The sequence below is a fragment of the Bemisia tabaci genome, chromosome 8, assembly GCF_918797505.1.
Source record: "Bemisia tabaci chromosome 8, PGI_BMITA_v3".
NCBI classification, from domain to species: domain Eukaryota; kingdom Metazoa; phylum Arthropoda; class Insecta; order Hemiptera; family Aleyrodidae; genus Bemisia; species Bemisia tabaci.
Genome location: NC_092800.1, coordinates 30346997 through 30412566, shown reverse-complemented (window position 1 = coordinate 30412566; position 65570 = coordinate 30346997). Strand labels below are relative to the sequence as shown.

Below are 65570 nucleotides of genomic sequence, written 5' to 3'. Positions count from 1 at the left end.
GAAGGCGCTATGGCGCGATGAGGCGTGAACTCTCGATGATTTTCTGTATGCTACCAATGAGTTGTCACTCATATTGGGGTGAAAAATTAAAAAACAAGGCCATTAAACGTCTCTCCTATCTTCGACTGTGTCGCTTACGTGGTCCTTGAAGCGCATTCACAAATAAACAAACGGAACCAACAGCCAACACAACATGACAATAGAGCAGCGGAAGGACGGGCGCTTTAACGACGGCGCAGAGATACAACTATTCGTGCTTGATGGATGTCCGTGTTGCGTCTTCAAAACTGAAGGCGCGAGGCGTGAACGCGCAATGTTCCGCTCTTTGCTGTCAATGACGTGTAGCTTGGATTCGGGTGAGAAGTGAAAGAACCAGGCTCGCGAATACGTTTGTTCTATTTTTAGCTGTGTAGACTCTCGATTTTTTTCATTTTTTTTTTTTTTCAATTTGATGTGCGATTCTATTTTTCGATATTTGTAGATCTGTATCTATAGCTCGTATGTATCAGCACTATAAGTCCCCCAGAAGAGATAGTTAGGTCAATTTGACACAGATTGGGATTTATGCTTTGCTCAGTATTTACTCTAAACTGCCGTGCTAAGGAAGAACGCCGTATGAACATTCGAGAGTTGCCAAATTGCCCCGGATAGAACATGTATCTTTAAAGATAATTATGCCAATTTTTCTTCGAAACTTTTAGACGATTTAGATATAATTGCGAACAAAACTGTTTGAAAAAATTGGGCGGAAATATTCAAAATTTTTCTATATAAATTATATTTTTATTGAAGAAAATATGGCAACGTCTGAAGGCTCATACGTACGTTCTTCCTTAGCACGGCAGTATAGGTGAGCTTCCCTCTTTGCCGTTTTCGCTGTGAGCGCATATTCCTATGATTAACGCAATGACTCGAATACAAACGTGAGTGTGACTCAAGGTTTTAATTAGCCTGTTAGTGACGGTGTTTTACATTATTGTTTAAACGAAGTCGTAGCTCAGTCCACTCCGACAGGGTTGTCAAGCTGCGGCCTTAATGTCAATTTCTGCAGCATCAATCCAATTTGATGGAGATTATCTTTTCATGTATTTACTCATTTCTCCACGAGATGCAATCAGACACTCTGGTTATGGCTGGTTTTGACGTTTCGCGAATCCATGTGACCACCCGAAAGCGAGACTACGTTGCAAATTTGTGCTGATTTTCTTATTTCAATTTGTGATGGAGTCAGGAAATTGGTCCCTTCAGTTGAAAAAATATAAAAATGAGATGACTTTACCATAGCTCATCATAATTTGGCGAGCATCATTTGTGTGCTGTATTATTTAACGCAAATAACCTTCCAAAAGTTGCAAACTTATCGAAGAATAAATCGATCATTTGAAAAAAAAACTAAAGTTGCCGGTGCTGTTGCCGCTTTTACAAATGATTTATTTCAGACGTTTATAACATCCCCATCACTGAAAATCGATGGCTTGGAATAGTTTTGACCAGATATTCTTGAGACTAGGTAATAGAAATAAATTTTATCATTAGGAATTCATTCTTGTCGAAAGGTTATTAGCAGAGAGTACCTAAACTATTAAGCTATAGTCCATTAACACGTTTTTTTCTTCTTTTTTTCCAAGACATTTATGAACCCTTACAGTATTAAAAGGTACTGTAATTAAAACCAGCCGCCTTTCATTTTATATTGCATTTAATTTCGAAAAATAGTTTTCCTATTTTTCTGAAATTTCAAGATTTTACTTTTCATGAAAAATTGCAACCCTGCTTATTGCCTACTGCTCCCCGACATAAAGCTAATTTTATTGATCATTTAAAATCGGCATTCACTGACCAAATTATGTAAAAATATTGCAATTTCATGGTTAAAAAATCGCAATTCTATATTGCCATAAATTGCAAAATTATTCCCGCATTTTCGTCACACTATGCTGCTTGGATATTACCTCGCATTTTACACTACTGAAAATACGGAAAATTATCCAGGAACGGCAAGGACGGCTTCGGTAAGATAGGGGGGGGGGGGGGGGGCTTTTGCTCGGGGATCAACGACGACAAGGCGACCGCGGCCGGTGCGTTCAGGGCCTCGGAAGGGACTGGACGGTCGAGGAAAATCTGCGGGCCGCTCAGGTGAGTGACGTAAGATGTTATCACCTCCAATCACGCTACTCAATCCCAATCTTTCCGCTCTGATAGGCCCCCCGCCCCCTCCCCTCCCGTCGGCGCGTGACACTTTCCCTGAGCCGCGACGTACTCGCGCCTGGGTGGGAAACTATCCCTCCGTCGCCGTTATAGTGTTCTTGTTTCTCGTTTGAACTCAAACTCACTGAAAAGAGATAAAGATTTTAATGATGTACTTACGTAAATGGATGATCCCAAAAACCGCACATGTGCATTGGACCTAATTTTTCAGGAGAGACAAAACACTCACTGGAAAAAAAAAAAACACATTGGATCTAGAGTCCAGACTCTTAAAAACATCGACAAGAAAAAGTACTCTTGATTCAATCAGAATCTAGCTTAAATTAAGAACCAAGCCTTTTAATTTAAGCGGAATTTCGTTTGATTCAAGCAAAAATCCGATTGAATCAAGAGTATTTTTTCTTGTCAATGTTTTCAAGAGTCTGGACTCTTGATCCAATGTGTTTTCTTTCCAGTGCTGCATAGTTGAATCGGTCATTCTCAAAAAGACTTAAGCGCAAAATATGAAAGTACAAGTAAAACAGTAGAAACTGCTTTAAACAACCCGTTTTAAACCGCAGATTCCTTAACAATGTCATTAATTAATTCCTTGCTTTAAAAGTTCAGATTTCTTAGATTTAGAGCGGGTCAATTGAGATGGTGATTGCCGTTTTCCTCGTAGATCCATTTTTGGCGCTTAAGTGTTTTTGAGAACGACCGATTCCATTATGAAGGGAAGCATAGCCAGGAAGAGAAATTATTTTTTCCCAATGCTTTGGTGTCTCATATAAGGGGCTGCCAAGGGGTTTTTGTTCAAACCAATTCCCTCCCTCCCCACCACCCTCCAATCTTGTTTCGAGCGGATGTGTATGGTTTTTCGGATTGGTCACTTAATTTTAAAGTTTTCGCAAAATAAATTAATTGTTACTTATTATTAATTGTTATTTTGTGCATTTTAGTGAAGAAAAAGATTAAAAGTACTAAGCGCCTCTCATGCTTGAGATCGTTACATGAGGGTCCAGCCCAGAGCCCTAGGACTTGAGGGGCAGCCAACCTGCCCGTGCGAAATAATCAAAATTGAGTCGTTGGCAAACTTTCTCCTTTGTGAGAGTGTAAATGGAGGGTGAAAATAATCCTTAAGACACTCACCTCTGGCAGAGAAGGGACGGAATCATCCCTGGGACCCTTTAATACACGACAAAGTGAAACATTGGCACTCGCCCCCGCGGATATCCAGGCTTGAGTTTGACTGATGACCCCTAAAAATTACCGTCGTGAATGCGCCAGCTTGTCTCCGAATCCTCGGGGATTAGAGAACAACTGCATCGTGTCAACCCTTCCTCCCTCAGCGACCGCTGCAGTGGAGGATTGGAAACTCATTTTCCGGAATTTTGTGATCGTTCCTTATTCTGATTGATATCGATGATCTTGCGGTAAGTCTGGGATGAGCGTTTTCATCCATCGACACCACTTTACAGGGTGCCATGAAACGTAAGAAAAAAAGTGAAAGATTTGAAATTTCAGAGAAATATCTCATGAAATTTCATGAGGCTGTGAAATATTTCATGAAATTCCATGAGGCTGTAAAATATTTCATATTTTGCAGGAGCTTTAATATGAACGCGCACTCAAACACACAAAAATAGAAGAAAGTCACAATTTTTAAATTTTGCGAAGCATGAAAAGGAACCGGTATTTTTCAATATCTTTCATGAATTTCTAAAATTCCATGAAATTTTCCTACCTTGACACTTTGATGCATATGCAATAATTATTGTGAGATTAACTAATGAATATGATTAAATTTTTAATGTGATTGGTTTAAAAGTAAAGACAAAACAACGGCCTATAAATCTCATCGATTGATATCAAATTAATCGTTGGAGTATAGTGCAACCCTGAGCCTCGCTCTTGAGAGAAAGATGATTTGAACCACTTTCATATTATTCTGCAGGACACATACTGAGAAAGACTCATCGTGGACCCGGAAGAATGGCTCACCAGAAGATTCGGAGATGTGAACTTCTTTTTAACTCAGGCTCTAACTGGACACGGCGCCTTTAACAATTACCTCCATCGAATGAAAATATCACCATCCCCCTTTTGCCCGTACTGCCCAGATGCTACTGATACTCCGGAACACTCTCTTTTCACGTGTGGAAAATTTACTTCTGAAAGAGACCTCTTAGAGACAGAAATAAAAAAGACATTTACCATCGAAAATTTTCAAAATTGTTTATTAGATTCTAAAGATAGTTGGTTTAAAGTTTGTACATACATAAAAACAGTCCTTAGCAACAAAAAAGAAATGATAGACAAGCAAATCTATACCGATGCATGCCAACAGGCGGATTCCGGTGTCGCGAACCTAAACCCCTGCTGATTTCCAGTAACTCTTCTTACTGTCTCCAAATTTTCAGCTAAAATTAGCTCTTAAATTATATTATAGTCCTAAATTTTATTGTTCTTTAAATCCTTATTTACTCACTTTCATTGTAAGTGAAATTTGTAAATTTTCTTTGTAACCATTCTCAAGCGACAATAAAAATAAAAAAAAAAACATACTGAGAAAAATGGTATGTACTTCCAGATAATGCAAGAGTTGAAACGCAATTCGACCTAAATTGTATGTTTTTTCCGGTACAGTTTGCATTGATCTTAGAATAAAAAACAATGGAAAACCTGGTAAACCGTAGAATCTTAACCTATAAAGTTTGGGTTACCTCGTGTGCTAATCTCCATATAATCCGATCATTTGTGTCATTTATTCTCGCAGCATGGAGAAAGTTTTTCTTCGAAATCTCATCATCAGATTTTTGGACTTAACTATCAGACGGAAACGGCCGACTGAAAATCTTGTCTTGAGGATCTGAGGTCTTCTCCCGAGGAGATAGCTGTCACATGTGTAGTCTCAAGATCCTTTTCAATCAATTTTTTTTATGTCTAAAGTGTTCAGATGAAACCTTCTTTAGTCAAAATTTGAAAGATAAACCTTAAGCACACTGTGCGCAAATCAGCCATGAATTTTACCGTGGAAATATGAAAATGTGCTGGAAAATTAAAAAATTAAAAACCCAGTGTAATATCCTTCACTTAAGCTGATCATCTGTAGCCTAGAACGAGAGGAAAAATAACACATGAAGTTCAGTTATATTACGGGAAGTGAAACACAAAGTAACCCAAGTTTTTCGGTTGATTCTGGAGTTTCTCGGTTTTTCGTGCTAAATTCAACGCAAACTGTTCCAAAATCCAGACAAAATTCGGGTTTGTTTGGCGTTCACTTCATATATTATTAATCGAAAATAATAAAAATATTTTTCTCGGTTTATGAACAACCTTTAACTTGTCCAGTGGCGATTCTTGAAAGTTGACAACATTGTTTTCCCTTCCATTTAAATGTATGTAAAACAATCGATTCTTGATGAGGCAGCTTGCCTCACCTAAATTCGATATTTTCAATGGATTTAAATGGAGGGAAAACAATGCTGCCAACTTAAAAAATCGCCACTGAGCTTGTCTCGTTTAATGGAACAACATCTCACAGGAGTGCGGACACATGTTCTAGCCCAACTTTCATAAACTGTAACGAAAACCAGTTTTTCTATAGCCTCTTGGCCCCCTCCATGCGAGCCCGAGAGCTTCTCGAAAGCCATCCGATTTGCATAGCCCGCTCTGGAGTCAGGGGTCCAATCCGTGCGTAGCATCTCTATTCATTGCGGCTGCGGCCAATCAGAGGAGCTGAAATCTGAGAGGGTTCTCGAGGGGGACTATTCAAGAATGCTCGCTGGCGCGAGGCGTACACATGTCAGGAGAACCGATGAATGCCAGCTCCTTGTCCAACTTTTTAACTCGTGTCCGTCGACCGTTTATCCAAACAGGGTTGTCAAATGGTACTGGTCGATGGTCGAAGTAGAAAAATATCGATGGCCGAAGTGTAGAACCACGTTTCTCCATTGCGGGGCGTTGAAATTTTCGAAAGAGAAACAAGCTAACTTTTTAGCTTGAAACTGAGAGAGAAGAAAAGAAGAGAAAAAACTCAAGGAAGTTTTCAAGAAATTATGTTCATTAGTTTTTCAGAGCCAAAAGAGAGTATTTTATAGAAAGTCTGCAACTTTTCAAACGGAGATCTATGGTTTCGCACTTTGGCCATCGATACGCATTTCTATTATGGCGTCTAAATTATAACTTTTCCTCTTCTTCTTTCGGAGGAAAAATAATATACCTGTATTTTTACACACAATTTTATAAAGTATTTGTAGGTGGCTTGAGAAAATCAACGTAATATTTTAAAATTCTGGATGATTATATTTCCTACATTGAATTAAAAATAGGTTTCAAAGAAGTTTGTAATTTTGTATGTTGTAAACGCAGTTTAGTTCACCTCTGAAATACAATTTCTTCTTTAAATTTCTTTGGGGACTACTGCTCCTCTAAAGCACTATAGAAACTGCCATTGATTTTAAATCTGCCCCCGCTAAGGATCACAAACTGATTGCGGTGGACGCACGAGGCGTCAAAGACAGTAAGTTGAAATTTTTCAGCCGACGTGCGTTAAGAACCAGAAAACTGGAATCTTTATACAGACGGAAAAAGCTCATCCGAGCACAATTTTCTCTCAAAGAGATACGCTGTTTGGTGCAACACTAGTTACGACCATTCAGGAAGGCAATTACAGACGTATTTCAGATCTAATTGGACTCATCATCAGTGCAGCACAGCCTCCTGAATTTTCTGCTATTGAGATTCCAGTTTTCTGGTTCTAAATGCACGTGGCTAAAAAGTTCCAACTTACTGCCCACTAAAGATGGCTCAATTAAAACAAATTTTAAACCAGCGTAAAAACTTCGGAAAGCATCCGATAACCATAATCAGCCTCAGAGCCCCGCAACTTTTGCAGAGCCGCGGAAAAACCGCAAGGACTATACGGAATACAGATACATCACACCGCGGACAAACTAATCCCCGACGCCCGCGGCACCTGGCGGGCTCCGATAAAAACTTTAATTGAGACCGGCCACAAAAGGGGTCGGGGGGGGGGGGGGGTGAGATGTCCAGTCCCGGGGAAAGCACTCGACGCATCCTCCGGCCAGCTAATTATTATAACACGTTAAATATTTGAGTGGCGAATATGAAGGACTGACCGGCAGAGCTCCAGCGCACCCTCGGGGGAGGGCGGGGGGTTGCTCCAGGAGAGGGGAGGGCCGAAACGAAAACAACGTATCCGAGTATAGGATTTGGATGTAGTTATGTGGTTTTTCGTTTGGCGGGGGATGCGGAGCTGGGGTCGGGGGGAGGTGATCAACGCCTGACTGGCAGCTCTTGATAACAATGATGGATCGGTCCCGGGCTCTCAGCTGAGCCCAGGGAAACCAGGGAAAAAAGGCGAAGGAGAGGAACTTTTTCCGCGAGTGTGTAGTCTGACTGCGCCGCACAGTGGATCGAGTCAATCAGAAAGGTCGTGCATTAAATTTTTTACTAAAACTGCAAATTTTTATGTTTATTTCGCCTAATTTTAAATTGCAATAGGTGTGCCTGGAAGAAAATTTCACGAGAAAACCAATGAGACCACTTTTTATAACCTCAAAGTTTTGTATAATCGGAGTTATAAGTGTTTAAAGTTTCCAAATTTTGTCCGACCTCTTCCATTGACTCGACCCAGTGTGCGTCGGTGCTCTGCCACTCTAAAAACTTTTATATTTATTCCGACGACCGGCTCGGGGCTCGCTCGCTGTTGGCGCTTTTCAATCCTGAGGGAGTGGGGGCGGGAGACGGGGGTTGGGGGTGGAGGGGGGCGTGGGAGCACCGCCGGGCAGAGGTTATTAGTTGTGGCGCGCATTCGAGTTGATGTACTCGCCCGGGTCGGCGAGGATGATTCGATTATTCGCGCAAGCAGGCGAAGTGCCATGGCGGTATCTGGATCGTTGATCGTTGGTGTCTGGTTGCTCCATCGTTGCTTTGTGGAGGAAGTAGAGGAATTTCAGGCCAAGAATCGACTAGAGTACCTGTATAGGAAGAGTATGGCCACTAAGCCTGGCCCCATTATAGAAGGGCTTAGGACCCAAAAATGGCGGCGCTTCACTGGAAAAAAACACATTGGATCTAAAGTCCAGACTCTTGAAAACATTAATAAGAAAAAATACTCTTGATTCAATCGGATTTTTGCTTGAATCAAAATGAAATTCGCTTAAATTAAGAGGCTTGGTTCTTTATTTAAGCTAGATTCTGATCGAATCAAGAGTACTTTTTCTTGTTGATGGTTTTAAGAGTCTGGACTCTAGATCCAATGGGTTTTTTCCAGTGTTTGTTTTTGGTTTTTGAGGATGGAAGAGGTGTCATTGCTAACTTCTGACGGTTATCACCAACCGCACTTGCTGCCAACTTCATTACATCCAAGATGATTTTTCTCAAAAAGAGCACACGATTAGCCATTAAATCATGCAAATAGGTCTTATAATTCACTTTAGTTTTCTCATCGTTGTATGAAAAAAACTACATTTTGAGTTATTTTGTATTTACATATACTTTTAGCGTCCGCTATTTTTAGGCCCTAGAAGGCTCCATCCAGCCTAACATGGCTGAGCTAGTCAGAGATGGTAACCGAAGTGGCAATACTCTCCCAAAAGGGTACTCTAGGAAAAATTAGAGGATTTTCAGACCAAGAATCGACCCTGGAGATAATTTACATTTACTTGTCCTCTAATTCATATAATTACAGTTCAAATGGTTTTTCTTGAAGCTTTTCACTAAATTAAATGAAATACCAACGTTTTAAAACAATCAAATATATATTATTAAAAGTTTCTATCATAAATATGTAGACATTAAAATTATTTATATTTATACAAGGAAACTAAAACTACCAATTATTCTTTATAACTAAATAGGAACATGTTTTCATCTTTAGCATTGAACAATATTCGATCAATCAATATGTTGAACAGTACACTTTCAAGACTTTTGGGGAGCGGTCAAAGCGAAAGAGGGTGCTGAATAATTTAAAAGGGGCGGTCAACAAATACTTCTTTTTCCGGTTTTTGTTTTTCAAAATTATTGACATTTATCTTTTTACCTGTTGAAGAATGGATAGAAACAGAATCGGGTCATTAGATATTTCTTTTTTCTCACCGTTTACTCGTACATCATGGAGTAAAACTACAACATTTGTAGTGGAGTTACAAACGGAGGATTAGCATATGATATTTTGATAAAACTAAAAAATCAATTAGTCGTCGAAAGTTTGCTGCTTTCAGACTGTCCTTAGAGAGTTTACTATAGCTTTGAGAACTCACTACAAATCCCAGTTTTAATTGTACCTTCATTTAAGTTACACATTTTAACTTGTTCTCAATGGTAAATACCTATAAAAATACTCAGAGCATATATACTCATTATCAGATTATGACTTCACGACCATAAAATGCAGATATTCTTAAAATAGGGATGGAATTCACTCCAAGCAGGAGTGACATACGCTTCAGATTTTGTTTGCTGTCATTGAAAAATGCCTTAATTCTAAATTGGCCATCTATTATTCTCAGTAAAATTAAGCGAATAAAACTCCACAGTTTTTAACCGTGCATTTGTGACACCCTTTATTAACTGACATTGTTGAATCTAACTGCAATTTTAGAGAATAAGATGATTAACTGCAGGCGATTCTGCTTTGTATACTTATTTGATTGAGGTCCATTGGGTAGAAAACAACTTGGATTTACACATTTCATTTGATACGACTCGGCTTTTACAAATAATAATTATTCTGAAGACTAGGGAGGATTTAAGAATCTACAAATATTTACAATTGAAATTTTATATACACGGAAAGTAACGTAATATAAATATCACAAATTATGAGGTCAACCAAGGATAAAACTATCTTCGACTCTTCATAAAATAAAATTTACTCGCATTCCAAAGTATCTGTTCACAGTATTGGAACTTACAAAATTCCACACCTTTCTTTACTGTATGCGTTCTTACAGAGGTTCATTTTTTCCTGAAAATTGTATTCTTTTTTAAAAAATTAGCAAATTTATAGCCAAAATTCTAACGTTTTATCAGAAAAACGCTTAAAAATGCCGGTTAAATGTGAAAAAATGTTGGGATCAAACATCAAGACAATAGACAATTTGGAGCTGCGTGAAAAACTAAAAACCGTAAATGGATATGAGTATAATTTTTTCGAATTATTTTCCATTCTCACTTGAAAATTGGTCGTTTAATTTATGTAATAATAGATAATTTAAAGCAGTAAGTAAAATTTGAATTGAAGTGGAGAGACGGGAGCAGGAGAGTCACAAACCGTTACGACATTAAAATCAGGACATTTTACAAGACACTAGGGGAGTTGAAATGTCAATGCAGGCAAACAAATAATTGAAAAGAAAAAAATGTAACCAAATTAATCTGACGATATATTTCAGGTAAACATCATTACCACGTACTAGGGTGTAGTCTGGCTGACTGTAACGTTTGGACGGTAACTTTCACGCAACACATTTTGAGATTAACACGAATAACCTATCAAACATCGCAGTATAGTGAATAAAATCCTCATTTTTGCTGCAAATATTTTTCTTTATATGAATATCAATGCAAGGCTTAACTAACTTAAGTCAGTTTTTTACCTTACGTAAGCTCTTGGTTTTTGGCAAATAATGAAGAGATGAACCTGCAAACATCTGCAAGTATATCGACATTTTGATCAAAACAGCAGGGGAAGGCGAAAAACATTCTCTCTCCACATATATCTGTCGTATTTGCAAGTTCTCTAATTTTTCCATTTTTTTACATCTCATTTTACTTTTTTCATGTGAGGGGCTTGGAGGACAAGACGCATAAGTGCGGTTTTTGCTATTTCGAGAGTTACGTGTTTGAAGTTGCAAAATTACATGTATCTTCATGGCGGAAGAAAGTTCAAACTGACTTTATTTTTTATGCTTAAGAATTGGAATGTGAGATCGAATTTATCACAGAATATGCATCAAGACTTGTTTTACTTGAAATCATTAAAATCTCAATTTTTCCCGCACCCATGCGCCTTGTCCTCCAAGTCCCTCATGTTATTCTTCAGACCCGAACCCAATAGAACTTACAAGACATCTAACTGTGTTCATCATTTGAATTGAATTGAGCATAAATTAGTAAATTTTGGGTCCAAATAGGTTACGAGTTTATGGCTGAGAAATATTACTTTAAACGTTAAATAGGTGTTGAACCTTATGGCTAACTTCCGGCCCAGTCCAGCCGTACGGAGAAAAAAAAACGTCGATCCTTTGTTTCTTGGTTCGGTCTTGACGTGATTTGGTTCCTATCTGCTAACAAACCAACATCCAACTTTACTGCTGCATGAATGACTCAAAAGTTTCTTTGGATACAGACGAATCTGGCCCGTCTTGTTTACCGCACCTTTTAATAATTTGAGCCCTATCTTATTCACCGCATTGTAATGTGAACTGAGATCTCCTCTCCCTCAGGTGGGTTACACGACTCTTGAATAGTCAAAGGATAAGTGAAACAAAGGTATCCTCTTCCAGTCGTTCTTACTTAGCACGGCAGTCAGACAGTATATACTGTAATTAAGTTTTATGTTGTTTCTGTACGGCTTCATTTCCTTATGATCACAAAACGGCTCAAACCGTGACAATATGGACAATTTTGGACAATAAATTATGAAGAAGCAACAGTCATTACCCTGTTTTCGGCTGTCAACCTCCCTACTTGGTGGCTGATGAGCTTCGGGTGACGTCATGAGCCAAATAAGTTTCCCAAGTTGCAGTTTGTTTGCAACACGGTCTTAACCGTCGACCTAATAGGTAAGTCAACAGTTCTACCATGCTAAGAAAGAACGCCGTATGAGCCATCAGGCGGTGCCAAATTTCCTTCGAAAAACAACGAATTTCCTGGTAAACTTATGAATACTTTCCTTCCAATTTTCAGGAAATTTTGTTCGCAATTTCACCTAAAGATTCTGAAAATTTAAAGGGAAAATATTCATAACTTTCCTCAAAAATAAGCATTTTATCGAAGGAAAGAGCCTCCCAAAAAAAGAGCCTTTTTTGGCCCCTTTTCCGAAACTCGGGGATTTCATTCAAATGTGGCCTAAACGAAACCTTATGATGACCTAAGACTCCAGTAAAAATTTTAGCTTGAGTATACGTCTGGTTTCGGAGATACAGCGTTGCAAAGTTTGCATATTTAAGCTTTAAAAATCTTCATAGTTTCAAATATTATCTTCCTAAAACCAACATCAGAGTGAACTTTACAATCTAAAACAAAGCGTAAATGAAGCATAATGATAAAAAAAGCCTCCATCAAAAGTTTTAGCTCATGCATGACCCCTGTTTTGGTAGTGCAACGTTGCAAGTTTACCTTTCTGAGCTTTAGATGCTCATATTTTTAAGTTTCTTGTTTAAAAACCAATTTTAGTGAATATCAAACTGCGTTTTGAGGGATAAAATTAACCCCTAGTGATACTTTTGGATGCATAGTTGCATTGATAAAAGGCTACAATGATTTCAAGTAACACAGCGTTGCACAGTTTACATCCTAAATCTCTGAAAATGTCTTTTCTCTTGTTTTCTTATGAGAGACAACTCCGATCAAACATGTTTCGATATTGTAAAGTGAAATACAAGGAATCTTGTTAGTTCTAAGTGACAGTTGGTGTAAAAAATGACACTGTTGCCTATTTATCTTTTTTTTATCTCAACATTTAATCATAAAATAAAATTAAAATTAGGATACTTCCAATAATTATCTAATTTCAAAATCAAATTCAAGAGACTTTGCCATGCTCGATGAAATGCTCGCAGCACCAGCATTGCTTTCAAAATCCAACAAATTATGCCTCGCCATAGTTGCCAATTTAACCGTTTTTAAAGTAAAATGAAAAAAATAAACATAGAATACAGAATTTGCCGAGTTTTTTTAAGTATAAATAAATATTGATCTAGAGAATACATTTATTATGCCTTGCAAAATAGAGTACCTCCACTGTTTTTTTAAAAAAAATGAAAAAATGAAAAATATTGAAAAAACTTGAAAAAATTAAAAATATTGTAAAAAATTGAAAAAATAAAAAAAAATCAAATAAAAATTAAAAATATTGTAAAAAATTGAAAAAATAAAAAAAATCAAATAAAAATTAAAAATATTGAAAAAAATTGAAAAAATTGATAAAATCAAATAAAAATTAGAAACAGTAAAATAATATTAAAAAAACAAAATTAAGTATCAATTATTGGAGGCATCTTTATTTTAAAATAATTTTATTATTAATTGTTTGAAAATAAGTATTAATAAACTTAGCAAAAGTATTTTTGCGAATACCAATCGTCACTTGGAACTGACATCAGCCCTCGACATTTTTCCTTGATATAAGGCCTGACACCCATTGACGTCCTCTTTAACTAGCATAAATAATAATTTCGAGAGTTTAAAGTTGTTAACTTGGCAACGCTGTGTCACCACCAATTAAAGTATCCCTATTTAAATACAAACATAGAGCTACAAATGACACATTTGGTAGATTTCATGCTTCAAATTCTAAAGAAGATCCACGAAAGTAGCTGTTTAAACGCGGGACTTAGAAATATAAACATTTTTAAAGCTCAAATGTATAAACTTAGCAACGCTGTATCATTAAATCTGTACTTACGCTTGCGGTAAGGCCTATACAAAAGACTTATCATATTATAAAGTTACATCTAAACACCATACACAGATCTGTTGGTGATCAATAAGTTCGTTTTTTCATTCAGAAACTTACAAAAATGAGCAATTTTTATAGGTCTTTGGTGTCAACTTTGCAACGTTGTATCAAGAGAATCAGCAGTATCACCGTATCAATAGGAATATAGATTTAAAGATAAGACTGACTGTAGGTAAAATGTCACAAAATAACAGATTATATCTGATGGAGTTGTTTTTTAAAGTAAGATATTTGAAAATATGCAAATTTTTAAAGCTTAAATATGCAAACTTTGCAACGCTGTATCTTGGAAACCAGACGTATACTCAAGCTAAAATTTTTACTGGAGGCTTGTCTCATCATAAGGTTTAATTTAAGCCGCATACGAATGAATTCCCCGAGTTTCAAAAAAGGGGCCACTTTTTGGGAGGCTCTTTGACAACTCTCGAATGTTCATAAGGCGTTTTTCCTTCACTGAAAAAAAAGATTGGTAGAATTTATCATTCCTTCACGCTGTATTTCACACAACATCAATTCTGAGTCAATTCTGCCAGAAGGAAGGTAAACGTTACTTGTATACTGGTACAGGTAACCATTTCTCTGGCAGAATCGACTTGAAGATTGGTAGAATTTACCATTCCTTCACGCTCTATTTCATACGGCGGAAGGAATAGTAAATTCTACCAATTTTTTATCAGTGTTGGCAAGGCATAGTTGTTGAATGCTGAAGTTCCGAAATTTAAAGTTTCCACCATTACCATCATAATACCAATGGAGGGAGGGTCTCTTGTCTCTGTTTATAAGCCATATATTTTTCTCAATGCATTCACTGTAGGAAGATTATACCTTAGTTTCACCTCATTACGAACTTAAAAGTAACGGTTTCAGGACTCGGTGCTGTCCTCGTTATGATGATTCAAAATCTGCCCGGTCGGGGAGTTACTCGTGCTACTACTCGTGCTGAGATGACTACTTCCCAGGGAGTTGGATATGATCTCCTGCGGCACCAGTCCCTCCTTCATCCGCTTCTTCTGCTTCATCCTCCGGTTCTGGAACCAGATCTTGACCTGGGTCTCGTTGAGCTGGAGCGCGGAGGCGATCTCGATCCGCCTCGCCCGGGTCAGGTATTTGTTGAAGTGGAACTCCTTCTCGAGCTCGGTGAGCTGCTTGTTGGTGAAGTTGGTCCGCCCGGAGTTGTTGAGGAGGTTGTGGAGCCCGGTGCCGGCCAGCGGCGAGCCCTGCCCGTTCCCGCTCGGGGCCATGTAGCTCGGGGACATGAGCACGTTCGACCCGCCCAGGCCCCCCGTCGAGGCCCCCATCGGGCCCGGGGCCAGGTTCCCCATCGATTGGAACTCCGGGTTCGGCGGCGGTTTTGGAGCTGGAACAGAAAGGTCGGTGAGGGTTAGACTGGAGTTTTCAAATAGACCAATTGGATTGCATTTTGCAAAAAGGAACCACTAGCATTGCAATGATGCTAAGATTGTGCAACTTCATCTTTTGCAATAAAATTGCGGAAATCGTGAAAAACTATGAAATTTAGATGGTAATTTTTGTCTTAAATTTACAGTTTTTAGCGAGTAAAATAGAAACTATTAATGTATAATCGGGTTTTTCCTCCAAGACAAAAGAAGTTGCACAACCTTAGCAACATTGTAATGCTAGTGGTTCCTTTTTGCAAAATGCAATCCAATTGACAAGTTGCAAATTTCAGCATTCTGACAAACACACTGGAAAAAAAACACATCGGATCTGGAGTCCAGACTCTTAAAAACATTGACAAGAAAAATACTCTCGATTCAATCGAATTTTTGCTCAAATCAAGAACCAAGCCTCTTAATTTGAGCGGATTTCCTTTTGATTTAAGCTCAAATCTGATTCAATCAAGAGTATTTTTTCTTGCAAATGATTTCAAGAGTCTGGACTCTAGATCCAATGTGTTTTTTTCCAGTGTAAACAAGGTGCACAGAAAAAATGAAATGGAGGTGTAGCATGTGTGAGGAATTTGCGATTTGATCATTGATTCTTATATGTAAAAGTTCGCGAGAAACACGATGGTGCCACTAATTTTCTCTGAAATCAACCCCCAAGCTCAAAAAAAGCTCTCAAGTCGAGGCCAAAATGGACGGGATATCCCACGCTATCCTGAGAGTCTACCTCTACATCAAGACAAACTCTCCATGCAAAGATAGGGAGCAAATGCATTAGCAGGGTTGCCACTTTATTTGGGGACTCCAAAACCGAAAACACGACATCCCTGCTAATGTATTTGCTCCCTATCTTTGCATAGAGAGTTTGTTTTGATGTAGAGGTGGACTCTCAGGGTAGGGTGGGATGTCCCCTCCATTTTGGCCTCACTTTAAGAGCTTTTTTTCAGCTTGGAAGCTGATTTCAGAGAAAACCAGTGGCACCATCGTGTTTCTCGCGAACTTTTACATAAGAATCAATGGTCAAATCGCAAATTCCTCACACATGCAACATCTCCATTGACAAGGTACAAAAATCAGCACTCTGATACACATTGAGAAAGAAAGTTCGGTCATACGAACCGAATGTACGGAGTTAGATATTGGCCGTATTGTTCGGTTCATGTGACCACTCCCTGGGACCGCTAAACAAGGTACGAAGTTAAGCCATCTGATACACACTGAGAAAAAAAGTTCGGTGGTATACGAACCGAATGTACTGTGTTAGATATAGGCCGTATTATTCGGCTCATGCAACCGCTTCCTTAATTATTGGAACCGGATTCTCTGTTCATGCAACCGAGCTTTTCTGTCAGTTCTGTTCGGTTTGAGTGCTCGGATACATGTACCGAGGATACGGTTCCTAGAACCAAGAGAGCGATCGCATGAACCGAACAATGCGGCCGATATTGAACACCGTACATTCGCTTCAGGAGACCGAAGTTTTTCTTCTCAGTGCATTTTTCGTCACCAATATTTTACGTAGGATACAATTCGCGCAACGAAAATTACTGAAATTTACTCCTAACCAAGAAATTTAATCTTTCTTGACGCGTGAATTCAAACCTCTCCTCTCATGAAGGCCGCTCTTAATGGGAATAAGAGCTTCAACTTTGCATGTCTGGGTAAAAGTTTAACCGATGACGCAGCATTTAATAAACTCCGTGAGGGTGTGCGAGCCTTCTTGCCTACTATGTACACGGTTGTAGATATTATACACATGAAATTATACCTCTCGTCTATTTAGAATGAGAGGGAAAAGTCTACTTCTATGTCGATACTTCAGAGACTTGAACGCTCGAGTAGAAAAGTTGGCTAAATTAAAGCCTCTTGTAAGGGGCCGTCTATAAATGAAATTGGGTACTTGGTGGGATGAGGGGAGTCTAGAAGTGCCTGACAAAGCTCTGAGATCAATAATAGAAGGGAAGAGAGGTAACTCAACGTGGGGTGGGGGCGGGGACAAATGTAAGAAAAAAACCCGATGTCATTTATGCCCGCTCCATACCTATAGGATGTCTTGACTGATGCGAATAAAGTTTGTTGTATTTTTTTAACCTCTCTCGATCTTGAATCGGCAGTATTCTTTTGATTTTATTCATGAATTGGTTATACGAGTGTTAAGTATAAGAAAAAGTGTGTTTTTTCCATCTTTTCATAAGAATAAATCTATTAATTAAGAATGAAAATATTGTTTTGCGTCCCAAATATTTATGTGTACATTATGTCAAGTGTTTCTTACAATCAAATTGTCTCGCTTTTAATGACTCCTTCATTGATTTATGACCGGTCAATGATAAATTTATAGTAAATTAGCACAATTAACTCACTAAGAATTTGTACATGAGGTTATGCTAGTTTGTTTTGGTTTGAACCAAGAGTTCTATATTATATCGATTGACGTAGTCAAAGGCGGATCCAACAATTCGGCAACACCGGATTTCCTTCATTTAAACCTATGCTAAATAATCGATTCTTGTCTCACCTGGCCCCTCAAAGAATCGATACATTTCCATAGGTTTAAATAGAGAAAAGGCAATGTTGCCGATTTGCTAGATCCGCCAATGGACGAAGTCACTAAATCAGTCTATGGAGATACGTGGTTTCGCACTTTGGTCATCGATATTGAGCCCGCTCAACTTTTGAGTCGGTCAGCATACGACTCCCCACTGGGCGGAACCACCCTTCACGTCGAAATCACAGAAGGCTCATCGGCGTACGTTTCAATTAAGAAACGGGAAACCCGCAGAGCCGGGACGACATCAGGAGTGAGACTCAAAGACAAATATCATGTTTATTAGTATCAGATTTGTCAAGGAGCGGGGTGCGGGGGGAAAGAAAGAGTTAACACGAATCGAAAAAGGAGCAATATAATATGACGGATTAGAGTAAGGACACGGAGTGCCCCCTCCCCACAACACGGGCCGAGGGGGAGGAGGGGTAATTTGATGAATGGGACGCCAACTTAATTCCTTGTTATTGAATCACTTCACGAGGGAACTCGTGGACCCTCTGAGGCCGGGGCTTTGGGTATTTTGGAGCCCAACTGAGTTGGACTTGGAGGGGTGAGGGAGAAAGGGGAGGGAGGAGAGGAGAGGGGGGGGCTATGGAGAACGTCGCGATCTGCGCCCGAGACTCAGGCAAGATCGCCATGCCCCAAATGTCCGGCTTGACACTTCTATTAGCTGGATCGGCGGGGTGTTGCCGCCGCTACGAGATGCAACGCGTTTGGGTCGATTTGAAGAGATCACTGAAAAAAAAGTTCGGTCGTATGTATCAAAGTTCGGTGTTATTCCATATCATCTCAAGTAACTCGGTTCGTCAAACTGAGTTTTCGGTTCGTCAAACTGAGCTTTCGGTTCGTCATACCTACTGAGTGTTCGGTTCGTCAAACCGAGTTTTCGGTCCGTCAAACTGAGTTTTCGGTCTGTCAAACTGAGTTTTCGATTTGTCAAACTGAGTTTTCGGTTTGTCAAACCGAATTTTTGGTTCGTGTAACCGAACTTGTGCGGTAAAGTGGAACTGACGAACAAAGTTTGGTCATATATATGCCGAACGTTCGGTTACACGAACCGAAAGTTCAGTTTGACAAACCGAATATTTAGGATAATATGGAACATCGAACGTTCGGTTCACATGACCGAATTTTTTTAGTGTAGGACTCAACCTGCCTCGAGTTAGACAGAGAGTTGGAAATTCAGCCAATGTGCCTTACAATTTAGTAAACTGAAATCTCGATACAGAGAGAAACAGCTCATTCAACACAATTTTGTCTCAAAAGTTAGTTCAGGATTTTTGAGCGAAATTTTTACGCTCATTTTCACGTTCCAGCTGAAAGAAATACGGAGGACAAAAACGCATGGGCGCGAAGTTAAGACTGTTAAGAGCAACGCGACTCCTAGAATCCTAGATACAATTATTCGTGCTCTGTGGTTGACCGTATTGCATACGTAAAATTATGAAGGCGCGTTAGCTTTCTTGGCACTCCGAATGATGCGCGCCCCGCGACATCGTCTGCTGTGCGGTAATGAAACGTCAGGAAGGCATCGTTCGAATCTCATGAAAAAAAAGTACAAGAGGATCGCTGCTTCAATTTTACCTAAAACTTTGGCTTAAAATGACTTGGTGTTAGGCATGAAAGATCAGTGCCCATGTAATCATGCATGTAAACTTACTGAAACGGAAATCCCTTTTTAACTGCTGTAAGTTCTTTATTATTTCCCTCTCTTGAAGTTTAACGTAATTCATTTGAGTACTTAAGGCCTTATCAAAGAACTGTAAATTGGCTATAACTTGTAGGCATCCAGTTCAACTGGTCACAAGTTCACTGCATTTAACATTGCATTGCTAATTTAGCTTAATGAAGACTTAAGAAGACTTAAGACTTAAGAAGAGGTATCATACAACTCGCGACGATGATGCTTCAATTAAACTGTTAGACTTTGCAATTCTTTTGATAACGCAAAGAGAGGAAAAATCATTGTGGTTAAAATTGAACTGAATCTCTTTTCTTATGATCGCATCATGTTAAATCTAGCTAACGATAAATTTATCGAAAACGGCAAAAATCACTTTAATATCTTCAACTTAAGTCTTAGGATCTATTTTTTTTGTTTCATATAGTGGTGAGTCGTAACTGGTTTTTTTACTTCTGATAGACTGCTGCTTCGAGTATCATTGAGTAATTTCGATCGAAGAGAAAGTAATACCTACTATTAGAAAAAAAAATTGCCCTAAAAAGAGGCATAACAAAATAATGACTTGTTTATTTGACCCGATTTTTTTCAAGTCGGTAACGAAGAGTGCCGTGTCCTTGACCTCAAATGGAAGTCTAACCATTTTTTCGAGAGGGAAAACTCGGGCGCTGACAGGTCTCACTGATAACGCCAATGAAATGATTAATTCAACTTTTCACGTGTGTGCGTATATTCTAGCTACCAAGGTGGCTTAAAAAGAGTTTGGAAATATCTTTATTGTCTTGCGTATCTATGCTGCTTCCTCGTGCAGGAGTCGATATTGTACATTTCCTTGTGAATCGTAACGAGAAATAATGTAGGCTACAAGAAAGCTAAAAAAAACCTCTCGTAAGCTCAATATATACCGGCATCCAATCAATAAGTTTTTTTTCTTAGGACTATACCGTGCAGGTCAATTATTTAAACTAGATATAATTCAAGAAAAGCACGATTTCCTATTGATTTACGCGTAATAGGAAAAGAAAACCGATTCACCATTACTCTCTGATTTTCAATTCAACTCACACCCTTCAAAAAACTTCAGAAACCCGATGCCGAACCATGATGAAGACGTTTATCATGAACGGTTGAAAAAGAAACTTGGTGTGAAACCTAACCAATTCCACTTTCCATGGGCAATTCACTGGGTACAGAACTAGAAATTTGGGTTTTCTGTCGAGCGTTCTTTAATTTATTATTCCATTTACGTGTATAAACACACAGAGTGATCAATACCTTTATTGCTCATTGATACAATCTCAAGACATGGACAATTGATCAAATGCATGATAAAGATACCTAAATTCATGAACAACCGTCCTCTATTTCTTGTACAAACTGTATAAAAATGACTTGAGAAACATCAAATCTCACGGCCTCCTCGGATAAAAAATGTAACATTTTTATGTTTTCGCACAATGATATTCGTGCTGACGGTATTCCATTGACTGTTACAGTAAACGTGACAGTGTGCTTGCATTTTCTGAGCGTGTGGTTTTGTTTGTTTTAATTTCTAAGCGTATTAACATCCAAGTCAGCACGCCTTAATGCGTTTCAAACTTTGTTACTCTTTTAAATCGGATCGAAATTCACAGAAGTCTCGCCAAAACTGGTAACTCAGGATGGATGGGGAATGAGGATATTCGTCTTTATTAGCAATCGCCGGCGGAGATTTGGCTGTGAAGTCACTGTTGCCATGAGGAGCCGAAAATTAGCGAAATGGATTTTGTTTCCTCAGGGTGTGCAGACGTTTAAAGTAAAATTATAACTAATCCCAATCATAATTGCAATCATGGCAGGGACCGTGACCACAACCGTATCAGTAATCGTTACGTCGTGTGTGAGGGTGCGTTTGTACATGTTCAATAATGATAGCCTTAATAATTGTAGATGGCGCGACCATAACCACACCTTTTTTATGTAAATTTAAATTGTCAAAATTATTTTTTTTTATTCTAACATATTGTGATTGTTTTTTAACTAACCAGGGACGACATTTAGAGATTTTAAGCTACAAATTGCGTGCATTGCTTTGAAACACAATAATTCGAGCGTTGGTGCCAAAAATCCGTATAGGACAGTAAATTATACCGGCAAAATCTTTTTTTCTTCCTTCTATTGCAAACATGCCATTTGTCGGTGATGCTTCAACGTGAAGAGCTTCTAGAGGAACTGCTGGGGGTGAACCATCCTCTCACATGATCGGGATGAATTTTATTTTTTATATTTGTCCAATTTAATTCACTTTGCTGATAGACAAAGAGCCTGCTTTTATCCAAACACGTCTTACGTGGTTTTTGCCAATATTCCGCAGTTTTTTCCATTTTCCAATGGTTTACAACAAGGTGCAAACATGTACAGAGCCCAAGATCTTGGTTGCATTGCTCATTTGAATTCGCAAAAAATTAATTTGAAGTTAAAAAAAATATAACGTCTCATAACTTGGATCTGATGCCCCATAATTATCTTTACGCTCACCTAAGCAATCGTGCCTCTTCGTCAACCACGCGGCTCTTTAGAGAGTGCCCTTGAAAAATGGACGTATTTCTATCCAACGGAACTATGTGCATTAAGCAATGAGCCCCGAGACCCTTAAGAATACAGACATAACAGGGCTCACGTCATAACGCACTTAGTTCCGTTTGATAGAAATACGTCCAAATATTACAACAAACTTGTGATACAACTGATTACACTACATTTTTTTATGAGGGACTGCAATTTCTGGCTCATTTCAGGAACAACGTTCATACCGTTTGTTGCACTAATTAGATAGATATTTTTGTGGATGGACCAGAAATTTTAGTTTCATATTGAAAAAATTTGGCCCAATTGTGACTGTTCAGCGCACTACCAGTTTCCTAATTCGTCGACCTTTTCTTGACTGATGGAAGAAACTTTAAGAATATATAATCAAAATCGTGCATGTAGAAGCTATCGAGATTTAATAAGATTTTATGACTACCTGAAAATAATTATTTTTGGAATGAAAATTAGACCAAAATTTACCGCGGAAATTCCAGATTAAAAGTCCACGAGGCAAAGGTGGTCAAGCTCTTTCACGGTAAGTGACACCATGTTGTCACCTTTCGGCCAAAGTTTCACAAGTGCCATGCGACGTTTAAAAATTTCTGCCGGAATTTTATTTTTTACAGAGAAATTGTTCAACGAAGCTGTCCGAAAATTTTACCGAATTTTCTTTGTACTGCCGATAAAATCAGTGAAATTTTCAAAGCTATTCAATTAAAAAAAATTCTGTAAAAAAATAAAATGGCGCGGAAATTTTGAAACGTCGCATGGCACATGTAATATACTTTGGCAGAAAGACGATGTCTCAAACAGCGCTAGGTTCTTCACTATTCTTATCGGTGCTATTGAAAAAATATCCGACGATCCGACAACAATGGCCTTAAGAGAGCCAAAACGTTCGGTTCATCAGCTGAAGTTGGTGGATGGTGGAGTGCGGCAGATCTCTCGCCGGAATCATGACCTCTGGCTCTGCGCTCGCCTCATCAATCAAAACTCTCCCCTGATGTATCCATTAGGAAGTGGAGAAAAAAGTAAAATCAAATGAAATAAATATGGAAAAGTTGCTTGTTTCCTTGCCGACTGCTGCATGCTGTTGTCAGACCCGACCTGAGCTCTGTTAAAACACACAAGCATGCCAGGCGCACTCTGGCTTCGAACAATTTAGACCCGTTGTCACTCTGGGTTTTCAGCTGTTGCTATGAAAATATGCACTGCTTTTGTTTTGCAACGTTATTCTTTCTGGTGACAGAAAATTAGGCAGTTGTTTCGAAAAAACCGAGTGCATGGAAATGTCTAAACAAACACCTTCCCATGTAAATAAATAGAAGAAGCTGATCGAGAAGTAAATCTAATTTAATTTCAGGATTTAACAGGGAAAACCAATTTTATGATGTTTTTTTACCTCGAATCTTATGAATAAGCATTGTACAAGTTTTTACATTGATGTATGTATGCATGACGCGTGCAATTGTATCAATGCCTAAGACACCCAAATTGCATACAGCCACTTTGAAGGAAAATATATTTTTTACACATGATTCTCTTTCATATCATGTCTTAAGAAGGACCTAGAATCGTGTTTACCGCAAGAAATGACATGGGCTACTCCTTTAATCCATACCAATGTTCTGTTCCTAAAATGAAGCAAAGAACTTGGTTCTTTTTTTGGTAAATGCTTCATTGATCCATTTTAATACTTAGCAGCATTTGAAAAAAAGGAACCGCAACTTTTACAACAAATACAAAGATCTGACTATTGCAAACTGTTTTCAGAATGCCAACATTGGTCTTAGTAATTTTTTTATAAACTATATTCATATTTCGGACTTTCTCGATAAGGAGTTTGGTCGAGAGTTTACTAATTGTTCATCCATTTTGAGATTTTTTTCTTCTATTGATTGGAAAAAGGTAAAATTATAGCGCATATAAAGAATCTTACATGCAGTATATCACTTGTTTCCCCTCGGATTTTTAGAGAGTGAAACTTAATTTCCAGAGAGAATCGCGTGATGTTCGGTTCTTCCTCAGATTTTTGAATAAATGCATTTATTCCCAAAAAAGGAGGTATTGCGTTTTGGAAATAAGAATCCTGTCCATGGAAACAGACCCCGAAGAACTTGGATTCTAATTTTAGTGTAGTTTTCCTCACGCCTCTGATGCGCGCGCCTGCATGATACAATTATATCAACGCCGAAGACCATCAAATTGCATAGCCACAGATTTGAAGGAAAATCAATGTTTTACGCGTGCCTGCCTCGTATGTATCTCGTGAGCGGACTTGGAATAGCCTTAATGGCGCGCGCCACTTGTCCATTGTGTGTCAATCTAATGGCAAAAAATCGTGTAGTAAAAAAAACCGTAAATTTTAAATATTTAAAAGTATTCAATATTAAAGAATGAAGGGCGGGTAAAATCGCTGTCAGCCTATAAAAAGCTATCCGATACCATAGGTACACGTATTTCCTCAGATCTTCTTCATTAAAGTATCCGTGGATAAAAGGAGCGTATAGTTATTAAACATTTATTATGAATACAGGACATATAGAGGCATTTTTAACGAACATGTTTAGACAGAAAATGTTAGTTTTTAAATCTCAAACTTCTAAACAAGCTCATTCAGGGTACGAGATTGCTGCATAATAATGCAACCTCCGCTCTTGTTGATACGAAGATGAATCTAACCACTCTCATTTAATTTTTTCAAAAACTAAATAGGGTTTCCGTCGAAATCTCACAACCCTATCTCTCAATTATCACTCTTCTCAAAAATTGCCGCCCTAGGCTAGTCTTCCTTTCCCTTTGGGCGGTTGCAAAATAATGAGAGCGTAAGAACTGAATTGGGTTCCTTTTGGAAGGAGACGTAAGGCACGCCCAGCAAAATCGTGGATAGGTGACATTCAACATGAAATTACAAGGTGAGATTTACCAGATGATCTCTATTTCGATAGACAAGTATGGCGATTATGTGTCGCAGAGCGCCCGGGCGCGTTGTAATTGCAACTCGTGTATGAAGCTCTTGGAGGACATGGCGCATACTTAAGTGCAGTTTTTAAAAAAATTAGACATTCATAAATCAACTGAAGTTAGTTTGAAAGTATGTTCTGTGCATGAAAAAATCACAACTAAAATCTAACTTTAAAGCATCAAAAAGTGAGTTTAAACCTCCTTTCCGCCATATGGTCCTGGCTCCATGTGATTTTGAATCTTTAATCACGTATTTCTCGCAGTATCAAAAATTGCACTTACGCGTCGTGTCCTCCAAGCCCCTCATATAATTTTTCTGTCATACCATCCTCTTTATCAGAATTGCAGCATACCAATATTTCGATGCTTCCTATCCTGTCCGCATCTCTCAGAGTAACTAATTGTTGGCAACTCTGCCACATACATCTCCCAGGATGACTTAGAATGAAGCATACGCGTCTATTTGACAGCAATGTGTTATTGTTAATTCTAAAAGCAGTGCTTCGGCGTGCTGCCGCGCTAAGGAAGAACGCCGTATGAACCTTCGAGAGTTGCCGAATTTCCCCGAATAAAACATGTATTTTTGAAGAGAGTTTTGCATATCTTTCCTTGAAATTTTCAGATATTTTAGATTCAATTGTGAACAAAATTATCTGAAAAATCGGAGGGAAAATATTCAAAATTTTCCCAGTAAATTCGTTTTTTATTGAAGGAGATATGGCAACGCCTGAATGCTCATACGGCGTTTCTTCTTAGTGCGGCAGCGTGGTGATCGAATCCAACCGGAACCCGGGCGGAGGGTCGGGAGGGCGGGTGTCGGATATGGGCGGAAGTGGAGTTGTGAGTTGATAGCATTATCAGTGCTAAAGGTACAACGTAGGTGTAGTTCCCAGTTTACACGAATATTGCGTGAGCTCCCCTCCCCCTCCCCTCCTCCCTCCTCCTCCACCCCCAACCCGTCCTCCTGACTCATTTTCATACCACGCGCATTTCTGATTTCGGGCTGTTGCCATCTCCCGAACTCCCCTCATCGCGCGGGTAACACCCGGTCGGACTTTTCTCCAGTGAGGTCCAGTGAGGGCAATGGAGATGTTGCATGTGTGAGAATTGCGATTGACTGTTGATTCATGTGTAAAAGTTCGCGAGAAACACGATTGTGCCACTGGTGTTCTCTGAAGTCAACTCCAAGCTCAAAAAAGTCAGTGAGGCCGAAGAGGGATAACTCCTGGAGTACTCTGCCATGCGGGCAGATTATTGCAAATTGATGGACAAATGCCATATGGACCAAAGAAGACAAACATGGATATGGATGGCTCCTATCTTTGGCTGATGGTTGTCTATGGACAAGTGGACCTAGGTAATAGGATAACTAATCGGCAACCGCAGCTGAGCGGGACCTGATCAGTTAGATCCAGCATGTTACTCGCGACTTGTACATAAGAATCACATTTCAACAATGGGATCGCTAACATATACTCCATTATGCTTCTTTGGGTCAGTATAGTTTGGCTATCAATGTTCGGCAGAGTAATTCGGGTACGCTGCCTGCTAGAAGAACGCCGCATGAACATTCGAGAGTTGCCAAATTTCCCTTGATAAAACATGTATTTTTGACAGCATTCATGCATATTTTTCCTCGAAAATATATATTTTCAATTTATTAAATTTTTAAATATTTAAAATTAGTTTTTTTTTTTACAGCGTGATTTTTTGACAATAGATTGAAACACAATGGAAACGCGGCACGCGCCATTTCTTGCAGTCAAGGCTGTTCCAAGTCCCTCACGAGATACATACGAAACAGTCACGTGCAAAACATTGATTTTCCTTCAAATCTGTGGTTATGCAATTTGATTGTCTTTGGCGTTGATATAATTGTATCATGCATGTGCGTGCACCGGAGACGCGAGGAAAACTACACTAAAATTAGAATCCAAGGTCTTCGGAGTCTGTTTCCATGGACAGGATTCTTAGTTTTAAAATGCATTTCCTCCTTTTTTGGTTGATTTGGATGATTGCACAATTTATTTCTGGATAGGGCACTAGAGATCGCCGATTTTGGTTGAATGCGCCTCATATTGTTGAAACATGCGATTTTATCAAACTTTTTTCTTTTTCTTTTTTTGTTAGTGCATTTGACTCACCTCTAAAGGCGCCCCTCCCTGTGTTTGATCCAAACTACCGATTCACTTTATTTTTCAACCGAGCACGGTGACCGTGAACGAGAGACGCGACAACGATGCCGAAAAGTCAACATAAAACGAGGCCGGGATCTCCTAACCTATTGCCAAATCGCACCAAAATTAAAACTCTCACGTTAACATGTCAGAAAAAGCTTATTTTCGGAGACGCGGCAACGTCGGGCTCGGCTAAAGGATAAGGCGACCGGAGTCGATTACCGGCACAAACAAAGCCGACTCTTTGGAAAACAAATTATAATATTAAATTCAGCGCCGCAGATGATCGGGGGATGATCTGGAGGGATGGAGCCTCGGGGAGCGGGTGAAAAAAAACGAGGATGACTCCGTGGATGCGCCGCCGTTAGGGGTAATGTTTTTAAAAGAGCGGGGACAGAATTACAACGTCTAACCTAAGTCTTCCGCCATTAGTGAAATTGGCTCCGCCATTTTTCTTGTCACTCCCGAGTGTCGGCAACCCACTCAGCGGAGGATGGAAAATAACCAATTCGGTGTGCGCTGACGAAAAGTGCACTGCACTTAGAGGGTTGTAAGGACCGCCAGACGCTAATAAAAGCAGGTCTCGATCATCCGCGGAAATTGGTATCGGAGTTACCGCGGATATTCGAAAATCGCGGATAATCCGAAACGAAGCTTTTGATCAGCAGCCTGATGTTGAATTATGTGGCACGACAAGAATCGAAAATCGATATATTATACGGCGTGGATAAGGCAATGTCTTGTCTTATCTTGCCGACATAGCCAGTTGAAGTTTCAACAATCAGGCTGCAGAAGTCGTCATCTTCCGGCCAAAGTATCACAAGCGCCATGCGACGTTTCAAAATTTCCGCCGCCATTTTATTTTTTTACAGAGAATTTGTTGGTTGAATCTGTTTGAAAATTTCACTGTATTTTATCGGCAACATAAAGAAAATTCAGTGAAATTTTCCGACAGCTTCGTTGAACAATTTCTCTATAAAAAAATAAAATGGCGGCGAAAATTCTTAAACGTCGCATGGCGTTTGTGATACTTTGGCCGGAAGGTGACGATATGAGCTATTAGTATATGTTGCCTTTACTACTATCAGTGGTGTTCTATATGAACCACTAATTGGTTTATAAGCCATAGCTTTTTCTCGATGAGAACCGGAAGCTATTTGACCAGAAATTATGATCAAGAAAACTGCTCGTTAAAAGACTCTATTAAAGTTATTTAACGTTACGCGCGAATCAGCGTGAGGCGACATGGGTTATAGAACTCATTCAAATTTCCGCGCATTTTTCCTACCATCCTCGGCATTCCACCATACAGAGAGAAATATTTCGAACAACAATGTGACATCTATGTCGAATCCGTCGACAGCGCTGTCCAGGAGTTATCCCGGCCCGGATATTTCGGCTTACGACGCCGCTATGCAAACATTGATAAGTACCTAGCCATCTTCCAGGCTCATGTATGCACATTTGGTGGATCAATCTCTCACTTTACAAACGTGGATCTTCCGAGATAGAGGGAATAAAAGCTCAGTTCCTCCTCAATCCCTTATTCGTGCACTTCGTGTTTCTTTTTTTTTAGAAAAAATAGTACGCAAAGAGCTTATGAGCTTTCAGATTTATTTAAACTGAAAGTTTGACTTTATCAAGCTGACTAAATGCACTTGAAGGACTGTGGAGCTCATGAAAGTTATAGAAGAGGTGTAACTTGAGTCAGTTCTTTCCTAATATATCTGAAATCCTATACACAAATCCTTGAAAGCCGTTTCGAATAAAGATATCGATGGCTAAAGTACGAGACCACCAGTGGCGTGGCGTGCTTCGCGATATATCGATTGTCATGTCATTTAAACCTATGGAAAAGGATCGATAAACAGGGTGTTTGCAGCGAACACCTTAATAATCGATTCTTTACCATAGGTTTAAGTGGTATAACAATCGATGTATCGCAAATCACGCCACGCCACTGGGGACCACGTATCTCCGTTTGCGAGGTTGTAGACTTCCTGTCATACTTTATTTTTTCCTTAGAAAACTATCCAACATAATTTTATGAAAACTTCCTTGGTTCGTCTTCCCTGTTAGCAGAATATTCTGCGTGAATTTGAAGTCATTGAGTCGGCTTGTTCCTCCTCGAAAAATTAAACTAGGAGCGGAGATTTTGAAATACCGCAATGGAAATACGAGGTATCGCACTTCAGTCATCGATATGTCCTTTTTATTATCCGTGCAGCCGGATGCAAAATATGCATAACTGATCTCTAAAGTACGTGTTTATTCGGGGAAATGTGGCAACTCCCAAATGCTCATACGACGTTCTTCCTTAGCATCGAAGTATAGTCATGGAGTAATCAATGCTTATGCTGGTCAATAGACCACTAGACAAGGTGCGAATTTTAGCATTCTGATACATGTTTCTTAACCAAAATTTTACGTAGAACACGATACGCACAACGAAAAGTACCGAAATCAACGCCTTACTAAGATATTCAATAATTCTTGATACGTGAATTCAAACCACCCGCTCATGAAAACTCAATGCTCCTCGTGATTCGCATCGCGCGCTAAACGTTCATCATGACAGTCTCTGCGATATAAAAATCCGGCAACCTCAATCTTGACGCTTTGGCTCAGCTATAGCAAATTGTAAATAGTTTGAACACCGCATGGTAGGAAATGAACATTGTTCGGTTGTGAAACTTGCTGAAACCGTTGTAGTGCGCACTTTGATTCACGTAGAGCTTTGAGTCTCTTTTGAGCGGGCAGTTCAAATTCCTCGTAACCAATGTGAAATAAAAACGCTAATATTTTCGTTGAAAGTTGGTTTCAGTAGTTTTCGTTGTAATAATCGTGTTTTACGTAAAATTCTGGTTAAGAAACATGTATCAGATTGCTTGAATTCGTACCTTGTCTAGTGGTCCATTTTCATTGTTTTTTAAGGGAATGAACAGCCCGGCGCGTTGATTGTGGAATGGTATAAGCCGTGAGGTAGCTCCATTTTAGTCATCAAGGTTTTTACTTGTAAAACCTGCATGTAAATCAGACGGTAAATATTTGGGAGTATCTCTATGCTCCTTTGAAGAAGTGTTGTTTACTCAGAAAGAGGGCAATGTTAGGGTTTTATCATGTTTGCTTTCATGTTTCAATTTTTCTATTTCTTGTAGATTGTCACTTCGTTTATCTAAACCTCCCAGGGACTCCGACGGTTAAGAGGGAGTCGTCAATCCCTCATCACAATAAACGGCCGCTGTTCATTCTTCAGTCTTTACCCGGGGCATTCTTCTGCACTCGGAGACATCCTGAATAAATAGCTGACAGTTCCTCATACAACCGGTTTAGCCATCGTCCAAGAAAATCAATCAAAATTACTTCTAAGATTATCACTTTCACACAATTTTTATCAATTTAGTAGAGCTTTTTTCATAACCATGGGATTTTTCCTTTAAATTCGCATCATTCTCTCAAATTTATGATGTGTATTTATCGAAGAAAATAAAAAAGAGACTCAGTATTGCACACTGTTACTTTTATTTATTAGGAGACTAAATGACTTACACCTCATCGCTTTCATGTGTTGTAGGAGAAAGAGTACGATAACACTCTCTACACTGCCATGCTAAGGGAAAAACGCGGTATGGGCCTTCAGGCATTGCAAAATTTCCTTTGATAAGATAAAAATTCACCAGGAAAGTTGTGAATATTGTCTACCAAATTTTCGGAAAATTTCATTCATAACTTGATCTGAAGAGTCCAAAAATTTAATAAATTAAATTAATTTAATTTAATTTTAATTAAAAAAATAATATTTTTTCAGTAAACTTGGCAACATTTGAATGTTCATACGACGTTTTTCCTTAGCTTGGCAGTAGGTAGGCACCTTGCCAATGTGCATGAGGACCATGCATTAGGCCCTTCGTCCAATCCACACTAATTGCACCTTTCAATGCGTCGAGCTAATATCAACTGGAAGGTGCATACGTGCGTAAAGATACGAGGAAAAAAGACAACAAAAAAACTGTTGAGTAAATATTTGTCCGTCAGTCAAATGAGTGCGAAATGAAATTTCTCCGCGCAAACTCCTCTTAATCTACCCCTCGTTCCGGTTCTTTTTCTCTTTTCAATTCTGCCACGCTAAGGAAGAACGCCGTATGAACATTCCAGAGTTGCCAAATTTCCCTCTAAAAATATGCATTTTTGACAACATTCATGCATATTTTCCCTCAAAATTTTCAGATATTTTGTAGATTAAATTGCGTACAAAATTGTCTGGAAATTATTCTGGAAAATAATATCCGCAATTTTCCCAGTATATTCGCTTTTTATCGGTGGAAACTCGGCAACGTCTGAAGGCTCCTACGGCGTTCTTCCTTAGCACGGCAGAATTAATGTAGGACTTGGAGAGAGACAAGGCGATTTTATCGGGGGAGCTAACCTGTCGCTATTATGGCGCGAGTTCCATGAAATATCATGCCAATTGCCAGCACCATATCGATAAACGAACGCCTTTAGACCCGAGTTCTCATGTCGAAAGGAGAAAGACATAGATGACGAAACCGAAAATCACGTAACTCGATGAGTCAGTTGCGCTGGTCTCAAAATCGTGTTTTCATGCTTGATTCTTGTACGTCAGCTAGAAGTAATAAGATCAGTTTCAACAGCAACTCTCTATACGTTAAATATCAACGGATATATCGCGCTTTGAAAAATCCGGTTTATTCCAAAACATTTCCTAGAAAAATTTAATGTTAAAATTTTTACCTCGAATTTCCTTAAGGTTTTCCCCGTTTTGGAAATACGTCTCTAAAAAATCTTGACAAGTGCCCGTTTGCAGAAACATTTTACAAACATTTTTTCAAGCGTCATCGCGCCAAAAACACGTGAACTCAATCCATTTGACAACATAGAGGAGTTTGTCGTTGGTACCCACGTTCACAGATGAGACATTCTTGACGACTGCCCGTGGCCATAACCGGACTCGATCTCACGACAGAAGCGAAAGGCGCTTTTAATGAATGAAAAGTCGGTGGGTGGGTATCGGAGTCGTCTGTCCTGATCTCGAGGAACAAAAATAAAACTGGAAAAAGCTGATGAGCGAGACGCAAGGTCAGAAAAAATTCTGACAGGGAACAGGTCCTGGACATTTCTCCTCGTGTCGTAACGTCTCTATCGTGAATAATCTTGGCAGTCGATGGCAACGCTTGACGGGCGCTTGGCTCTGACTTGCGCGGTTACCGTGATGATGAGGAAAAACGACGTATGATCCGTTAGGCGTTGTCTTTTCCTTGATGAAACATGGATTTTTAGGGAAACTTACGAATGACTCCCTTTCAATTTTTCAGAGAATTTTTGCACGGTTCAATCTTTAATATTATCCAAAAGTGTCAAGGAAAAATATAACTTCTCCCTGAAATAAAATAATATATTTTTCTAGTAAAATTGGCAACGTCCGCATATTAATATGACGTGTTTCCTCTGCGGTACAGGGTATTTCTATTTTTATGTCGGAAAAATCACGGCAGTTTTTAAGGTGTTCACATTGTATTTTTCAGTGAATTTTTGCGCAGTTAAATCTAAATCAATTTTATCTAAAAATGTCCAGGAAAAATATACTTTCGCTCTAAAATAAAATAATATATTATTCGAGTAAACTTGGCAACGTTCGAATATTAATATGGCGTTTTCCCTCGACAGTACAGGGTATTTATGTTCTCATCTCGGAAAAATCACGGCAGATATTAAAGTGTTCATATTGATTTATACGCACAATAAATAGGCAGAGGGAAACTTGCAACGTCGCAAACTGAGGTATGCATTTTTTTAAGGTCACCTTCGGTGATGAGAGACTGTGTAACTGCGCACGCGCTACGGTGAAATTTCAGGGGTACTCGTCATCATCTGCTATCAAATCGAAGCGACACTGCTGAAGGCGCTCTGAGCAACTATTCCACCACAGAAGTATTGCACAGTATCAAACGCGATTGAAGGCGCACCAACGTATGTAAATTGGCTGGTATCGTTTCCCACTATTACAGCTCTGCTGATCCTACAATGTGCGGTTTCTGTTCGATTGATTTTTGTGGAACTTGGTACCAGGTGGCATTTTTTTGAGGAAACACTTCAATTTTAACTCAAATTTTCAAAATTCGAAAATCCAATAAGGCTGAAACGGCTTGTGATACTATTTTATCGACTTTGAAACTATCAAACTTTGCAATTGAGATATCTGTACTTTTTCCTCTCAGTTTCAAAATGGATGTAATTTCAGCTAATTTAGACCTCTATATCTGCGCGTTCTTCGACATTTTGGTGTTGAAACATGTTAGTTTCTTTATTCGTGTATTTATTTTTTTAATTTCTTCTTTTTTCATATTCTCATTTGATTATTATAAGGAACATAATCAAAGTTCATAATCTTCATATCAAAGACGGAAAAGCGCAAATGCGAGCTGACAAACACACTGATTGTCGGTCAGTTTGCTTTGGCGCTTTTTCAAATCTTCGAGCCCGTTTACTTAGAGGGCTATACATTTCGGATCCTCTTCTGTTCGTTCGGAGGTTCTTCATATTTATCCATTCTCCAACGAAAGCATACAATTAGACTCGAATAAAACATTCAAATAAAATTTCTGATCTCATTTCGGCAAAATCGAATAAAACATTCAAATAATATTTCTAATCTCATTTCGGCAAAATCACGTCAAATTTTAAAGTGTCCACTGTTTCCATTATTTTACCTACATGAAATATGCAGTGAAAAACTTGCAACGTCGCAAATTGAGGTATACATGTTTTTCGTCATTGTCGCTGATAGGAAAATGTGAAACAGCGCTTGCGTTAGAGTGATATTTCAAGGGTAATTGTTATCATCTGCCATCAAATCGAAGCGACACTGCTGACGGCGCTCTGAGCAACTATTCAACCACTGAAGTATTGCACAGTATCAAACGTAATTGAAGGCGCACCAACTTATGTAAATTGACTGGTGTCGTTTACTGCTGAGTCCCACCGATGCTACGATTATGCGGCTCATGCTTTTTGTAAAACTATGGGTACTTTTTGACGGGAAACTTGAAGTTCGACGCAAATTGTCATAAATTCAGAAATCCCTGAGATGGAAAATATGGCCTAAAATGTTATCTTGGCTCCTGCTCGTTCAATTTTTGAGATAGGCTAGACAGTATCCTTATGTAACGGTAGTTGATCTATCTGAGCATTTGTGTCATGTTTTGTCTACACATATTGCTTCGGAGTAGATTAGGTTTTAAGCCCCGGTTGACGATTTTGATGTTAACTTGTTTTTTCATTGAAGTCTCTATTGTTGATACAATGTGATAAAAAACAACACAACACCTCCAATTTTTATGTTTTGAACCAGTGTTATCAAGCATCGATGCAGAAAACGCAATCCGTGTTTCAACTGCGTTACTGGAACGATTTCCTATGGTCCGTCACACGTTAAAACGAAACGGTACTGGCAGTACCGTACGCCGTATGAACATCCGAGAGTTGCCAGATTTTTTTAGATAACATGTTTATTTTTAAGGAAAGTTATGAATATTTTTCCTTGAAATTTTCAGGAGCTATTGGTGGAATTCAGAACAAAATTAACCTAAAAAATTGGAAGGAAAATATCCATAAGTTTGCCAGGAAATTTGTGTTTTATCAAAGGAAGTTTGGCAACGCCCGAAGGCTCATACGGCGATTTTCCTTAGCAAGGCAGGGTAATGCTTCCGTGAAAACATGAATAAAAATCTAACGCGTTTTTTTTCTTCTTCTTCGCGGAACTTAAACAGCGTGGACGATGGACCACCTGTTGCATACCTATCCCAGCACGACACGAACGGAGCTCCCTGGGGACCTGCAGGACGTTGCGAATCGGAGGGATGGTGACGTAGCGACCCACTCGAGGGCCGTGACTAATGACAGCGCCTCGGTGGTAACCATAGGCACCAGGCTGTTGTGCCGTGCAAAGGAAAAACGCCGTATGAACCTTCAGGCGTTGCCAAATTTCCCTTGGTAAATCACGAATTTCCGGGATAATTTGTAAATATTTTTCTTCCAATTTTTCAGATAATTTTGTTGATAATTACATCTAAAGCTCCTGAAAATTTCAAGGGAAAATATTCACAGCATTCCTCAAAAATAAAAATTTTATCGGAGGAAATTTGGCAACTCTCGGATGTTCATACGGCGTTCTTCCTTAGCACGGCAGTGTTGTGATCGTGACCTGACTCCTCATCGAGACACACCGGTGCGTGGCTCGATCTTGCAATGCTGTTCTCCCGGTAGCACGTCGCGAGTGAACCTGGTGTAATTATCCATGTAAACAGCTCGTCTGAACTCTGTCAAAGCGTCATTAATCATGAGCCGGCTAGCCAACCACTTTGCTCATCTTTGATTCCAGAAGGAATTCGTCTGGTGCGGGAGGCCTCAACAGCCGCTCAAGTCAAAAATTGCGGTTGCGGCAAGTGTCAGAGGCTCTTCTTTGTGTTACTTGACAAAATATAAATTTAAAAAAAAAATTGAGGCGTTGGGTGCAAAAAGGGCATTTCTTGGTTGCGATGTTTCAGAATCTCCAGCTCTAAGTGTTCCAAATTTGTAAGCCCTCTCTAAGCCCTTCTTCAGCTTCTAGGTGTTCAAACCTTCCTTTACGGGGCGCTTAGCTCAATCTCATCGTTTGCTTTCAAGCTTACTTGGAAATGTCTCAATTTCTGCGGTTTACTTATCATTGTTTTGTACTGCTGTGCTAAGGAAAAACGCCGTATGAACCTTCAGGCGCTACCAAACTTCCTTTGATAAAATGCGAATTTCCTGGTAAACTCATAACTATTTTCCTTCCAATTTTCGGATAATTTTATTCGCTATTTCACCTGAAGTCCCTGAAAATTTCAAGAAGAAATATTTATATCTTTCCTCAAAAATAAACATTTTATTGAAGGAAATTGGCAACTCTAGAATGTTCACACGGCGTTCTTCCTTAGCACGGCTTTGTAGGCGATTTAATATGAACTAGATTTGGCATCGATGTTGTGGGTGGAGCCACTTCAATTGAAAGATGGAGTTTGGACAATTGAATAATTTACAGAGCCTCTCAAGAGATAAAATACTGGTCGCGTTCTCGGAAAGGTCTCAAGATTGAATTTTTGTGCACCCTTGGTTTCTTAAAGATCACTTTATTATTGTGTGAAAATTGTGAATTTTCTGAGGGATTACATTTTCTTTTAAAACAGCGACTTACGTTACTCAGTTTCTCAAATTCGTTGAAATTTGAAGATCAATGAATTGCGTGAGAATGAGTATTTATCAAAACAATAAAAAATCTTAGAATTTGAAACTCCACCTCAATTTCGCTCATAAAAATTTAACAGAAAAATGTAGCCAACATTTTCAAATTCGCTCAAAAGTAAAAAAAATCGTTTATTGGCCTACTTATTCAATTAAGTATGCCTCTCATTGAAAAAAATAAATAAATCAAAAGGTTCAAGCCATACAGGACTACTTCCAGCTCCACGCTGGTATTTTCACAGTCGTTCTTCAAACAAAAAACTCAACTCTATTGCAATGATGCAAAGTTCTACTAGGAATCTAATGAGAATTTGTTAGTGAAAATTATTCTGAGTGTCTTTCAGATGCATAACTCTGTAAAATTTTGTAAATAACTTTTTTACTCTTATTCATGTAAAAAATTGATGAATTTTGTCACTCAGGAACGCATTTACGTTTCTTCGTCTAGGAGACACCAACTTAAGTTGAAAATCTCCCACTTCTCCTAAAAACATACTATTGTGATTGCAAAATTTTCCGACGGAGTGACGGAGAAATACGATTTCAGAACCACACCACTCAAATTTTGAAACTAGAGGAATGCAAAATCGAGGTGGGCCCACGGCCATTTTCGAGAGTGCACGAGATGTCACAATTATTCCAAGCACGGAGGCGTTATCAACGATAGCGGGGCGTTAAACCGTGTGTTCCCCGGTTTATCTGAGTGGGGGAACAATTTCAAGTGCCCAGGAACACAACCACGCACTCACGGAAATCACACACACGAAAAAAGCGACCCGGCTTGTTGAACAATAATTCGCAACAATTATCTGCTCAATATAGTCGAGAGAAGATTAATACGTCTGAAGTGCTTGGTCCGAGGGCTTCAAGTTGGCTCTTCGTCTTATCCTGCCGTGCTGAAGAAAGACAACGTATGAATATATGAATGTAGGCAATGTCCAAACAAAGTATTTATTTTGTTTAAAAAAGTGTATGTTTTCCCCTTAAAGATTTAAATGGTATTTTAAATTGCGAAAACAAAAGTTGAGCTATTAGCCGATTTTACAAATGCAATGATTGCAACTCAGGCCATGCTTTAATAAAAAAAATAATGTGCAAGAGGATATTAATATTAACGATTGACACACAAACGTTTCGACCAATACTTTGGTCTTCATCAGTGCAAAGGAAAGTACACACATAAAAATAAAAAACACTGGCAAAATGCATAATCATAAAGAGAAAAGGATTGGATTGGAAACGTTTGCGTATCCACCATGTTAAGGTAAAATTTGTAAATATATTAACATCCTCTTGCACATTGTTTTTTTTTATTAAAGCATGGTCTCAGTCGTAATCATCGCATATATTTGTAAAGTCGGCCAATTGCTCACTTTTTTATTCGCATTATGAGTAGCCGAAAACCGAAAAACCTTGGTAAATTGCGAATAATACTCTCCAAAAATTCAAAGGAAGAAATCAGAAGTCTTCCATAAATTGCATGTTTTTAAGAGAAAATCTAGCAGAGTGTGAATGTTCATACGGCGTTTATCTTCAGCGCGACAATATTGCCCTGAGGTTTTAACATCGCGTCTCCTCAATCGAGTACCACACAACGAACGGATGAAAAGAACTTTAAAACAACGCAAGTCGAATGATCATCTGTTGGCTCTTAACATTGCCCATCCGCTGCACGCAAATATCACGAGAGACAATAATTCTGCTGATCCAATTGACCTATAAAGGGTATCCCGGGATAAGCATGTCAAAATGCCCTTGTGAACGGATTTTTATTTTAACCATTTTAAGTCATCAAGGGTGTCCTAAAACTTAGGTTTTGGGGAATTTTAGCCCCCCAACCCCCTCCGCCCCCCCTCAGACCCCCAAAAACCGCTTTTTGGGGCTATTTTTGACTATGCTAACGTCTTTTCCTCATAACTTTCGTAATTTTCGATAGAATTGAACCAAAATTTGTCAGAATCTACATCAATTAGCTTAGTTTTTGTAGAAAAAAATTCATTATCATCGGATAATATTTTAGCTTCTAAAAAAATTCGTAAAATTTTAAAAAAAAATCATTTTTCTCCTTTTTTCGCGCTAGGTGACGTATGGAAACGAGGACACAAACAAAAATTGCCTCTTTTCTTAAGTTATACATCCAATAAGATACAGAAAAAATTTCGTGTTGATCGGAGTGGTGCGCCATACTTAAAAACGCAATTTTCTAACCTCAAAACGGCCAAAATGCCACCATAGCCTCCTTTGATGACTAGGCGTGGAGAAATATGTAGAGAGAAACATCCGGTTTTATCGTCTCACCTCTTAAGTGATCCACTTAAGTACCTTGAGCCAAAATTTCGAGTTGATCAGAATGGTGCGCAACACCCAAGCACGCAATTTTCTAACCTCAAAACGGTCAAATTGCCCATTTCGGCACCCATTATCACTCCGTGTCAAAAAATAAGGAGAGGGACATCCGGTTTTATCATCTCACCTCTTAAATGATCCACTTAAGTACCTTGAGCCAAAATTTCGAGTTGATCAGAGTGGTGCGCAACACCCAAACACGCAATTTTGTAACCTCAAAACGGCCAAATTGCCCATTTCGGCTGATTTCGGCACCCATTATCACTCCGTGTCAAAAAATAAGAAGAGAGACATCCGATATTATTGTCCTACCTCATAAATTAGACACTTAAGTACATTGAGTCGAAATTTCGTGTCGATCAGAGTGGTGCGCAACACCCAAGCACGCAATTTTGTAACCTCAAAACGGCCAAATTGCCCATTTCGGCTGATTTCGGCACCCATTATCACTCCGTGTCAAAAAATAAGAAGAGGGACATCCGATATTATTGTCCTACCTCATAAATTAGACACTTAAGTACATTTAGTCGAAATTTCGTGTCGATCAGAGTGGTGCGCAACACCCGAACACGCCGTTTTCTTGTTAATTTAGTTACTAGAATTTGCCAGTACCTTACTCGGTGCACTACTACGTATTATTGAAGTTTGGAGGAGGGAACGCTTCCGATGATAATGAATTTTTTTCTACAAAAACTAATCTAATTGATGTAGATTCTGACAAATTTTGGTTCAATTTTATCGAAAATTGCGAAAGTTATGAGGAAAAGACGTTAGCATAGTCAAAAATAGCCCCAAAAAGCGGTTTTTGGGGGTCTGAGGGGGGGGGCGGAGGGGGTTGGGGGGCTAAAATTCCCCAAAACCTAAGTTTTAGGACACCCTTGATGACTTAAAATGGTTAAAATAAAAATCCGTTCACAAGGGCATTTTGACATGCTTATCCCGGGATACCCTTTTCAAACAATTGACCTCTCCTCTAATTGCGGTAACTTTTTAGTGCCGTGGTCGCACAGTCATTCTTTATACAGCTTTCATAAAAGGCCCCATAACAATGGCCAAAGTGTGAAACCACGTGTCTTCATTGCGGTGTTTCAAAATTTACTCCCTTATTTTATTTATTCGAAGAGGAATAAGCCAACCGACAGCTTGGAATTCCTGCAGAATATTTTGCTAACAGAGAGGAAAAATCCAGGAAGTTTTCAATAATTTGTATCTATTCGTTTCTTAGAGAAAAAACAGAGAATGGCACGAAGGCTGCAACGTCGCAAACGAAAATACCTGGTTTTGTACTTTGCACATCAATATGGTTTACGTTTTGTCAAAGAAAATTGGAAGATTTCTTGAAAGTAGGATCATAAAATGGATAATTTTTACGTGGCGCAAGTAAAATTCATCCGATGGACTTAAAGTGTAAGGGTGTACAGTAGACTCTGGAGTATCCGGATTAATTGGTGCCGGGCCCGATCCGGTTGAAAAAGAAATCCGGATAATAATAGTGAACACAAACACCACCAACCAACACCACAGTATTCTTATTATGTATACATCATGTACATACCAACACGAATTTAAAAGGTTAACGCCAAACTGAACGACTCAATGGTGATTGTGAATGGTAGCCGACAACGATAAATTACAATACAACAATTAAAGCGCGCAATGCGTGAAGTATTCATGCAGTCTTGTAACCGCTAATGTGCGTTTTAGGCTAACTAACCGACTGCACTGCGTTTGGCGTAATGCGAGAAGTATTTATGCAATCTAGTAGGCGCTAATGCGTTCCACGCCGACCTCACTGTTTGGCGCAATGCGTGAAGTATTCCTTCAACCTTGCAGGTGCCAATATGCCTTGCGACCGCTTCTCCGCGGATCCGCTCACTTATCGGAATGCGTACGTAGTCACATGGTTGCAAAATCGATCCGGATAATCCAGAGTCCGGATAATACGAAGCCGGATAATCCAGAGTCTACTGTACAATGGTTTGGCATTGCAAAAAATATAAAGCACAAATTATAAATTCTATGATTTTGACAGAATTTAAGGTGGCTAAGAGCCTTCTGAATATTTCTTGCAATGGCAATCATTGTGATCTCTTGCAGGGATCTTTTCCCAAAGTCAAACTTCATAAGTTTCATAAAAATTGCTAAAGCTTTGTTAAAGATGCCTTCAAGCCTCCCTCACACACAACATTTAGCATAGCGGTTGAGCGTGTTTCCATCATATACTCATTATTATTTCTCTTTATTTTTTATAATTGCAAAACTTTCATATTCTGCAAAGTTGATTCTAACATACATTTTAGGAGGTATCGAGCCATAGAAATATCCATTAGATACTTCTTAGGAGTTTGCATATTGGATTTTTTTTCCAATTCGTGTTAAAAATATAAAGTTCTAAAAAATGAATAAATAAATAACAAAGGTGATTTCAAAACGTCGCAATCTAGATACGTTTTTTGTGACTTTCACTATCTATAAACTGATTTCACATGTTCACAGAAGTGGGATAATTTCTGGGTCGAAAACAATTTAATTATGTTTAAGCCAGATTCACCCACTAATAAATTTTCCGAAGAAGTAGTAAAACAAGAATAACTCCACTGGTCTTAACGTAGTTTACGACTCGATAAAATGAGAGCTAATTACGGTGGAAATCAAGGTAGGTGTAAAATGACATTTATTATCCGAAATAAGAAAATGAGGCCTTATCAGGAGCGTAAAAAAGGATCAAATAGGGAAACAAGGGTGGCATGAGTCTTTTACGTCCAAGCCAAGGGTTCCAGCCACCGATGCCAAACTTCACATAGGAAAACTGTCACACAAACGATCACTACTCTATGGAAAGCACTTAGATAGGGGGAATAAACGTTCCTAGGGTATAAAGAGTATGCTAATATAAAACGTTGCAGTGATTTCTGGTCTATCCTCATGAATTATATTCTTTTACGTCAAAATTCTGATTTTAATGTTATTTCATTGATTTTTTCCGATGTTGAGAGGCAAAAAAAAAAAAAATAATTCGGCTGAATAATGTATTTCTTAATTTTCTTTTTTTCTTTGTTTTGTTGATTCCGTTCTGCCTGGTGGAAAATAGCTTATTTAAATTACAGACGAAAACCAGATGACTAATTTTTCTTTCTTTTTTTATTTATTTCTTGTGATTGCTTTGCACAAAAAAAGCCAAGTGCGAATTACTTGACAACATTTTGCAATAAAGCACTACTATTTTTGGCTCTTTTAAAAAAAAAAAAAATTATGAGTTTCCCGCTGAGTTTAAGTTATGAATAAGCCAAAAGCAATTGTTTTTTATTGCAAAATAATGTCCAATTGATTTATATCGCCTTGTATTGAAAATTCTGCTAACTAACAAACAAACAAGCTCCTTAGATTACACAACACTTTGTATTCTTAGATATTGATTTTAAAACACCCACTGTCTTTTGCCGTACACATATTGCCAGTATTATGCTGCCATTTTGGTTTCTGATTCAACCCTAGATCCCGTTTCAGATATTTCGCTTTAAGTGTAACGCACGGAATTCCGTGCACCTCGCACACGGTGAAAAAGGTCTATAAAAGTCTCGTTGCCCGAGCTAGTGCAATAGACTAATCATCATTCTATCGCGGCCACGAACAGCTGCCAATCAAACGACACTTTCAGAAGCTATAGCTTAAGGGTAAATGAAGTTAATAAAAAGTGTGTCATTAATGCCAAAACCGACCGCAAATATCCATTAGGGCATTATTGTATCTCTGCCAGAAATTGACGATTATATCAGAAAATGAAACTGAAATCAAGCTTTATAGCTCCGGATTTGAGATAGACTGTCGTCTCGCTTTTTCCTCATCATTTGGTTGAGTGGCTCGTCAAAAATGAGGAAATAATAAAAAAATTAATGTTGTATATTGCAAGGCAGGGAACAGGGAGGGATAATTTGTGCAACACTGTACATGAATTTCCAAAAACAATCGATGGACGGAAATAAAATAAAAAAAAAATTTGTTTGTTTTACTTTGCAACTATAGCAAGATAATCATAGAATTCTTTCGATCATCAATATGAGCAAAATAGACCAGCAGAACATAGTTTAAGATACGGATTCCCATCCAACCATCTCTTGCTACCGCACAACCTGTTATGAACCTCGGCTGATTCAGCAGGGGTATAAAATGATTAGCTTATAGATTTTCTGGACTGTAATCTGGTCGAGTCAATCTTAGTTCTAGTTGAAAATAGATCTAGAATTTATCGATTCTTGACCTAAAGACCTAGAGCCTTCAACTGATTTTAATAATTTCTATCCTGGAAGCTTTCTGATTGGCTATTTCTCTTAATTTTAAGGTTATTTATCACGTAAAAAAAGGACAATGCTCCAGGCTGAAATACCGTTCGATGAAATAGTCAATATTAATTGTGCCCAGCTGAACCACATGTTATTGGAATTTAGCCACAAGTTTCGGTCAATAAGCAATGAGCTGCAGAACAACAACAACGAGTTGCAAATCCATAAATGTAATTTTCTTTTCTGACTGTACACCTTTTCGCTAGGCAGTACAAATTCTAACCGTTTTTTGATTATCATGTTAAATTTTTTTTTTTGCTGTACATATTACATGCATGAATGTTTGTTGAATGTGAACATAGATGCATATTTTTTATGTTTTAATTTTTGACGGATCCCGTTACGATGAAAATCAATTTCTTATAGATTTTCTCCATTTCATACTTTTTATGTGTGCTCGGTATGATAATATCTAAACGAACAGGGCTTCAACCCTGGTGAAAAGAACGCAAAGAATTAAAATAAGAGAATCATACGATAGTTTGTTCGTTTTCTATAGAGGAATTGACAACATTCAAAAAATTTGAAACAAATAATAATTGCATTATTCCAGTTTTAACTCATCAACCACTTATAATTAGACCGAGTTTATTAGGAAGGAACCAACTAAATTCATGTTGAAACTGAGAATTAGAGGTTTGAAGTTTTTCTTCCATAAGGCTAAATATAGAAATAAATTTTAATCCCTTCTCACTGACTAATTTCCTTTTTTTGACTTTTAGATTTTGGCAGGAAAAAATGTACAACTAGTGAAACTCAAAACATTCTTAACTTAATTTTTTCGAAAATTAGGGGTTGTTCCTCTCTGATAAGCCCGGTCCAATTACGATAAAATAAAGCGTGGAAACGATCAAAGGGCACACACGGAAAAAAATGACAACAGCAAACGACTGATTTGCTGATTTAACAATTAAATTGTCAAAAAATATGTCCGACATGTTTCGAATGCACAAACAATAAGGGTGGTAAAATTAGCCTTTTTTCATTGTAAAATCTATACATTGAAACATGTCGGACACCTCTTTTTACTACAAAATGGTTAAATCAGCAATTTCATTTTTCCGTGCATTTTGGCAACGACGGGGCACACACGCATGCATAATCGGGGCATAAAATCACTCACCCCTCGCGGCGGGGTCCGGCAAGAATTTTTATCAATCTGATAGTGCAATGCGAAAGGGGTTAATGGAACAACCTCCCGATCACGCAACGCGAAGTCATTCTCATTATTCCCGGCAGTGATATTCAAATTTCCCAAGCCCCGGCTCTATTATTCAGTTCATTTAAATTTTTGACAATTTTTCTCTTCTTCCCTCCGGTTTTCCTTGTTCCATTCCTTGTAGGTGCTCGACCCTATCACATCACGACACCTTGATAAATTGGGACCTGGCTCCTGCTCGTGCGAAGGGATGGATTTTAGAAACCAACCGCGCGCTGTAACCGAGTTGAAACGACCTGTGTTTACATTGTAGTTTGGTTCATATTATTGAAGATCGGTTCATATTATTGAAGATTGGTTTATATTATTGAAGATTGCTTCATATTATTGAAGATTGATTCATATTCATGACGGCTCATGACAAGAAGGGTTTTGGTCCCTGCTCGGAGGGCAGAACTTCTATTGAAGGTATCGAGCTTACGCTCTTACTGAAAATCAAAGTCTTCGCTGTAAGTAATCAAATGTTTTGGTATAAGAGCACATTAAAGCTTAAAAAATGTCTATGAAATATCTTTGACTAACACACACATACACAATATTATCACCTTCCGGCCAAAGTACATCACAAGCGCCATGCGACGTTTCAAAATTTCCGCCGGCTTTTAATTTTTTTACAGGGCAATTGTTGGTTGAATCTGTTTGAAAATTCCACTGAATTTTATCGGCAGCTCAAAGAAAATTCAGTGACATCTTTGGACAGCTTCGTTGAACAATTTATCGGTAAAAAAATAAAATGGCGGTGGAAATTTTTAAACGTCACGTGTCGCTAGTGATACTTTGGCCGGAAGGTGACGATGTTTTAAAATGTTTAAATGGCTGCTATTTTTCAAACGGGGAAAAACTTAAATCATCTTAAATATAACTTTAAAGTGTTTAAAGAGCTAAGTTATCATGACTTTTATGCGTTTTTAAAACTTTTAAAGTCACTTTTAAAACGTTATAAGTCATCAAAAGATATTTCAAGTTTTAGAGTCAGTTTTCCATAATTTTAAAACATTTTATGCTATCATCCGTGAAATGTTCATCAGAATAATCATTGAGAATGTTTCTCATGTTTTAAAATTGTTGTAAGAAATGGATTTTTAGAACGAGGTTTAAATTTTTTTCACTCTTATCTCTAAGGCCAAAAATAAAATTGTTTTCTACATTTAATAGAGGTTCTCCAGAACTGGGAATGCCCATATTGTTTTTTAAAATTGCTTAAAAATAGATTTCATTTTTTTTAAATTGCCTATTAAAGCTCAAAATGATACGTTCTTTTTGAAACAAACTTGTTTCCTTACATGATATTATGTATTAGAGCTGCATTTGACGTTTAATTTTACGCGCTTGTTGTTTTCCATTGCGCCTTCATTTTGAAAAGTATACTTCAAATCATCTTGTGTGAAACAATAATTATCTTTTGATAGAATCGTTTGTCGTCCGTATATATTGGTTGTTCCGTAGAAAATTTCGCCAAACAGTCTCACTAATATTGAAGGCTTTACAAGGTTTTAACTATTTTATTAGATCTAAAACCTCAAAAGAGTCTTGGATCGAAGGTGCTTAAGGACCGTATTATCTTTCCTTTTTAATTACTATTAACAGCAACTTGAATGGTGTTCGCCCGGAATCAACATGTTGACACGCCGTCAACCCTTACAACAGATTAGAGTAATTAAGTGATTAACTTAATCACGGCTGAAAATTAATAAACCTCTATCCCCGAAAGATTTTCGCTTCCCAGCAGGGTGTCGGGTAATTTGAAAAGGATACTTAGTAAGACTTTGTCGCTCATAACTTTGTCATTAGGCGGCTCATTTTGTACTGTAATCTATCCTCCATCTCTCAAGAAAGACATTTAGCGCACGGTAAATGAATTGAATTTTAACTCGCTGTTAACACGCAAATTGACATCATGCAGCTGATTTAAAACAACGGTTGTGATATGTCAATAAGGCCCGTTTTGATATGCACTTCAACGGGCCTTTTAAGGAGCCTCTCCAAATGATAAAATCCACATTTTTTTGAAAACCTACAAAGTAATTCTCCTTCACCGATTTAAAAAGGGGGAATCCGTAAGTCCTTCTGTTCTTAGTGGATTAGGATGCAACTGCTGTTACGCACTTTTTGATAACTTATGGCATAAAGTTTGGAGGATAATAGCGAATAAAAATATTTTACGTACAATTTTCCCGACAAAATTGTAATGGAATGATACAAACTCGTAAAATAGTCTCTGGGCGATTTATGTTCTTTCCAACAAAATTGCGTCACGCTGTACTAGCTAATACTGACTTTTTGTGGAAATCTTTAAGTATTCTCGCTAGGTTAGGTTGTGAAGTACTCATTAGTGCGTGAAACTATGTAACAAGTCTCATGTAACTATTTGCATACAATGCAGTGAGCCATTAGGGAGGAGTAAACTATAGTCATGCTCCTTTCATTTTTCTTACGAAATACGAAAATAACCGAGTGTGACGCGGCATTTTGAAATAAATTTCACCATACAATTTGAAATCATAAGGGTAAAGAGTAACGCATGCATAACGCCAGAAAGACGAAGCGCTTTGACCGGAGTTGGGCAACGAAGTTATAAATGTGTTGCGTCAAGGGTCCATTGATGGTCATTCAATCCCAATGTGAACATATGGAGCCATGAAGGAGAAGCAAGAAACGACGACGGCTCTTTCTTCATTTCTTCTTTGTCCCTCTAATCGTCGGCCCTCTGACGTATAAGATCGTATCTCAATTTCCACTTAAGCCTCGTTTTACATATAAACCCATGCTTTCTGGGGCTCATGCGGGAATCGAGATACGCCCTTACGCCAGAGGAGTGACGTAATGTTCGGGCTGATTATTGCAATCTATAGACAAAGCTATAGACAAAGAAGGCGAAGAGAAAATGGAGGGGTTCTTTTTGTGAGAGCGATGGTTGCAATGGACAAAATGAAGTAAGTAATAGACTAATTCCAATAAAGTGTTAGTCCATAATTTGCACCGCAGTCTGTAACCACCACCCTTTTCTACGAACCCAATCGCTCCATTTTCCTTTTGTCATATTTGTCTATCTCTTTGTAAATCAATTTCAATAATCATCCCGCTGAGAGGTGCTTCATATAACTGCGAGCTGATTGTTGATATTGATAGACAAAGCAAAAGACATCGATGACATAGAGCGAATGGAGCGATTTTATTGGTTGAAAAGGGTGGTTCTTATAGACTGAGGGAGAAAATGATGGACTTCCTACCGAGTCTCTCGTGGGTTGCCGTCAGTTGGACGTATTTCTATCAAACGGAACTATGTGCATTAAGACATGGGCCCTAAGACCCATAAGAATACATGCATAAAAGGGCTCACGTCATTATGTGCATAGTTCCGTTTGATAGACATACGCTCAGTTAGTCTATTACCTGCCGCTTTTGTCCATCAAAACCACCCGCTTCAACAAGGTCAATAGGACTCCTCCATATCCTTTTGTCATCTTTGTCTATAGCTTTGTCTACCAATTTCAAATATCAGCCTGCTGTTACCGCTCAGCAGAAAACTAAAGACTAGAAGACGATCGTGAACTCACCGGCTGGTTTGGGGATATTCCTCTTGACTTGCATCCACTTGTAAGTCGTGATGGCCGTCGTCGTAGGTGGGTTCCCGGCTCCGACGGTCTCCTGGGAACACGGTGGGTGGTGGTGGAGATGGGAATAATCCCCCATCATCTGGGAATGCTGGAGGGCGGCCTGCTGGTGGGGCAGCCCCGCCACCCCATCCTCAGCCATCCCCGTCTCCCGAGCACCCGCCTCTTCCTTGATATTCTGGAACGGCTGCCCGTGGAAATGCTGGTGGGCGTAAGCTTGACTAGCATCCAACGTCGGGATCAACCCCTGGAAACTCGAGTGGTGATGGTGATGGTGGTGGTGATGATAGTCGGACGAGGACAGACTATCATCATAGTGATGACTCCTGGATAGATGGTTCTCCGACGACCCCTCGGTCAGGAACCCATCCTGGTAATGATGGTCATCGTCGGTTTTGAAAGAGCCACCAATCGGATGGGGTAGGTATTTATACTGCCCTGGCTGACCATAGCCACTGGTCCCGTAGTCCAGGTTCGTGTAGCTTAAACCGTTGGATGACGTGATCACACTGTCAGGAACCCGACTGATTTGGTCCTGGTTGTAGTACTGGCTGGAGGTGTCCGGGCTGTTGACTTCGTATTTGCGGTTGTTCGTTTCTGGTTCCGCGACGTAGGGGAGGTTCAGGTCGGTCTCTCTTTGGTTGAAGTATTGCTGGGAGTACTGGTGGACCCCACGGTGCTGGGGGGTTTCGTAGTACTTCTGGTCGCCGTAGGAGGCGGGTTGCTGGTCGAAGTGGTGGACAAAGTTGAGGGAGCCGTCGTAGTTCATGCCGTAGTTCGTCATGTCCTGGTTCAGGCTCGACGTCGAATACAGTCCGCTGTTGTACATCCCAATGTTCATCGTCATCATCTTCCACAGCCGATCGGGTATTCACTTCGTCGCAAGAAGAATATAAAGTTTCACGTCAAATTGCGACGTCAGAATGAACGTCAGGACGTGAGAGGGGCCTGAGAATAATTCAATGTTAGCTTTGGAGCCTCTGGAACTCCCGATCAAATGGTCAGTAGTTCCTCTGTAACAATAATTGAAGAAATCGTTTTTCTTTGACTGTTTATGGTTTAAAATGTTTGCGGAGGCCAATTTTACACCAAACGAAAACGTATAGTTTGGTTGGTACTGTTTTTGACTGCCAAAACAAAACTGGCAAAACTCCTATAATCCAGCTGAAAAATGAAAGGCGTGGGGTGTGTCTTTCAAATGTTGAGCGTTGAATTCTCGGTCTGTACCCACTTTTCCAACCCAGGTGGAAATCTTTTTTCTCCTATTTGAGCTCTTACACAGCACCAACAATTTGTAAAATGACATTTCGTTCAAAAGTCGGGAGATGAATGCGATAAGGTGTTCTTTTTTCTCGCACAAAGAACTTCGGGATAAGCTTTCAGTTGTTCACTTTTTTATTTTTTAGGCCTCAATACGTCGGAAACTTCCTTTTATGTTTGTTGTGATACACTATCCCGATACTTCAGCTTATATTTTCTGATTCACTGAAAATAGATTTTAGAATTTGTGACTATTATCGTAGCAGCTGTTAAATTTTCGACATCTACTCTTTCCAGGGATTTAGAGGCATTTCGTTAAATTATGAAAATTGAAAACCGCATTGAGCTTGCCAAAAGAACTTTAAAATCATCCCTACGCACAGGAGAATAGACCACTTTCTTTTTATTATTATATTCAATCTAAGACGGACAGCTGCACAATAAGTTAAAAAGAAAGAGCACTCGCGAAAGATAACTAAAATCCGCTCAAACCAAAAAACACGGTAATATGAAAGTAAAACGGGGCGGCATTTTTCAAAATCTCAAAAACACTTATAAACACTTCATAGCATTATAGCAAACACTTTTTTCTGATAAAAATCGTCTTTCGCACTCCCATATGCGTTTTTACGCAATTCGCACTTGGTGCCACGTTCACATTCTTCGATCGTTCATTTTCTCCGCCTCAAAACGTCGGTAAACATTTTCTACCATCAGTAACATGATGCACTTCCCGTAACGTCCGCACTAACGTAACGTAACTGCCAAAAAAAATTAATTTTGTTTACACGTTTTTTTAACGAAAATCAATTCGCGGGACCGAAAAAAATTCACACTGGAAATTCCGGAATGAAAGTCGGCACTCAACGAGAAAAACCAGGGGTCGGAACCGGAAAAATCGCGGGCAAAATTCGAACGTTTCGGACGGCGAAAGAAAACCGGGCGGGAAAAAAGCGTTAATCCCACGGAGCTGCGCGTCGCGATGGCAGACGTTGTTTGGCTGACGGGCGCGCGAGCTCGAGCTCCCGCCGAGGGGAGGGACTCCCGGCCGGTGGGAGGTTTCGGCCAATCAGAGGCCATGTAGCGTATCTATTCACATGTCATAAGGCCGTGCTCTCCCGCATGATGGATCATTTTTCCATGTGTTTTTATTTTGCCATGCATGATAATATTATTATTTTTACTTTTTATTGAATTATATTTGTCGGCGGCCCGCGCGGATAATGCTCGCAATTATTATCGGTGGCGCGCCGGCCGGGGCGATTCAAAGGCCCCCGCCCGTCGGATCGGGATTTTCGACAAAAGCTCCGCCGCCGCCGCTTTTCGGCCTTTCGGATCAGGAATGTATCCTTTATCCGATTTATCGGCTCTGATTTTCGCCCTTTCAACAGATGTCTCGTCGCGTTTGGGTTCGTGTCGGCGGGGGTCTTTACAAATCATCACTTTTGATCTCTTTTACTCCGTGGTTGGTCGAATTTTGAATTGCTGCCCGGATTTTTTTTTGCCGAATAGAAAAAAATCATTGGGCTCGGATAGAGGATAAGGACGCCTCACAAAAGTGCAAACCTCAAAAGTGAGAGATACATACTGCCGTGCTAAGGAAAAACGCCGTATGAGCCTTTAGACGCTGATTTCCTAAGATTTCCCTCACTAAAAATCGAATTCACTGGTAAAATTTTGACTATTTTTTTCCAAAATGCTCAGGCAATTTTGCACGCAATTTAATCTGAAATACTTGAAAATTTCAAGGAGAAATCTGCATTAATGTCGTCAAAAATACATATTTAATCAAGGGAAATATGGCAACTCTCAAATACTCATACGGCGTTCTTCCTTAGCAAGGCAGCATAGCCCAAAAGCGCAAAGAAAGTGTGTCAAGACTCACTCCAAAAGCGTAAACACGTCAGTGAATGAAAACTTATATATAACGAAACATACACATGCTTTTTGACAACGCTTTACTACAATTTTGCGCTTTTGGACATTTTCAGCGCTTTTGGAGTGTTTCCGAGGATGAATCTGCCGTTCTTAGCAAAAACGTCGTAATTCCAGTATAGATTTGTTCAGCTTTTTACCGACGAAATGTTTCACTACCGTAAAACCAACATCTGAATTAATTCTGATCCGTAATAAATTAATTCTTAATTCTAAGATGAGTGCGACTTACCATTTACAATACATCAAATTCATAAAATGGAACATCATAGTGATCGGGTTTTCTCGCAATAGAATAGTATGTGTGCAAGAAAAATGCAAAGTCTTGATAATAGTTACGGCGTTTTTCCTGTGGATGGCAGAAAAGGAGCGGGATGATGGAAACATCTTGATCTTTATCGCGCAAGTTAATTTTCAAATGACTCGAAGGATAGTCAAATAATCTCATTACTTGAATTGAAATTCTGGAGTCGTTCGTAGTTTCAGATGCAATGGACCACTAGACAAGGTACGAATTTAAGCGATCTGATACATGTTTCTTAACAAGAATTTCACGTAGAAAACGATTCACACAACGAAAATTACTGAAACCAACTCCTAACGGAGATATTAACGTATTTATTTCACATTGGTTACGAGGAATTTGAACTGCCCGCTCACAAGAAACTCAAAGCTCTACGTGAGTCAAATTGCACACTACAACGGTTTCAGGAAGCTTCTCAATCGAGCAATGTTCATTTCCCACCATGTGTTGTTCAAACTATTAGCAATTTGCTATAACTGAGCCAAAGCGTCAAGATTGAGGTTGCCAGATTTTTATATCGCAGAGACTGTCATGATAACGTTTAGCGCGCGATGTGAATCACGTAGAACATTGAGTTTTCATGAGCGGGTGGTTTGAATTCACGTATCAAGAATCATTAAATATCTTCGTAAGGAGTTAATTTCGGTAATTTTCGTTGTGTGCATCGTGTTTTACGTAAAATTTTGGTTAAGAAACGTGTATCAGAATGCTGAAATTCGTACCTTGTCTAGTGGTCCATTATTCTCTGTTTCCACCGGAAAGTATTCACGATAAAAATATTCATCATAAGATATACTTAAAAATTGCTAGCCCTTGGACCAACACTTATCTCGAAATGCAGCATGTCATAAAATACACAGTTTTCAAATTTTGAACACTTTCAATTTATGATAAGTATTCGGAAAATAGAATACAGACATAAAGAATATACATTTCACGGATTCTTACTTTCAACATGTTTAAAATTCGACAGTTCTTTGTAAAATGCCTGAAAAAAATTTCTTGCACAGTCAGAAGTCGACTACCTGCCTAAGCATTTCATAAAATGTCTGCCTACGACATACATGAGTGATAGACTCGAGCAAAATCGCTAATGGGTATTTATATCCTTTTGGGCAGAGAAATAATGAATTATAAATTAATGAGATGCATCAAATTAAAAAGGAAGTGACTATACCATAGTCTTGATAGAAGAGTTTTTATTGTGCCATCCGAAGCAAATTTTAGAAATTGAACCTTCGCAAGCATTCCAAAGATGGAGCACAGTAAATTCACCGGTATCACTGCTACTTTAAAAATTGTGCTATTGAAAAATTTGTAACATTCAAGGCTGATGAAAATTATAATTTGAAATTTTGATCCGATAAGCTTGAAAGTTTTAGAGTTTTTTCTAGCGCTGCAAACAGTAAATACATATGTTTGACCCAAAATTTTCATAATTCCAAAAGTAGGTCTGCCCGATTTTAAACCCACGTGGACTTCAGATGATGTCTCAGGATAATGAAATAATCAATAATTTACTTCTTCGTTAATTATGATGAGTAAAAAGTGTATTTATGACCTTAGGCATAAGTTATGTACGTGATTGTGTAACGTAAGTGGAAGGGCGTGGTAGTGCCAGAAAGCAGTATGCATCGAGGCTACTTGCATTTTAAGAACCGTATGGTTTTATTTGCAACGTTCTTAAGGCAGTATAATGTTTAAAAATCAAAACTTCTTAATCCGTCAAAATATCCAACTGCATTCAACGCCGTGTTGTGATTACCAAGCAGACTATTCGTGACCTTACCGTCACTCAATATCAGTGTTTGCTTCACGAGTTTGAAGACTTTTATAATTGAGAGATCGTAAATTGAAGTACCCATCATTATCTGAGAGCTTATTAGCTTTCACATTTACAGGTAGATAAAGACAAGCCCTAGACATTAGGGACCTGTGAGGAACAAATACTTCGGCTTTGCCCTCTTACCATGGTTGCCAAGTAATCATAGAACTAACAGTAAAAAACAAACAAAACAAAATTTAGCTGCAGGTATAATATTTCAAAAAATAGTACTTGAGATCCACTATGATAAGGGGTTTGATGTCAAAATCTTGAAAATCAAGTTTTCGGCACCTCCCGCAACCGAGATTCTAACGGTTTACACGATGAGTGCAAGTTCTTTTATTTTTAAGTTCCTTTAATATTTTTAATACTCCGAAATTTAAAATTATACATGACATTTTGAAAATTGCCTGTTGAATTTTTCCGAGAGTTCACCATTCTATTAGATTGCCTCACAAATCTCACAGGAAGGGATGGAAATGACCTAAATTCTCGTGTCCGATATTTCTAGGTGGCTTTGGGCGAAGTTAATGAGTCTGATCAGGTTCAAACGGTCTTTTGAAATATGCAATTTTGGTAAATGAAGAAATAATTATATAAACTGAATGATAAGGACAGGAATTAGGAGGAAGAAAAGGCAAAACTTTTGGTTCAAAATATGGTTGTTTACCCTTTTAGGTATATATATGTATATTTTTTTTTTAAATTTAAATAAGTCCCTTTCTGCAGATTGCATCACTCCACGCTCTCTTTGTCAGGAACTTTTTTTATTTCACACTAATGTAAATTGCTTTGATTGAAAAAAGTCAATTATTTTAAGTCCTGTTAATATTATTTCGGGAAAAATAATGCAGGCATCATTTAAATCATGCTCCTTGAATTTTCATTGACCTTAAGCTGTCTTGAAATCAGCTTCAGAATTTACATACGAGAGAGAGAAAAAAAATAAAGAGCGAGAAATCCGACAACATCCTTCTTGCTCCATACGGTGTTTCTAACCCAACATTTTAAATGATGTTTCTCACACCTGCCCGTTGTTTCACTTTCGAGAATCACTTGGAGCCTGAGAAAGGGTTTGTGACTAGGATATTTGTTTTTCGTTTTTGTTTTATCTTCCTTCAAACTATATTTCCTGTATGTAATACATCGCGCATTAATGTCATTTGTGGCAAATATTGAACTTTGAATTTGTCCGTAATATATTAGCTCATCATTTTAGAGAACATTTTTACTGAGTGGGATCACATTGAAAAACGGCATAAATTCACAAGCGTATGGTTGGATATCATGGGAGGAAGAAGTAACCTTACATACAGAATTCGATGACTGTAGAGGTCATTGAAGAAATGATTGAAACCAACTCTGAGTCTTTCTACACACAACTTCTGTCTTGGCAGAGGCTATAAAGGGTACGATCGGAGCCAGATCTTCGGCTACAAACTTATAGGTCTGAAAGTGTTTTACATTTATCGAATCATATTGCAAAAATGAAATGAAGAAATGAATATTCCCAGATGCATTTTCACAACTTGAATGTACAAGACTACAAGACGGCATAACTTCGGATAATTTTGCTTAAGAATCGTTAAGTTTTTTGTTTTAGCATGAGGCAATTGGAGAAAAAGGTTCGGGGAACTAAATATATTTATTGGAACAAGTGAAAAATTGTGAGGAAGACATGGGATTACTAAATTTTATAAACAAATTAATCCACTCGTTCATTATCAAATATTGACTTCTAGGTATTAAAGAACGCGTTTTCATGGGAGAATCTCATATAATGGCAGAAAAATATAGGATCACCAATATAATTGTGTCCGATTGCCATTTTTTTCTAATCGTTGGTTTTAAAGATATCGCCTTTTGGAAAATGACGAATAAAAACTGTAGCATGTGTATCAGCTCCGTGAAGGATGATAAACATCGATTCTCTCGCAATTTTTTACCAATTATGGCTCTCCAAATTGTTTCTCCAGAATTTCCAGTACAAATCTCGAATAGGTATCAAACGTCGTCACCTTTTTTAGAATTTACTCTCGTGGTAAAATCGATATTTGATTATTTCACCTGTCATTGTCCATTTTAATTCCATTCAATGCGCGCAGAAAGTGACCCTTCTCGCCACCAAAAATATAAAATCCTTAAGATTTGGGTGGCAGAGATTAGTGTGAAAGTGTGTCATATCCCACGGTACGATTAATCATACATTCGTGGTTGGAGCAGGAGAAAAAGGCCCCATAACGAAAGGCAAAGACCGGACTCCCCAAAGTTTACATGCGTGGACGAGACTTCACCGAATCCAACTGGGAATATCATAATCTGCGGGGGCAGAACTACCCGGGAACCCACTCCGAGGCCGGACCGTGCGTTCCCACCAAAGACTAAAGACCCCGGTATCATTTTCCAGGTCATCTACTGCAAAAGATAAATATTTGGTAAAACACACACTCTCACTCACCAGAGACCTCTGCTGTGGGCCCTTTGTGGCCTCACAATACCCGGACAAGTGTCATCTCCACATTCTTAACTTTTCATTCATGATAGTCACTTTCATTCTTGCTCGGAGCCGACTTCTTCTTCCTCCCCGGTTCCTTCTTCTTATTCGTCCACCACCGAGGTGGCAGGTAGTGTGACACTTATGATATAACCATTGTGCCCGGCCTGCAGGGACAGTTATTCTCTCGAGCAGATCTTGAGTTTTTATTTTGACCTCTGTCCGAGGGGGCCTTTGTCTTCGGGTCTATTTAGAGGTATTTTGCACAATACGGCTCGCAGCATCTCTCGTGGTCCAGTTCCGGAGGTTTTGTTCCTGGAACGGACGTCGAGTTATGAAAATAAACAGGAAGATAATTTATTTCCTGCCCGTGAATTAATGACCATCACTCTCACTCATCCTGCTCCGTTTAATATTTTGGCATGTGACGGTGTCCCGGAGGAGAATATTTCGACGGTGAGACTGCAGGAATGCAAATCCTCGTTTGGAACGTTGCAATCTTTCTTCCTCGCTCTGTTTTTTAGTGAAAAAATACTAAAATGTCATCCTTGAAAACATATACCTCATTTTTTATCTCTGGGTAAAGAATATTCCATGATGAAATAAAATAGGAGGAAAGATTTAAAACACGGTGTAAGCATTCCTGCAATTCTACCCTCGCAAAGTGGATTGTGTCGATCAGAGAGGTTGTACTTGAAATTGTTAACTAAAATTGCAAAGTTTGATGTTTAATCTGTCACATTTTAAATAATGAGAGGTGCATCTAACACTTGAAAAAAAAAAAACACATTGGATCTAGAGTCCATAGACTCTTGAAAACATTGACAAGGAAAAATACTCATGATTCAATCAGATTTAAGCTTAAATCAAAAGGAAATCAAAATGTCACGTGAAAACCACCAGAACCACTTTTAAAACTTCAAAGTTTTGTATAAACGGATTACAAGTTTTTAAAATGTTGTCCAATCTCTCCTATTGACTCGATCCACTATGCCTCGATTCGGTGTTAGTTTGAAGTGGCATCTCTCATTCAAATCCCATTGTTTTATAAATTCGAAGCAATATTCATGTTCAGTGTTGGACTTCCAGGAGTGCAGAACTCTATCTCATTCGTATATAATATTGGAATTAAACCTCCGCTTACTCGAACACAAACCGAATTGACAAAAACCCATACATAAATTGCCTTTATCATTCATCTTCTCTTCTGCTCGATTAGCCTTTCAAACTTACAGATCCCGTGGCGTCCGTTCCGTGCAACCCACGTAAAATCAGAAACACGTTCCTCCGACTGATTCAGAATCAGAGACCGGTTCAGGAAGAAACCCGTAACTTGAATGGAAATCCAATGCGGATACGTCATTTGCGCTTCGTGGTAGACGCCAGTCTCGGAATGTAATGTCACCTCCTCCGAGAGTCTGCCAGACGACATTGAGACAGGGCAGAGGGGAGGATAGCACTTCAATTCTGGAATCTCCGGCGCCCAATTACCAAGCTGTCGCCGCTCGCTCGCTTTTGATAAAAATTGGAATAAAAAATAATGGCTGATATCAGAAATATGTCCGTATTCCGGTGCTCGAGTCGAGATGATGGTTCAATTAACGAAACGTGTAGAGAGCATTGAGTCGTGCAGATGCAGTTTGATGGCCCAGACGCCCGACGATTCTTCGTTTGGATGTCGGTTAAACACTTGCAATAATTATGTCCTCATGGTTTTTTTATTATAATGGATTACAGTTAGAAATACACGGTTTCAATTCGCCTCCAAACTCACCGAAAAAAAGTGAGGTTGATTTAACATTCTGGATGTGAAAAAATGGACCACTAGACAAGATACGAATTTAAGCATTCTAATACATGTTTTCTAACCAGAATTTCACGTGAAATACGATTCGCGCAACGAAAATTACTGAAATCAACTCCTAAGGAAGATATTAACGTTTTTATTTTACATTGGTTACGAGGAATTTGAAAGGCCCGCTCACAAGAAACTCAAAACTCTACGTGAGTCAAATCGCGCACCACAACGGTTTCAGCGAGCCTCTCAATCGAGCAAACGTTCATTTCCCACCATGGGTTGTTCAAACTATTAGTAATTTGCTATAACTGAGCCAAAGCGTCAAGATTGAGGTTGCCAGATGTTTATATTGCAGAGACTGTCATGATAACGTTTGGCGCGCGATGTGAATCACGTATAGCATTGAGTTTTAATGAGCGGGTGATTTGAATTCACGCATCAAGAATCATTAAATATCTTCGTAAGGAGTTGATTTCGGTAATATTTGTTGTGCGCATCGTGTTTTACGTGAAATTTTGGTTAAGAAACATGTATCAGAATTCTGAAATTTTTACCTTGTCTAGTGGTCCATTGTGCTAGAACTTATTTGAAATGCTGAATTGCCCACTACAGCACTCACTTTAGCAATGCGAAGATGTAAAACTAACTGCTGTGGCAGGTAATTCAGCATTTTTTTTAGTTCTCGCACACTATTTGAATCCAGAATGTTAAATCAACTTCACCTTTTTTTTGGTGTGTCAGTGAGAGCATTGAGGGAGATGGCTGATGTTTGTGACCTTTTATCATTATAATTGTATGTCTTGATTCGAGAACTGCCCAACTCGGAGAATGTAAATTCAATTTTATTGCAGAAAAGTTGATTTTAGGTACGTGCGCATCTTTTATTCAATTCCCCCCCCCCCCAAAAAAAAAAAAAAGTTTTTCTTCGAACTTGAAAAAAACTTTGATTTTGAGTAATCATCATGTGTGCCTTGTATTGTTTATACAGAGCTAAAGTGGCAAAATTACGACAAGCAACTATTCGTGTTCTTATGTCGCTCATATTGCCACCACAGTTATTGAAGGCGAACTAAAAAGAATTAGAGACACGCAGTATGGAGTGTAAGCAACGTTGTTCCTTGATTTCTACCGTTAATCTTTTTTTTTTCTTTTTTTTTTCATTTTCTCATCATTATTATTTAGGGGTAATTAAAATATCGATTGCGTGGAATTTTTGCTAATGAAACTGAGAAAAGGGAGTAGGGGTTAAGACCTAACTTTGGCATTTCCAAATAATTGTGGTAATACCACAATAAATTAGGTTTCGAACCCGAAGGTTGCGGTACTACCTTAATTAATTGGAAATGCCCATATCATCCAACAGGAGCAGCAGAACCACACTTTTAAAGGATAACCCCTATCACTTTTTCCTACATAAAGTGCGTAATGTAGCACCCGTGCAAAGCACCGGTAAACAGCAATTTATTAATAAAAAGAGAATGGACTTCTTATTTTGCTGGTGCTACCCACAAAAATCTTGTCCTTTGGATGGGGTAATGCTCAAAAGTGGAAGAAAGTGTAAAGAAACTGAAGAAAGATGTGCCACGCGCATCAGAGAGTGATTATGCAGGACTGCTGAGTGTGTAACGTTTATTCAGTTAAGCCTTTATCTGAAGGGGAAAAGCACGTATTAAAATCCATGTTCGTCAAAGTGTGACCATGGTATGCGCTCGTTGCCAAGTCTTCATTGCACTATAAGCACTGTTGTTTTTTAATATTTCGGGATCACGCACCGAGCCGAGACAATATAATGTAAACGCCCCGAATGCTGTCTTGCGTATGGTGTAAACAGTGCTTTTGGCACTTTGAGTGTAGTTTTCAAGATTACGCGACAGTTTTTTTACGTGTGTAAATCTCCATGCATAATACAATGATGTCAGTGGTTTTTTCCAAATTTGATCCACGAAATACCAAAAGCTCTCAAAGCTGAGGATTCGACTGTGATGTAATCAACGATTTTGAGTTCACCTCTATAATTAATTGAGTTTTCAATCGAGCGATAGGGTTGAGCACTTTTAAGCGAGGCTGCCATGTTTATAATATGAAAAGCATCTTCTTGATATTTAAAGTCCTTAGAATATGTAGCAACCCTGCAGAAGAGGGCCGCAGCCACTCTCGCAAGTTGACAACTCACTAGAATGTGTCCATTTAAGTGTACGTAAGAAATCGATATTTTTCGATGAAACAATTGGAATCAATTATTTGTTAAGGATTCAAATGAAGAAAAATCAATATTACTAACTTGCGAGAATAGTCATTACTCCGCAGACCCTTCAGCAGTCCTGCCTTTGCTTTCTGAATTGAGAATTGGACTGAAAATGGAGGATAACTCTTCTGCACTACCGCTGTACTGAAGAGAGCCGTACCTCTAGAAATGAGGTCATTTCAGAAAATAAACCAATGAATCCATCAAGTGTAACACTGTAATGCTGTGATTGTCTTTAATTAAAATAATATCTTCAAGAGCTGTCTCTGAGTTTGAGGGTTGAACTCGGGCAAAATCAGTGCCTCAGTGGTGCTTTTGAAAAAAATGCCCTTGCAATGTAACTGTTTAAGGAATTATTTGCAAATCAGCTCTATTTTTTGAAGAATTTTCATTGATACGGAAGGAGTTTGACAAAAAGGAAACAGCATTTTTGGCAAACATGGGGTATAGTTTATAGTTACTTAGAAGAACTCCATGGACAGAAAAATGTAATTGGTTCCTCCTCTTAATTTAATCGGCTCTTAGTAGTCAGGAAAAGGGGACCACGATTTTATTAAATATGTACCAACAAATTATTATTTTACTAACAATTTAACTTTTCTGGCAAAATTTAAACTCACAAGACTCACTGGTGACTAGGATCTACGGATGAGGTGTAATAAGACCTCAAACGTTATAGGACTCTCGGCGTGACCCAACGAACACTCTCCTCAAGTCCTCAACTTTGAACTGATACTCATTAGAGCTCAAATTTCTCACTCCAATTGAAATTCTTTAACTTTCGGGTCTTGCTTTCGCCGCAAAATAGTGTAGACCCAGCACTATTTTACCATCTTGTTACATACAGCTCGAGCCACATTTTTAAAGGTTTTTTCCCCTTGTTAGATTTAAACAAATTGGGTTTTGCAGTTCATTAAAATCAAAATGTTGAGACAAAAATTGTCTTTTAGAGAACTAAATCCTAAATACTACAGTCAGACTTCTCATTTTCTAAAAAAAACGTTTCTTTCTGTTACACAAAAAAAAGGATACTGATTAACATTATGGATGTAAAAAAGTGTGCGAGAACTCACAAAACGCTGAATCTACCGCCACAGCAGTTAGTTTCACATCTTGACATTGCTAAAGTAACTGCTGTAGCGGTTAATTCAGCGTTTTGTGAGTTGTCGCACTCTTTTTTTACACCCAGATTGTTAAATCAGCATCCTTATTTTTTCGGTGTAAATAGGACGCATATGATGCTATGACGTCTGATTGTCTACCGCGCCTCTCTCGAGTGGGTAGGAAAGTGCGTCAGGAAGGAGGGGCGAGCCCAGCTTGCGGCGCATCCGCGGAAAATAGGGCGATAGACCCGCTCGAGTGAGTAAACACCGCCGAGTGTTTGAGTTGTGAATTAAGAGCGTAAATCTAGCATTAAACTACGAGACAACAGAACTGGTATGATATAATAATTACATCCGCGATACGATACGCGAATCGGGGGTGGCTCCCCTAATGAAGAGATTTCGGTTGGCCTCGGCTTTATGTTACATAACCGAGGTGAAACCACCCTCTGAGGAGCCCGTTGCCGGTTTTCAGGTGAGAGGTCGTGGGGAGGAAGAGTCCGTGTGACGTCATCATGATGATGGCCTTCGGCAACTCTGGTTTCGTGAGTGAGTGAGGGAGTCAATATTTGCGCCGGAGACTGGGTTTGCTGCCGCCTATATTCCGCATTTGGATTGCATCTAGCCAAGGAATTGAGATTTTGGGGCTACGAGGGATATGCACTGTGGGCCGATTGTTGAAACTGATAGACATAGCTATGGATAAAGACGTCAAAAGGGATTTGGAGGGATCCTATTGGTGGAAGCGGGTGGTGGAAATGGACATAGGAGGTACGTAATAGACCAACTAACGGCAACCCACGAAAGATCCTACAGTTAGTCCATCATTTACTCCCTTTTTCTGTAAGAACCACTCATTTCAACCAATAGCATCAGTCCATGCTCCCTAAGTCTTCTTTGTCTATCGCTTTGTCTATCAACTTCAATAATCAGCCCGCTGGTCATGTGTTTGGTTGCGGTATCGATGTTGGAATAGACTGATTTGGTGATTACGCCTTTCGATATACATCGAACATTTGGTTCAAACCAAAACAAACGGACAGAACCGCATGTACGAATTCTTCATGAGTTAATTGTGTTGATTTATCAAAATTTAGTCATTGCTCGGTCATAAATCAATTAAAGACTCATTTATCATGAGAACATTCGATTGTAAGAACTCTAGGACGTATTTTGCTACCGTGGCGCAAAGGGCACGAATGAGCGCGAGTCAGGAACAAAGTACTGTGTTGGTTTACATTTGAACCAAGGGTGAGATATTATATCGAATGACGCAGCCACTAAATCAGTCTATTTCAGGCACGAAAATTTTGTAAGACTTACAGACATTAAATTGTAATACTCTAGGAACGAGTATATGAACCTTCTCGTCTATAAGATCAGCGCAACAGATTTCGCATTCCACGACGCTGTATACATTGCTACGAGTACACCGTAGAGCGTGACTGAAATTAAATCAAAGCGCCTTCAGATTTTTGCATATGCAACGCTGACAATCACCGAGTACGTATAGTTGTATTCAGGCGTTATACATGATTGAGGAAGGCAGAGAGCCCTCAATTTTTTGCAAATCGACGACGAAACTGCAGGAACCTGTAAATCTCGTTTGCGGCGTTTCAAAATTTCCCCTCTGGTTTATTGATCAAAGTCTAACATACTAGCGTTATTATTTGCAATTTTCCCGGAATTTTCTTCGAACAGAGAGGCAAAATCCGAGAAATTTTCAAAAATTGTCGTTGAGGATGTCTCCATCTTAATAATAAAGGATGACAATAAGTCTAAAAGTCACAACCTGAGATAACCGAGTTTTCCCGTGAAGTTTCTGAGTCAACGAAGAAATGGCGATCATGTCTTTGAAGAATTACGGAGAAACGCGATTGTGTAACCAGTTCGTTCAAAGTTGATTACGAAGCCTCTCAAGAAAGTTCTTTAATACTAGAATAAAAAAGCGTTGATTTTCCCATCCTTAGAAACAGAAATACGAGTATGATAATTGACCACAGTCTTCCCTCGGCCAGGGCCGGATTTAGGGGGTGATCATATGGGCCGCGGCCCATGGCGGCAAATTTAGGGGGCGGCAAATGTTGCAATTTTTTCAAATGTAGGTATTAAAAAAAAATTCGGATTTAGAAAAAAATTACGAACGAGAAAGGCGACAGAATCTCTCATTTCATGAGAGTTAAATTGTAGTAATTTCTAATTTGTTCGTCTTTCAGTGATACAAGAGACAAAGCCTTTCATGAGTCTAGTTTAGCGATAAACCAAACACGCAATTTGGCTTGGAGCGGCGCGGCGCAGAGAGCAATGATGACGAGGAGGTGGAAAGGAGAAGCTCTCGGCGCGCCGGTCAGCATGAAACTTTTATTAGCGCCTACAATACTTCACGAATACTTCACGCATTGCATCACACGTAGTGCGGTCAGCAGCAGTTGGCGTGAAACTTATAGTGCCTACAAGACTGCATGAATACTTCACGCATTGCGTCAACAGTGCGGTCGGCATGAAATGCATAGCGCCTACAAGACTTCAGGGATACTTCACGCATTGCGCCAAACACAATGCGGTTGGCGCGGTGGCGGAAATAAACATTATTAAACCACATTCATGTTTATTCTTTCACAATTTTTGGTTCACTTCTCATAAATGAAAGGCGTTGTCCACACAGAGATAGGTTTCCGGAATGTAACTTTCGCGCAAAGTTCCGTGAACTTTTGCTAGTGTTGACAGAGCTTTCACAAAAAATGTGCCCAACACGAGTTAAGGCGTCTTATGCACCCCTCCTCCTCCGGCAGATTCACTTTATGGTTTGTATCGATGTTTCAAAACGAATGAGAAGGGGACGGCAAAATACAGGCGGCCCATGGGCGACAAGTAGGTTAATCTGGCCCTGCTTTCGGCATATAGTTAATAGACAGTAAATTTACGGGGATACAAAGAATCGAGTCTTTAGAAGAAGTCGGACAGGTTTGTGCGGAAAAACTTGCAAATTTTGATGTTTATTTCGTCACATTTTAAATTTTAAGGGGTGTCTTTAGAAGTAAATTTCACGAGGAAACAAATGAAACCTATTTCAGAACCTCGAAGTTTTTTATAGACCGAGTTATAAGCGTTTAAAGTTTCCAAATTTTGTCCAACGTCCCCCATTGACTCGATCCACTGTAGGACAGTGCAAACGGGAGGGTGCATCACTCTTCAAACCTTAGGGCCCAATAAAGAACTATCGTGTAGTTTCGGTGGTTAGATTTATAAAGAAAGTGATGGCGTACATTAGGAAAAATCCGTTTCATTTCAAGCCCCTTCATAATAAGGAACGCCTGACAGAATGATAAAATTGTATTGAATTCAGTTTCAAATAGATCCGCTTTTAAGAATTGAATACATATTTTTCCTGCTGATTTTCAAAAACAAGCCCGTGCATTTGGAAATTGTTTAACCTTACTCATCGGGTAGAAAAATACTTTTTGAAACTTGAAATGGAGTATTTTCACGGTTGGCAACAGAAAGATCTTCCTGTCAACTTAGTTCAGTAGTCGCTTGTTGATCAGTTATAATTGTGGGACATGTTGTGATAGAAAGGGAAGAGAGGGGAATAAATAGGAAGAGTTGTAAAACACGTCTACGAGAGAATCATCATTAAAGGCTTTTGCACGACTCAGTCAATCCAGAGTCATTCACTAGAACTTCTCTAATCAACAACGTTGTCAAACTCAAAGAATATTCAATCAGAGTCGACTGAATTCATCTATTATAATAAAAAAAAATTGTTGGCTACATTTTTCCTGAGTGAGAAGAGTGTGCGGATAGGAATCGGTATAGAGTGAATGTTGCGCCCTTTAGGAGATTAGGCTTTGCGTAGTAATTGACGAATTAAATTCAATAAAAATTAGAAGAGGAAAAATGGTGAACCCTTACGGCAAGGTATATTTTTACCTAAGCTGATAAGTTCATTCAATGTTTCTCTCATCATATTTTATCTTTTTCGCCTTTTTCTACAATTTAAATGTTGTTTTTTTCAGTAGGAAACAAAAATCTACAAAACACATCGACGCATTGAAATATATTAATAGAAACAAAATCAAAAATTATTTATCTTAATCCACTCATGTCTCCTTTCTTGTACTTAATATTTTTCCACAGTCTCAGAATCTTCTGCTCATGAAAAAAATAACACTTCCATGAAAATTGTAAAAAAATAGAGAATAAAATCGTATGTTTGATGAAAAAGTTGGTAAATTGTTGTGTACGTTATTCTGCGCTTTTCAAACAAGTCATGTTCACAGTCAACTAGACATAGAAAACCAAGAGAAAATAAGAGAAAAACCTCTCTCGACTCAGATTCGTGTAACTTTACTTAAATTACACAAAAAAATATTATCAATTTTAGCTACTGATGGACAAGAATCTCACAACCTTTGCTGACGACATTTAGACTAAATTGAGTCAATTCATCAGCCTCGTTTCCATCTCATAACCGGCAACCTCGCAATTCCTGTTTTCCATGTTCTATATCACTCCGACAAACGCCTTGCGTCGCGTCTCCACAGTCCTCACCTCATCACGCATT

General features: G+C 38.8%; 1 protein-coding gene across 1 annotated transcript; it reads right to left on the bottom strand.

The window, feature by feature from the left end:
• Positions 1-14054: 14054 nt before the first annotated feature.
• Positions 14055-50319, bottom strand: LOC109033973 (uncharacterized). The gene is made up of 2 exons (XM_019046861.2): positions 47986-50319; positions 14055-15257 (listed from the first exon to the last, which is right to left on the bottom strand). Exons 1-2 carry the CDS (start codon positions 48890-48892, stop codon positions 14764-14766), a joined length of 1401 nt encoding a protein of 466 aa, XP_018902406.2. The 5' UTR covers positions 48893-50319; the 3' UTR covers positions 14055-14763.
• Positions 50320-65570: the final 15251 nt, after the last annotated feature.

Coding starts and splice junctions, on each gene's coding strand:
- LOC109033973 (XM_019046861.2), bottom strand. CDS start 48,892: ATGATGACGATGAACATTGGGATGTACAACAGCGGACTGTATTCGACG. Junction 15,258..47,985: donor GAATATCCCCAAACCAGCCG/GTGAGTTCACGA, acceptor TTTCTGTTCCAG/CTCCAAAACCGCCGCCGAAC.